Source organism: Cupressus sempervirens, chromosome 1 (assembly GCF_028749045.1).
Source record: "Cupressus sempervirens isolate cs-2001-9-10 chromosome 1, ASM2874904v1, whole genome shotgun sequence".
Taxonomy (NCBI): domain Eukaryota; kingdom Viridiplantae; phylum Streptophyta; class Pinopsida; order Cupressales; family Cupressaceae; genus Cupressus; species Cupressus sempervirens.
This window is the reverse complement of record NC_143118.1, coordinates 448,599,165-448,671,253: the sequence shown is the minus strand read 5'-3', so window position 1 is coordinate 448,671,253 and position 72,089 is coordinate 448,599,165. Positions and strand designations below refer to the sequence as shown.

The following is a 72,089-nucleotide window of genomic DNA, read 5'->3' as shown; positions in this document are numbered from 1 at the left end:
ACTTTCCAAGGAGCATCACCCTCCATGGCCTGAAAAATCCACTTGGCAGACAAGGCTATACCTTGAGTTTTTAAATCCTTTAGCCCAAGTCCCCCAAGGGTTTTGTTAGTATGGCACTAGGCCCACTTGACAGAATGAACCTTACTATTTCCCTTGCCATCAAACCAAAGAAATTGTCTGATGGACTTTTGAATTTCAACAATCTGATAGTTATTAAAACACCAAGCAGAAGAATAGTATATGGTGTAAGAGGACAAAATTTTCTGGCACACCTGAATTCTACTAGCCAAAGAAAGCGCCCTGTTATGCCATTTGTTCAATTTATTAACAATCTTCTCTTTGACCCACAACCACATGTCTTTGAGGTCGAGCTCAACAGAGAAGGGTATGCCAAGATACCTAGTAATCCTATTAGGTCCTCCCCATTGGAAGTTATATTGAAGAAACCAGTCTGGGGGCTGCTCATCCCATCGTAAATAAATGGATTTGGTTTGGGATATCTTAGCACCAGACATAAAAAAAAACAAATTGAGCTTCTCTTTCATGTTCTTAAAATTATTCTCTGAGAGCTCTAAGAATAAAGCGGTATCATCCGCAAATTGACAATTGATGAGCTCCTCATTATTGGGCAAATAGATGCCTCTAACTTGCTGAGATATGGAATTATCTCTGAGGATATAATACAGAGCCTTTGAAGCAATAACAAAAAGAGCGGGAGCCAGAGGGCACCCTTGCCTGATGGATCTCCCAAGAGAGAAGGGAGCAGAGAGCATACCATTGACCTCAACCTGAGCAGAGGCGTCTTTAAGAAGCATAGCCACAGTATTACTAAAGAAAGGAGGAAAACCAAAAGCATCCAACATCATAAGAATAATTCTCCATTCAACCATGTCATAAGCCTTCTCAAAATCCAAAAGAAGCATGGCAGAGTTCTGATGAGAATATCTAGACCAGTCCATAGCCTCCCAGCTGGTTATGAGATTCTCAAGGATATATCTACCCTAATGAACCCAGCTTGGGTAGAGTTAACAAATTTAGGAAGAAGATTGACCAATCTAAGAGCCATAATTTTAGCCAAAATTTTGTAGGAGACGTTCAAAAGGGTGATAGGCCTCCAATTCCTAATGAAGGTCTTATCCCCCTCTTTGGGGAGAAGCTTAATAATCCCTCTGTTAATGTCCTGCCCCAAGGTACCATTATTAAGGGCCTCAGAATAAAGGTCAAGTAGATCATTGCATATCCAACCAATGTTAGACTTATAGAATTCAACCGAGAAACCATCAGGGCCCGAGGCTTTCTCATTAATGAGAGCCTTTATAGCTCCCGCAATCTCCTCAATAGAAATATTTTTAGCAAGATCAGCAATGTCATCCGGACCTAATTTCTTGGGAATAAGATTCTTACATCTACTTCTGATCAGCTCCGCCTCAGGAGAGTCCTCTGAAGCAAAGAGAGTCTCATAATAGTTAGCAAAGGCTTGAGTAATAGTCTCAGGGTCTGAAATGTCTTGGTTATCAATAGAAAGTCTATCAACAGACTCTTTGATGCATTTATGCTTTAGCAGGTTAAAAAATAAATTTGAGCCTCTATCCCCATGGTGGAGCTAGTGGGATCTAGACCTGAGCTTGGCTCCCCGAATTTTAAACTACTAATGTTTGCTAAGAGCCTCCTTGGTAGTCATAACCCTAGAAAGAAGCGCCATATTAGAGGAGTCACATTGGATGCTCTCCTCAACAACTTGCAATTCAGAAGAAAGTTGTTTTTCAACAAATTTAAAGTCCTTGGCTTTTTTCTGCCCAATAGTTTGCAGAAAAGTCCTCCAAGTCGAGAGGTTAGTATTCCATCTATTGATATGGGATAGGTGTTGGAGATTAATTTTATTTAAACCTCTAATAATTTGAACAGCAGCAAGGACATCCTCATCCAACAGGAGGCTGCTATTAAGAATGAACTTACTGCTCTTAGGCTTTTGCTGAATAGGACTACTAATGAAGTTGACCTTAGTCAGAATAGGATGATGATTGGATAACGTGGTAGCAATGACATGAACAATATTGCCAACCCTATCAGGAGGAAAATAAAAGAAAAACTTGTTACCATAAAAGCGGTCAAGCCTGGAGTAAATCCTAGCAATGCCCTATTGAAAATTGCACCAAGTGTGCCACAGACCAAGATTAACATCCTTGCTTCCAGCAATAGGATCAAAAAGACATTTAGAACTTAATAACTTATTCCAGAAGGGTCTTTCATTGTCCTTCCAATGAAAAGGATTACCTCCCGACTTATCCACATGGGACTCAACCATGTTGAAGTCACCACCGAACAACCAAGGGATGTCAGGAAGGTCAGTAATCCATTTCCAGAGCTCAATTCTTTCTTTAGGGTCGTTAGAAGCATAAATAGCATAGACTCCGAAGGTATTGTTATCATGTTGCAAAGTAACCCAAACAGCCCTATGACAAGGAGAACAGCCAATATTGATAATGCAAGAATCCCATTTATTATTAATAAGCAGGTCAATTCTGCCTCTATCTCTCACATGATTAGTGTAGATTTTAATAGCATCTTTCCAAATATAGTTAAGAGTGGAGTCCAAAGTGAATCCCACAGCCTTAATTTCCTGCATCATAAAAAAATCTATAGAATGCAAAGAATTCAAAAAATGCTTAATAACAAATTTCCTATCAGGGGACTCTAAATCCCTAACATTCCATGAAAGGCAATTCATTGGACAACAGTGTTAAGGGAAGAATCCGCCATATAATCATGTTCAGTTAAGGCTAAGAACCTGTTGGAAGTCTCCCCCTGTTTAGCAACTAGCAGTTTATTCTTAGAACCATGTGGTCTACCTCTCCTTCTGGTAGTAGAGGCACCATAAATCAAATCATTCTCAACCTCCACCAAAGAATCCACATCCATGGAAGGACCAATTTGGGAGCAAGAAAGAACAGGGGCGGCTGGAATGACTTCAAAAGCATACTCCTCACCAATCTCCTGAAAAAATTTTGTGGGGAGTTTCCGAACTTGATCAGCAGCAGGGGGATTATTCCCAACTTCTCTTTCCTTGGTTAACCTATGTGTAATGGTCAACAACGGGTCAGAGGCCACACAAATTTGGTTCGTACTATTATCAGGGTGAATAGGTTTAGGCACAGAGTTATTAATACCTTTCTTCCTCTTCTTTTTGTGGGGAACAACAGTAAAGCCATCATCATTGTTAAGATCTATAGCAGCATCGAGATCAGGGAAGGATTGAAGACCAGCATTAGCAGTAGGTTGCACAATAATAGCTGAGAGGGGTTTTGACACAATATGGTTCACATCTTTGGGGATTTTTTCGGGGAGAGGCTTCAAAGAGGAGGGGGTAGAAGAGAGCTCAGGAGCATTGGTCTGCACTTTATTATCTGCAACAGGGAGATTGCTAGCATCCTTGGGGGAAGTATTGGAGGGGTTTGGCTTCCTATTAACGATAGGACAATCTCTGCGCAAATGCCCTTCCTTTCGGTAGAGAAAACATGCATTCAATCCCCCTAACACCTCGACAGGGCAACAAAAAACTTCGTTAAGAATATTAATGGAAATATCCGCGGGGATGTCCTTACCAGGGGACAAGGAAATAAGAACTCTGGTGTCCATATGCGGGACGAGCCTCACGGTTTCATCCATACAGATGATTTTCCCAATGGGAGCAAGCAAGTGTGGCAAGATACACCACAAAAAAGGAGAAACGTTTTTAACCAAAACCCACCTAGGCGCTGAGAGAGCGAGCACTTCTTCATGGGCTGCCTCAGGTGACCAGACAATAGCCCTAAAAGATGTCAACCTGACATTCCAGTATTGCTTCTTAACAACCTCTTGCTAGGCATCATGATTAACGAAAAAAATAACATATAAACCCTTTTGTAATTGCCTACAGAAATAAATATGCAGCCCTAACTTGTTGTTCCAGTAATTATGAAACCAATCATCCATAAATTTTCTTGGAGGACATTTTTCTAAATCAACAAAAGAGAAAAAAATCGCAGTGTCTCTAAGCCTGTCTTTCTCTTTCACAATTTCTTCTAACATTTCTGGATTAGGAGCAACAGAAAACAGAATCAAGGGAGAATCAGGGATCTTACCTGCTTCGGACACCCCAACATTGTGAACACTTGAACATTCAAACCTAGCCCTCGCATTGATGCCCAGAGATCAAGCCACGGCCTCAGAGAACGACCTAGGTCGATCACTGCTGCGGGCGTTGGGGGAGGGAGTGCCACCATTCTAATTAGTTTTATCAGCAGTCGAGGAAAACTTACCTGGTACAAACTTGGCGCTCTGGCCATTAATTTCTGCCTCCGTCATACTGCTATCTTTAACTCCGGTTGTGGGAGGAGGATCGCCCGAATCAAGAAGATGCACAGAGGAAGCCAAGTGTCCACCATGTGGATTGATGCTGCCAGATGTCGCCACCTTGGCGATACCAAGGTAGCTGGAAAAAATAAAAAAAGACCGCAGTCAAGTTCGCAGTTCGCAGTTTGTCTCCCGAATTAAAAGTTTTAGAAAAAAATCATGTAGTTTAATATAATTTTCTATTTTGATGTTGTTAAAATTTCCATTTATCTTTTTTTTAATTTTTTTTAATTATGTGATGATAATTATAATGATAAGTAGAGATGATTATATTCACAAAAGATATCAAAACAATTATCTTACTATTATACAAAAATATATAAATAAATAAATTTGACATATTCCATTCAAAATTAACATACTAGTAAATGTATATAATTAATTTATAATATAATTATTCAAAAATTGTAATGCTTTTTGAAGAAATATTTATAAATTAATTAATCTTATAGATATTTATCATAAAATTAACATCATAGATTTCTATTTCTTAGTCATTTTAAGTTTATTTATAACAACATTGGCTATTGGTAAGGAGACTATCATTCCCTAGGATATGGCATAGTTAAAATCATGTCTATTTCTTCATCTTCTTCCTCTCCTTTTTCCCATCTTCATTCCATTGTCTTCATATCTACTTTCTTCCAATTGCATTCTATTTTCTATCTTCATATAATCTTCCCTTTCCGCTCAATTGGCAAGAACTTTGACGCATTACGTCTCTTGTTTGAAGATGCCAAACTTTTGCTTGAAGACATTTGTAACCAAATCCCTTGGCGAATTTTTTGCAAAAGAAAGAGAACCACTTTCCAAAAATTAACTTTTATTTCTTTACTTTATAAATAAATTGTAATTTATCAAATCTAAAAAAGTTCTATTATTTATTAAAAAATAAAAACAAGAATTTTTAGTAATTGTTGTTTATAATTGTAAAAATAGGTTTTGAAAGGATTTGAAACCTTTTATAGGTCACAAAATATTTCTTGAAAATCTACAACAAAGATCGAAATAAGACCTAGACGAGGTTTTGCCAACATGTATACACAACTTAAGATAAATATTGCATAAGGAAAACCAACATACAACCAAAAACTAAAGAAAGGATGAGAGAACTTAAGTCCAAACCTATAACCAAAAATCATTAAGATTTTCCTTTTTTCTCTGCTCTTGTTGGAGAGAAGGACCATATCAAAAGAGGCTGAAGACATCTTTGATTTTGTCTTTTTCATTGTAATCCAACCCTCTTCCACCTTAGCAACAACATCTATCTCAACACCTTGACAAGGATGTACAACATCCATATGTGATCAAGAGATAAGGCTAGCAAAATCTTGAGAAATAGGGATAGAAACAACCAAGGAAAGGATATGAACAACTTTCTCAATAGTTTAACATAAGATTTCAAGCGTAAGCCTTATCAAGGTAGTTTTTTTTTTCAAAAACAACAATGCAAAACCAACAACACAAATCATCCTAGAAATTCCATCATGAGTAGGAACCATGAAAGTAACTTGAGGTACACTAGCAATAGTATAATCAACAATTTGTGATAGAGTAGCAAAAGTCACAGGGCACTAAGGGTCTTGCTCCACCGCTTGGGAGAAACTCCTCTTCTCAAGTGTCTAATGCTAAGTTAAAGCACCTTGTAACCATGAAACATAGCATTTCATTTTATCTAAGCCATATTGAGTCATTGCATGACCAACTTTAAAGCATCTTCTACACCTAAAGGGAATCCCTTCATAATCTAAAGATTGGATCCAACGACCCTTAAAAGTTTCACGTTTAATAATTAGGCAGAGGTGGAATGAAAAATATCAAACAATTCCTCATCCACCATCAAGTAACCCCCAAGAGTCTTTCCCTCTTCCTCTAAGAGAGAATCAACCCATAAATGAAGCAGAAGGTAGGGAAGTCTAACCCAATAGGAATCTTATTGAACATATCAAAAGGACGATTTGAAATCAGGATGTGAAGGTTTAATCATCAACATACATCTATCTTCCTAGCTGAAAAACATTCACACAAAATCTTAGTTCTATTCACAACATACTCAATTTTAGCACATGGAAAATGTGAATAGTACCACTAATGATCACACCATGGGCTTCAAAACCAACAAATCACTCCATGGGTAGAGAGAATAGAAACATTATGATTCATATCCTCCTTTGTCACTGCATATGGCCTAATGGGAATAGACTTGCACCCGGGGAAAGAACCCCTATTAGTAGGCCCTCATGCTAGAACGTTGATGGTCCACAGTCCTAATTTCCATAACAAATACACTCGCATCAAGAGAAGAAACCCTTGGGGTAGTGGGACTCCTAAATGCAAGGGATGAAGGAGCCAAATCCAAAGGAAGATCCCTCATAGAAGTCATAGTTGTCATAGAGGACATCGATGTTGTTGACATTAGATCTAAGGACAACGAGACAAATGTTGGGATGATACCCCCAACCAAAGGGTCAAGCCCATCGCTAGCAAGCACTTCAATGATATCTGACAAAGGTACAACTTACATAGAAGGAGAACTCTGCTTTAGAAGAGAAACCAACCCCAATAGAAAGAAGCCCTCTGCCATCAACAACAATCCCAATGACATGCAAACCTACAAAGGCGAGAGAATAAGTTGTTGAGCACACATGAAGTTTCGTCTCTATCATTTTCCTCTAGTTTATAGTAATTGTTATTTTTAGCTGGATAAGGAAGAAAACTTCAATTTTATTCTTTTGTTGTTATGACACTAGTAGTCATTTTATAGTTTTGTAACAAGAAGGAAGAAACATTTTGCTTGTTATATATTACTTTTGAAGACTTCATCAAAATTCAATTTTAAAACATCAAATTTCAGGAGGATGTCAAATATTTGAAATTTTTTATCATTCTTATTAAGGAAGATGATTGTGGGGATGGTGAAAATTATAAACTTAATAATCACTTTTAAAAAATAGCAAATGAAGTTACAACATATTATCTTTGTAACAATGTGAATAAAAGAAGTTGATATTTATACAAATTTTGAAACTTGACAATTAATTATTTCAAATTTGCAAGTTCTTTAAACAAATTATAATGACCATTATAATTTATTGTTTTATGTAAATCTTGTAGTACACTTGTTATTGCCCAAATTTTCACAGTTGTCTAGTTTTTGCAACGAGATCTTAATCAAAATATATATGCACAACCCTATCTTCATCAATTTGCATTGCCTCATCAATTATGTTTTTGTGCTCACACTATATTGTATTATCTTTTGAATGATGACATGAAAGGGATTATGTGTACCCACAATTTTCTTTGTCCTCTTAGAATTAAACATGTTCTTATAAAACTTTAAATAGGCATACATGTGAACTCTAATGATAATTTGTTAGGCCAATTAATTCTATATGATCTTAAAATTAATAAATATAATCTTTAATTAATTTCTCCAAAGTAAGAGTCTTATATACTCTAGTGGACCACCTATGTGTCATTTTTTTCTTCCCATGTCTCCCTCCAAATGTTTGTACTCTTAAAATATGTTTGTTTTCTAACATTAACAACAAATCTAGAGTTTGTTAGTTAATGGAGTTGACTCTGTATAGGCTTACTCGACTGGTGATTCTCTTATGGATGATTTGGCTTTTCCTATAAGGTCCCCCAAAAAGTCTCCTACCAATATGCATTGAAGGCTTACTCAACTAGTGCTTGTTTGGGTGGAAGGATGCTTTAGTTGGTAAATTTGGAGTTTCTCTGTGTGCTAAGGATCCTAGGATCCTTCATGGTGTTGAAGTTTCTAGTTTTTTTTGCTAGATAGTGTTGTGGAGAGTGTGTTGTCTTCTCTCTGGCCCTGCCTGGTAGGTCATTTCATTGTTTCCAAACCATCAATTGAAATGGTTTGAAAAATGGGTTGGTCAAAATGGAAGATGAAAGGGAGTGTTAGTATTACAGCCATGCCTAATGGATTGTTTTGCTTTAAATTCACATCATTAGATGATCTAGCTAAGATACTCTAGGACCTAGTATTATGGGAAACACTACTTGGGGGTTTCTAAGTGGCACCTGGGTTTTGACCCATCCATAGAACTTTGCAAGCTTTCTCCTATTTGGGTAAGACTTCCTAGCCTCCCCTTAGAGTTTTGGGATGAAAAGATCATTAGGTGGATTGGGAATTATTTTGGTCACTATATGTCCATTGAGACTATCACCCTACAAAAGTTAGAGTTGTGTTTGCTAGATTCTATGTGAATGTTGAGATTAACAAAGTTTTGCCTAACTATGTCACCATCAACACTAAGTGAGAAAAAATAGCAGGCCATAGAATATGAGAATGTTGGGTTATATTTCGAAAACTACTCTAAGTTTGGTCATGTGATCTTGGATTGTAAGGCTTTCAAGCCAAAGGAGAAGGGGAAAGTGGGCTCCCCTAGGATGGTGTAAGAAAGTGTAGAGTGAGGTGAATCTTCTTCCCTACCACCTGTGACATCCACTAAGAGGGTGATCTACTCTGCTAAGGGCAATGCCATCCTTTCCTCTGATAGTGTTAATCCTTAGGGAAATGAGGAGGAGAACAAGATTGAGGAATACCCTTTCTTGCAAGGGGTTAAAGATCTTATTAAGACTCCAAACAATGGAGAGGAGACTAATACTCAAAATGAAGAGGGTCCTTTGGAGGAAGGAGAAGTTAGGGTTCTGGCAGATGTGCAGATTCCCATTGAAGGTGCTAGCAGTGTTGATGGCTTGAGTGTTGCAAGAATGGCCTCAAAGCTTAACTAGGGTGAAGGCCAACACCTCTCTTCTCCTAAAAGGAAGCTTTTTTCCTCCTCTTCTAAGGTCCTCCCCTTATGGAGATGACCAATCTGGTGGGTATTGATGAGCTGGTAATTTAGTTGGCTCCTTCCTCTCCTTAAGGTAGTGAAGCTAGTGATTGGAAAACCCCAAAGAGAAAGACTTGAGAGGGTAAGAAAGCAGATGTTGCCAAATATTAAGTGTAAGGACAAAACAAATCGCAAGGGAAGTTTCCAGTGATAGGCAGTTGACCTTGGACATCATCACGAAAGATAAAAAACGAAGTTTGTTTATTGGAATAGGTGTGGGTTGAATAACCCCAAAAAATAGTATGCCCTAAAGCAATCTTTAGTTTCTCTAAAGATTGATGTTCTTGTTCAAGAAGTGAAAATGTCTAATTATAACTTTTCCAAGCTAGTGGAGAAACTATAGCTAGGGGCCAGCTATAGCTATAGTGAAGTGGAGGGTGCTTCAGGAGGTACTACTACCCTATGGAATCTTAATGTTGTTTTGGGTAAGGTTGTTGAATAATAAGAGCTTTATTGTTACTGAACATACTAATGGTAGTTGTGTTTGGAACACTGTTAACGTCTATGTGCCTAATACTCGGAGAGGGAGAGTGGTTTTCTGGTAAGATATTTCTGCCTTATGTAGACAACAATGCCAATGGAGAATATGTAAGATCTGATGGAATTTATTAACATAAATGAGTTAATGGTTGTGGACCTTCAAGGTGCTCCCTTTAATTGATCTAATAACATAAAAGGTGGGGATCTTATTCAGGTTAAGTTGGATAGGCTTCTTATCTCAACAGATTGGTAGTGGTAGCCAACTTCCACACTCTCTATTCTTCCCAAGACAGTTTTAGATCATTCCCCAATCTTATTTAATTGGTTTGATGGTCTCTTTAGTGGGCCGACATCTTTTAGGTATGAGATCATGTGGCGATCCCACCCCAATTTTAGAAGTTGTGTTGAGGAGTAGTGGAACATCTATGTTGAAGGGACTACAATGCATAGATTATTTGTTGAAAATAGATTGGTAAAAGTATGAGAATGTGTTTCAATTATTGTTTTGTCATTGATGTCAAACCTGCTACTTGCTAGTAAGAGAACTACTTAGATGATTTGAGTACTATCATTTTTTTGATTGATGAGGAGGTTTTGATCAAATGAGATAACAATAACACCTAGAGGAAAGGTTGAGTTATGGTATGAAAAAGGAGTACAAAGATCAGTTAAGAGAGATGTTTTTGATTAAGTAAAACAGGTTTTACAGGGATCCTAAAACTTGAAAGTATTACAGCATATTAAAAATAAAAGTTTTCAGTAAAGTCCAACTAAAACAAAACAACTTAACAAAAGCCAACCATAAAATCGACCCACAACCAGTAACAAAAACCCAGAATAACTAGATCAAAAAAGAGCCATCAACACTAGGAAAGAACAACAACCTAACTATCAATTATGTTTGTCAAGAACTTGCACGGATTCTGCAACTTCAATAGTCTTCCTATTATTTACGTCCTCCTGGTCCTGGTTCTGATCATCCACCTAGGCCCAGTTCTGAATATCCACCTAGTCCCTGGTCTCTTTCGGATAACCCTTAACCTACCCATTGTCCTAGTTGTCCTTCTCTAGAATTTCCCCGCCAAAACCAACACTAATCAATGATTCACCCAGGCTGTTAATATTTTCATTCAGAGTAGTCAAGGTGGCGATCACCTGAATCGCAAGGTTGTGGTGGAATAATTCCATCCTATGGACTCTTTTTTCAACCTTTGTGATTTTGTCCTCCTAGTTAGCCCTGTGATCCTGGACATAGATATGTGGTTGAGTTTTGTCCTGGCTTTTGTCCTGTTCAGTGTTCCCCTAGTCACTGCCTCTGTTTTGGTCACCTTCCTGGCTTTTTCTCCCCTTGAGTTCTTCAATTTCATGGAACAACCACTTAATGGACCAGAAATTTTCTATCATGCTATTCCTAGTGTTGTTCAAAAGGTTAAGCCCAGTTTCCCTAGCATTGTCTGAAATCACAACCAGACAAGGATCAATGAGGTCCTCATAATGGGTTTTGCCATCAATATCCTCCATCACTTGAATGTTCAAAGGCTCCCTGACAATCCCCACTTTGGCTTTATTCGAATTAAAATTCCTCCAAGACCTCCTCCTATTTTTTGTAACCACCTCTCCACTCTCTTTTCCGAGAATGTCTACAGTTAGGGAAGAAGTGGGGCCAGGGCCAAGAATTTGGTCTTTAGTGTCAAAGGCCTCTTCAAATTTCCTTTTCTTAGGATTCCCCGACACATCGACAGAATCCTCCTCCTCCTTTTCACTATCCCTCCCCTTCTTCTCCTCCTTCTCATTGCCCTCTTCCTTCTCCTCTTCCTCCGAAGTCTTGAGGCTTAGGCTTAGGGGAATGAGGGGTAAACTTCTTGGGCTCTTTTTGAAGGGGATGCAGGCAGAGGGTTTCCTATCTTCTTTGGATTTGGACTCCTCTTCCTCCGATTTTATGCTCTGCACTTCCTCGGAGTTCGAGCTCCCAGTTTCCAGGGATTTTCCCCTAACATCACCAAGGGATTTTCCCCTAGTTTGAGCCTTCAGATGTTCATAAACCAAGAGGAGTAATCCCTCATGAAGGGTTGGATTAGCAGTGGGTTTTCTCTTAAAACCCTCGATACCCTTGCTCGTGGAGGTAAAAAGATATAAGGGAAAAGAAATTTTGATTTTATGCCTAAAGTGATTAAGCAATACAAAATGATGTGTTCTTATCCTGTCAAATCTGGGGTCCAGGGAAATATATTCAATGATGATCCTGAGAACATACCTCCATATCTTTTTTATTGACTCTATGTCGTAGTATGTCTCCACCTTGACGAGCTTATTTAGCTCCTTTTCATCTTTCACAAAAACTTTGACAGCGTTTGTCAACATTTTCTTGTCTCAAAAAATTGGTCCCTTCCACAGGAATTTCAGCAACCCGGGCTATCAACTCTGCATTGAGTTGATGGGAGATCCCATCAATTTTGACACTCCCATTTTTCTAGGAATCCACCATAACCTTGGTTATCCCTGCATCAAAACTATGGAGCTTCTCCAAAAATCGAGCAATCTCGCTCTTTTCCAGTTTGTGCCAAACCTTCGATTTCTCCTTCTAGTTCCCCACCTCTCCCAACGGCTCCCTTTTGTTTCTCTCTCTCACCATGGTTTCATCTGCAATTGAAAACCCCCACCTACTCATAGATTTCTTCCAAACCTTGGCCTTCTTCAAATTGTGAAACTCTAAAATGTTTTCGAAAATACCAGTATTAATGGTAGTATTCAAAATAGCCCATAAAACGTGTTGTACGTACACACTATTATGATAAAAGATTTTTGCATGATTTTTAATAACTCCCCCTCCTACGTGCAATCTTGCAAATCTTTCCATCATTTATTTTGGATATTTCTGGTACTTCCCTAGATGCGATCTTGCAATAGGAAATTATTTATTGCTGTCAAAAAGTTTTTGCCAACGTGCCACATCCTCTCCACATTTTTAGTGACCACAGTCAGTAGCCGAATTAGCCTCCCTATACACATGAGTGATATATGTCTTGTTGAACTTGCTTAGGTCAAACTTTAATTCCTCAATTATATTTGCAATGGTCCATGAGGGCTTAGCATGACCATTGAGACAATTGATGATGTTTAATGAGTCCCCCTCTAGCCATAGGTTCTCAATCCTAGAATCCAGGGCCAGCTTGACAATGTGACTAGCAGCACTGGCTTTAGCGAAATGATTCATCTGATCTCTAAGCGGGCAGGAAAAGGCTGCAACTCCTCCCCCATGGCTATTCCTAATGATGCTTCCACTACCCGCAAGTCCTGGGTTCCCTTTAGAAGCCCCATCGAAATTGACCTTGAACCAATTTTCAAGGGGAAAAGACCACCTAGCCTCCTGTCTTTTCCTATCCATATCCATTTTTCTCTATCTGCTATTCCCTCCTTCCTCAATGTTACCATCCTTGGTGGTGGTGAAGTTCTTCTTCATTAGACCTTCAATTTTCTCGGCAATGACAAACTCAGGGGCCTCCCTATCTCTGAAGATTCAATTATTACTCTCTTTCCAAATGCTCCAACAGAAATGCAAAAGGGACCACGAGCCAATTAAATGAGAGATTAAGCCATTATGTGAGCTCCTCCATTGGCTAAAGAAATCTTGAATATTGGCCAGAGGACACCAGCTGATCCCAAAGTTCCTAGTGAGGAGGTTCCAAACTTTAGAGGAATAGGGACAATGGATAAATAAATGATTGACAAATTCCAGAGCCTACTTGCATAAACTACATCTGTTGGGGATAATTTGACCACGCTTAGCAAGATTGTCCAGAGTAAGGATCTTGTCTTGGAGTAGAAGCCGGAAAAATATATTTATTTTAGGGGTAAGACCAGGGATCCAAACTTTTTCCCAGATGGGTTTCTCCATTCTATCCCACAAAGAGAAGTATCCAGAGGCGACATAGTAATGGCCATTCAAGTTGCCTCCCCAAATGACTTCATCCTCCTTATTATTTATTGGAATAGCATTCAGAGTAATCATCAGGGGATTAAGACCTGGGGAAATCAAAGACAAGTCCTGTCATCCATTACATATTCTGTAATCACTGACTTTCAGACCATACCTTATTATGCATTGCTCTACCCATCTACCATAATTAGGGTGATCAATGAGAGGTCCCTGGCTAGTCCAGTTGTCCTACCAAAACAAGATTTTCTCACCTTTACCAACTTTCCATTTCACCTTGGACTTAGCCAAAGTCATAGCCTTTAGGACCCAATTCCATATGTAAGATCCTTGAGGGATATCAACCTCATGAAGCAAAAGGCTTAGTGATTGCCTACTCAAATACTTTTTAGTCATGATTTCCTTCCATTCTCCTGTACTCTGAAAAATGTGCCAGATTTGTTTGGCTAGAAGGGCATTGTTGAGATGTCTGATTTTTCTAATACCAAGGCCTCCATAACATTTGGGAAGGCAAACATGGTCCCAAGCAACTAAATGATATATTTTATGCTCTTCAACCCCTATCCAGAGAAAATCCCTCTTAATCTTCTCCATTCTGTCAGCATTCTTAGCCAGGATCCCAAAGAGACTTAAGGCATAAGTGAGGAGGTTTTGGAAAATAGATTTCACCAAAGTGCATTTGCCTGCCTAGCTGAGAGATGCACCTTTCTAGCCCACAAGTTTCTTAGTGAATCTACTATGATGCTATTCCAAAAAGATTCCGAGGGTTTGGAACCTAGAGGAATGTCAAGATAACTTGTAGAAAGGGTGCCAATACCACTTCTTAGTATACAAGCTATTTTCCTTTGTCTCTCCAGCGGAGTGTTGATGAAGTAAATAGAACTCTTGTCCCAGTTGATAGCTTGGCCAGATCCCCTAGTATAGGTATTAAGCAAGCCTTTGAACTCTCTAGCCTCCTAGACCGTGGCCTTGCCCCCCAGAATAGTATCATCCACAAATTGCTGGTTGGTGAAAGAAAGATGACCAGACGAAGGCTTGAGACCTTGCAAGCTCCGGTCTTGTCTTTTTCTTAAAATAAGTCTTCCCAGACAATCAGCCAAAATGATGAAGAGAACAGGGGAAAGAGGATCACCCTATCTCAACCCTCTTGAAGGGAAAAAGAAATTTGAAGGGGATCCATTAACCAAAATAGATAAGGAAGGGGAAGTAATGCACTGAGAGATGAGTTTACAAACTGGGAGTCAAAACCAAAAGCTTGAAGGACCGCCAACAAGATATTCCAATCCACCTTGTCATAAGCTTTGGAAATATCAAGCTTAAGCAGGAAACCTTCCCTCTTTCTAGCTTCAAGAGAGTGAATCACCTCATGCACCATGATAATAGAATCTAAATCTGTCTCCTTGGAATAAAACCAATTTGCTGAGGGGAGATGATCGGGTGAAGAACTCTGAGGAGCCTAGTAGTTAGAACCTTGGAAATGATTTTGTAGGAGTTACAAAGGCTAATGGGTCTAAACTTGTCCATCAAATCTGCCCCAGGGGATTTCAAAACGAGGACTAGAAACATAGCATTGAGTTCTTTCAGAAGGTTTCTGGCCCTGAAAAATTCTTGCACAGCCTTCACAGTGTCCCCTTTGACCACTTCCCAGTAAACTTGGAAGGAAAAAGTTGGGAAACCATCTGGGCTAGAGGCCTTATCACCCGATAGAGAAGTGACAGCTTGAAAAATTTCCTCCGAGGTAGGAATAACTTTCAGCATAGAGTTATGGCGGGCTTGCAAAATAGTAGGAATGGTAGACATAATATCCTTTTGATCGGGCCTCGAGAGAGTGTGATCTTTAGAAAGAAGGGATGAGAAAAATTGCACTACTTCATCCGCTATCTCATTGTCCTTAGATAATAAAGCCTGCCCTTTCTTGATACTGGAAATCCTGTTAACAACCCTATGTTTTAAAGTGGTTAAGTGGAAAAACCTAGTGTTTTGATCTCCTTCTTTAAGCCAATTAACTCTTGATCTCTGCTTCCAGAAGTGTTCTTCCTTGGTAATGATGTTATGAAGGTTAGAGAGAATAGTCCTTTCCTCCAACTAGTTCTGATCATTATATCCATCTTGTTGTATCACTTCCTAGATTGTGTGAAGTTGATTAGTCCTCTCATCCTTTTCTTGGAAAATGTGGCCAAAGTCCATTTTGTTCCATATCTTAATATTTCTTTTCACATTCTTCAATTTTTGGGCCACCCTGAACATTGTAGTATCCACCACCTCAATGTTCCACCATGAAGAAATCTTGGCTTCCAGTGTCGGATGAGAAATCCACATTTTCTCAAAATGGAAAGGGAAGGACTGTTTGAAAGAAAGGGGACAAACTGAGAGAGATGGAGGAGTGGTCTGATCCCAATCTAGGGAGAAGAGAAAGCCTGCAAGAGTGAGTTTGTAGCCAAACAAGGTAAATAAGGGCTCTATCAAGACGAACCTGGATACAATCCCTCCTAAATCTCCTGTTGGACCAAGTGAATCTGCCCCCCGTTAGATCAACATCCATTAAGGCCAATTTGTTAATGAAGTTTGAAAAGTCTAGCTTACTCTCTCAATCTAGGGCAATCCCTCCACTTTTGTCATCATCAGTTAGGGGGGAGTTGAAATCCCACATTATAATACCTTTTTTATGTTGTTTGAGTTGATAACCTCTGTGAGCTTAGCCTAGAAAGCCTTTCTCTCCCTTTTGGAATTGGGAGCGTACAGGTTTAAAATAAACCAAGATTCATTACTATGTATGTGGGACATCTTACATAGGAGGGCATTACTGCCATTATAGATAGTGAAAACCTGATAAGCCTTGCTATTGTAGAGGATCAACACCCCACCTGCAACTCCCTCTGTGTCTGTGGCCTCGCAACTCATGTTTTTGTTGAAGGAAATCTTGCCTACCACTTCTTTTCTCATTTTAGTTTCTTGAATCAGTAAAAAGTCAAGTCTTTGGTCTGTGATCATATTCCTAACTAGCTCCTATTTGTGAGCCCCATTTAGGCCCCTTATATTCCAAGAGATGATCTCCATTTCTTACCAGAGTATTCCTTGATGGTACTCTGGCTCTCGTCTGCCAAGTTCCTTCTGGCCTCTTCCTACAGTAACTGGTTCATTTTTTTCCTTCCTGGAGATTTTATTGAACTCCCAACATCAGCCTTAACTTTGCTTCTGGTTGTTGCTGGTGACAGAGGATGTTGTTCACAATTTTTCTTCTTTCTCTTAACCAAACTCCAATCATTGTTGCTATCTTGAGAACAACTATCAATCCACTCCTCCCATTGGGAGATCTTCTCTGGGGAAGAGTTGTTTATAAACTCTATGATCTTAGTCCCCAAGTCTTTGGATATTGCCCTGTTCGTCAAAGTCCCAATACTTCCCACCTGATCAAGCTCTTTACTGATAGCTTCCTTCGAGGGATCTGGTTCAGAGGTCCTTAGATTCTCCATACGGGGGATCTCCTACCTTCTAGCAATTTGCTCCTTCTCAGGTATCACATTATCTTCTACCACAACTATGGCCACAACAATTGGGCCATCCTTCAAAGGCTCATTAGGAGCATTAACATGGAGACTAACCTGAGACTCCAAAATAGGGTGGGAAGGGAAAATACCACTCTTATCGCCTTGGACTCCTTCCTGTATAGCCGAGATACTCTTAGCCTCCTTGCCATCCTGGTTCTCAGGATTCTTAGCAGATTTGCGTCTCCAAATCAATTTCTTCCTTCCCTTAATAGAGGTTCTAGTGGATTTGGAGTTCTACTTTGCTTTGACCAAGTTAGCAAGAGCCTGACTTTTCTAACTGTTCTGCTTAACAGCTTTTGGGCACTGATTAGCTTTATGGCCTAACTTCAAACAAAGGAAGCAGGCAAAAAACACAGTTTCATAGATCAATTTTGGAGCATGCACCCCAAGTTTTGAGTGGAAAGACACAGTTTCTAGCATGTTTGTTCCTTCTCTAACCCATATGCAAATGCATGGATAGTTGAGGTGTCTTTTGGAGGCAATGATAGGATCAATGGATAGTAGCTCTCCAAAAGACTTTGCTAGCCCCACAAACACATCTTCGTTCCAATATTCTAAAGGTAATTCAGGAAACCTAACCCAAACAAGGGCTTGAACAAAAAAAGAGTCATTCAAATTCAGCTTGGAAGACCACTTCTAGAGGACCAAAGTGGAGCAACCAATAGCCCATTGACCTTCACTGATAATGGAAGGAAGATCTTCCATGCAGGTGAACTCAAAAGACAAAAAACCCTTGGCCATGGCCGTGACCGAGACCTGACCTTTAAGAGCCCATTTCTTCTTAATAAAGTTCCTCACAACATCAATATTAGGCCTAGGCCCCAGAAATTTGTCAATCAATGTAGAAGCCACGGATCGAATGCTATGATCCACGATTTCGTCTGGGATGACAATGGCACAAGAACCTTTCTCCGATTCTAGAAGAATCTTAACAGGCGGGAAAGAAGACTTACCTGAGGGCTTGATTCCAAAAAAGGAAGACCATTTAGCTAGCTGACCACCTTTGGGACCCAAAGGAATCTTATTCGCTTCCTTGGAGGGAGCATCTGGGTCCCCATTAGCATTTTTTGACGGATCCCCTATACATGAACCCTAACCGTCCTCCTTTTGCAACCCGTGCTCTAGTCTAGGGATCTGATCCCGACAAACCAAAGGTATCCCACCCTTTTCAGAATTCAAATTTTGAGAGCCTCCTTGACCACCGCTTGCGCTTGCCATTTTTTTGATATGATTTGGTATGCAAGTTTATTTTGTTAAGAGAGTGATGTTACAATGCATTGATTATCTAATTAAGGTTGCAAAGGTTGGATACACTGATTAAGTCTAGAAGAAAAAGTAAGAAGAATTGAGTCTACCAAACTTGATCGAGTGGATAGTAGGTTTCGAGAAAAGTTAGTGCAAGCCGAGTAGACAATTAGTTGGAGCCGAGCAAAGTCAAAATTTAGTGTCAAGCCGAGTAAAGTTTAATTGATGTCGAGCATCAGTAAACTTTAGTGTTTGTCGAGTGATCTAGTTGATGTTGAGTGGAAGAACAATATGGAAGCCGAGTGACAACATATTGATGTCGAGTGCAAGTGTTCATGTTAAATGGTGGATTTGACGAATCTAAGCTAAGTATTTTGTTTTCTTGAATTTTGTGAAGCATGTAGAAGATAACTATGATGAGTTGGTGGCATAGAATTCATGGTAAACTATTTTGAGGTGAATTCAAAGAGGATTGAAGGAGCTGTTTCTAGAAGGGAATAAAATAAAAAGATGGGCAGATTCATTGAATCCTACCTAACCCTAAAACAGATAATAGAGGTTGAATGAAAAAGATCTTAATTTTCTATTTATAGAGATGGTTTCTCAAAAGAAAAGGTTGTCATGAGCAAGAACCTAAGGAAGACAAGAAGTCTAGGGTATTGCTTCATTCAGAGACCGAACAGAAGATATTTCTATTGGCAAGCAAAGCAAGAAGGCTTAAGGGTATGGATGCTTGAAGGGTGAACAAGCTATCAAAGATGAAGTGTGTAAAAGCCAAGTAGAATGGAGGACTGAAATATAGTACTGTAATTTGCAAAGTGAATTTGTAAGTTGTTATCAAATCAAGCCTTACTGCTACTTTCTAATCATTGTACCACTCTAGGGTAAATCATGTGGATTAAGGTTGACCTAATAGTCATTTGTAAATCCTTTAGCTAGGTGACATTCCAAGTGAATGATCTACAGTCCTCTAACAAGGCTCACTCCTAACAGGGTGATTGAAATCCTCTAACCAGGTCACATTTAACAATGTGTATTGTAACCTTTAACAGGGTTGGCCTTTCACAGGGCATCACTTCAAAAGAGTGAGAATGAGTAGCATGTTGCTGGTGGTTTTTCCCAAATTGGGTTTCCACATAAAATCATTGTGTCAAATGTGTTATTGGATCTATTATGTTTCATGCTTACATTTCTACAAAGTTGATTTGACAATAACCTACAAGTTTAAGTGATTGTATGATCTAATGGATGCATGCATGATGAATATGTTTTATGGATACAGGTTCACTAGGCTGTGAAAAGTTTTGTTTGTACATCTGGACCTTGGATAACTAATTCACCCCCCTCTTAGTTATTCTAAAGAATTCCAAAATTAGCTGCTAAGCTTGATAATGGAAAGCGATTAGTCAGGGCAAATGTTTCTTTGGAGATATCTTCAAGAAAAAGGATAAAATGGAGAAAATAAGAGACCTTCTCCAGAAGGCTATGGCTCATGTTGATGGCTCAGAAAGCACATTTTTAGAAGAAGAAGCTTGCAGGAGTTAGTAGAAGGACATACTTGCAAAAGAGTAGGTCTTCTGGAAGCAAATATCAATAATCCAATGGCTTATTAAGGGGGAGAGGAACATGATCTTCTTCCATAGGTTGACTTCCAAGCATAAGAAAAGGAATACTATTGTATCTATTGAGGACAATAATCATAACACCTTGGAAAATCTTGAGGATGTTGGAAGATAGGCGGCTAAAATCTTATAAAAGACTTATGTTAGTCAAAATACATATTTTAACCCTTAGAATAGAAGGAGGTTGATTAGCTCAATTCCTAGGGCTATTACAAAAGAAGATAATGAAAGCATGTAAGTTTGTTTACTAGGGAGGAGTTTAAATGGGTTGTGTTCTCCATGAAAGCATATAAGGCCCCTGGTCCTGATGGCTTTCCCCGAGCCTTCTTCAAGCACTTTTTGGAACTTATAAAAAAGGATCTCACTAGGTCTACTAGGGACTTCTTTAGGATAGGGAAGTTGCTCAAGAGGATCAATAACATGTTTATAGCTTTGGTTCCCAAGATTGCTGATTTGAAGACTAGCAGATTATAGACCAATTAGTTTGTGCAACGTGGTCTATAAAGTGCTCTCCAAGATTCTTGTCAAAAGAATCAAACCTTTCCTAGAAAGGTTCATAGGTAAGCTTCAAAAGGTTTTGTTCTAGGTCAAAAAATTCTAGAAATGGCGATAACCACTCATGAAGTTATGCATGCTATGGATAAAAGCAGGAATTTGGGTATGATCCTCAAGTTAGACATATCTAAATCTTATGATAAAGTAAACTTGGATTTTTTATATGAAGTCTTAGATGGAATTGGGTTCAAAAATAGTATTATCAGGTTGATTAGAACCATGATAGAGACTATGAATTTCTTGGTTCTGGTCAACGAAACCCCTTGTGAATCTTTTGGAGCGAGAAGAGGATTAAGGCAAGGGGACTCGATCTCCCCCTATCTTTTCATTATGGTTGTGGAGGTTCTGGGTAGATCCTTCACCAATTTGGCCAACTTTGGGAGTATTTGACACAAGGGAGGATGATAACTAGGGCCAAAGGCTCGCCTAATTACCATGCAACCTCACTAAGTTAACATAATCAAAGCAAATAACCAAGAGATAATGCTAGAAAGAGAGAAGCAACGTACCTTTATTTGATTCAACAACTTAATTCATACATGGCAGGTTGTTAGGCTTTCCCGGTTGTAGCCAAATACAAAGATTTAATTACAAAATAGATTCTTCATGCATCATGCATGATTTGTGATCTCCATACTCCAACTCTAACCTCCACCAAGCCTCTATATGCTCCTAAGACTCGACTCACTACTTATACTTGCCAAAATGAGTTACAAAAGATTCTAGATCTGCAATATACATGATTCCCAATGACTAATCCCACACATTAAATCCAATAGAAAAATTAAATACACAAGTAAGCTCTCAAAGAAGAACCAAACAGGCAATTCGATGAGCAAAGGAACCAAGCATCACCATACAGACACAGACAAGCATCACTGAGCATGCTCGGTGAACGAAGTAGAGAACAACTCGATGAATAGAGCAAAAGATCACTTGACAAACATATGTATCAATCCAAGTCAAGCCAATTCAATGAAAGAAGACAAAGAGAATCCACTAAATCAACAACAACAACAACTATCTAGCAAGTCCAAAGAAGTAACCAAGCACCTTCATGCCAAATGAGTAGGCACTAATACATTTAGGCCCAAATTGCAATGACAGTCCATCACAATTGCAACGGCCAATTGTTGGCCGACCAATAGTAGCACGAATTGGACCCCATCATATGGGCATCAAACTTTCATTGTCGCAAATTGTGATGACATGCTAGTCTATCGCAATTGGGATACCTAAAGCTGTCAAAATTTGGAAAAAAGAGAGGCGACGAGTACCTCTTCATGCTTGTAATTTGGATGACCAACCGTCACAATTACGATGACTGACATTTCCAGTCTATCATTTCACTTCTGACGGAGTTACTGCAGGCCTAAGGGGCATCCATCGAATTAGATGTTGCAATGGCAATGGGCTGCGACTGCAATGTTGTTCTTGTGAGAGCTATTGGATAGATGTCACAGTTGCAAGTGCAACGGTGTGTGAAGACAATGTTATCAGAGAGACGGATTTCTGTCAAGAAAGACTTCACAATTGTGATGACTCACTACATTATTAAAAAAAATGGTAGTTCTGGTATTCTATTGTTAGTTTCTACCATGGCAAAGAACTTTAGAAGTGTAGGCATCCAGACACGCCCTAAATCTTGTTTCGACCCATTGGCTAGGGACAAGCCTTGGATCAACATTTTAATATCTTTTAAAGCATGATTGAAGTCAATGAAACAATATGGATCGTATTGGAGATTCAAACAATGCCTAGCAATCAAAATTTAAAAAACAAAAGTGTGACTTGAGCCTTCAACAAAATAAGGACCACACTAGTGCAATGATCACATTGTTTGGATCACATTGTCTACCACTTGAACATACAAAATTTCTCAAATAAGGCCAAACATAACTTTTGTGTGTTTGTTTTGAATTAAACAATATATATTTAATACATAGATCAACTCTTGAACAACTTGACTCTAGTTTCTTTGCTTCATTCAACTTGTGAACAACTTGAATGGAAAAGATAAGTACAAGTTAGAAGCTAGAGAGCGCAAGCAACTCCAATTTTATAAAATGTTGAACAGAACAGGAAAGAAAATTCACCTTCATAAAATCTTCCTAGACTACGTAATCACGCTCTACACGAATGGTTGCCATACCAGCTTCTGTACAAATGTTACAAAGATCTGCTCCATTGAAGCCATGATAAAAGTTGAAATAATCTCAGCTATACAATAATTAATCAACAACAATTACCAACTCTAGAACATACTAGTGTAGTATAGGATAAAAACTCAAATATTTTGGATAAATTTCAAATTATTAAAGAAACAGAACAAGACCTCAACAAGCTTTACTACAGCTTCATCATCCATGTCTTTGTGTTTTGCAATCCTTGCAACATGTATTTTCATTACTTCTATTCTTGCTTGTTCATTTGAAGTGAAATCTCAATCTTTCTATCCAAACGACCAAGTCTAAGTAGGGATGGATCCGGAACATCAGGAAAATTTTTTGCCATGATCATTTTTACCTACATTTAATGTTAAAATTAACAAGAGTTTCAAATCATAGTGAAAAATACACTACCTTGAAGAATCTTAAATAAGTTAAATAACATAGTTTCTTGTTGAATGAATTTGATTGACAATTACATCAGCGCGAGCACCTTAAAACACAATACCTTTCCCAATTGATCAAAACCATCTAGTTGGTTAAGCAATTCCATTAAAGTTCTTTAAATTTCTCGATCAACACTTGTTCCTTCACGAAAATGGCATCCATTGATTGCATCAATTTCATCCATAAATATGATGCATGGCTGCAACAAAGCCCCACTATAACATTAAGCATTTCATTTATATTAATCAGAATACTTGTTAGTAGATTGCAATGTAATTACTAAGAGGAATAGGGTTGTAGGCATATAGAGAAATACTTTTTAGTGTCAATACCTTCAAATTCTTAGATGTGATGAGCTAATAATTCAACATACACGATGTTTTGAAATGAAAAATAAACTATTATTAATATAAACAAAATATTAGCATTAGTAATTATATTAACAAACACCAAAAATTAGTCTTTTGATTTTCAAATGAATAATAAGTCATACTTGGTGATCCTATGCATAACCAAACATTTCCCTGATCAACCTTGCACTTTAGCCAATATATTTATCTATTATAGCACTTGAAACCACTTGAAAAATAGTATTACAAAAAGAAGGCATTAACCAAACCTCAGGTAAAAGAAATAAGAAAGCTGGATTGCATAAAAGTAAGATGGATTAAAAAAAGGCTAAGCTACAACCTTAAGGAATTTGGCATCAATGTTACTAGCAATAGCTCTTGCTAATAGTGCATTTCCCATTCTAGGAGGGCCATATAGAAGTACTCCCTGAAATTGGAAAAAATTGAATCAACCTCTATGAAATAATTCCAACAAGAATAAATAAAACATGCAAGTTGAACTTTACATTAACAAGTAATTACGATGATTAATTTGCACCCCACACAAATTTTATCTTAGAAGGTTTGATTCCAACCCTAAGAAAGAGTTCATGATTCATTAAAGGAAGTTCAATATACTCTATCAGCTCCCTAATTTGATCTGCTAACCCTCCTATTGCTAAGTAGCTCACATTGCTAGGATCCTCATGTAGCATATTGTAAACAACAAGGTCCACTGCATCCAATATACACAAACAAAATGATTAGCCTTTTTCTAGAAAATCCCTTCAAAGATTATGATATAATTTGTGCTTATTAAAAACTTTCTGATATGAGATTCTAATGCTAGGTACCTCACAAGGAAGAGCTCTCATTATTGTAAGTTTTGTCATGTCAAGAACAACATGTGTGCCTGCAGTGAGCTTATTTTTATCTGCCTTATTCTGATACCAACAACATATCTTGGACCACTGCTAGCTTTCACAATTACTATACAAAGAAATATTCATAATCCCAAAATTAGAAAAACTAATTTACTTCAATAATACAAGCATCAACAGTTAAATATTAATTTGTTCAAAATCAAATATCTGCTAGAGATAGAATCATAGATTCATAGGTGATACATATATTAAAACAATAGTGAAATAAAGTATGATCCTACCACATCCAAATTCCCCTATTGGGAAAATTTGAGAAATGTAAGAATGTTTGAAGGGAATTTTTTGAAGTACCCTAAAAATTATGGGAACAATATTTCAAAATGGAAATAACAAGGATTAAGGATAGGAGCAAGAGATGAGGATGCATCCAAATGGGGGATAAGGAACTTGGAAAATAGATATGAGCATGTTTATTAAATTATATCTTTTTGTCACCTTTAAAACTACATTTATGCATTTGATTACATGTTGAACATGTAAATATCCTATAGAAAAATGTACGATATTGATGCAAAGTAATAAAGAAAAAACTATCTAATGGTCCTTGATTAATTTTCCAACTATAGTCATGCCAAAATATGTCATTTTTACAATATTAGATCAATTAGTCACCTTTCCAAAAATATTTGTGCATTTGATTGCATGTCAAATATGTAAATATCATGGATATTGAATGTGTGATATTGATATTAAGAAATCAAGGAAAAACTATCTAGTGGACCTCAATTACTTTTCTGATTGTACCCATGTTAAAACATGTCATACTTACTATACTATATCATCCAGTCACCTTTCCAAAACTATTTAAATAGTTTATTGCACGTCAAATATGTAAATTTCAAGACTATTGAGACAAAAAATGACAATCAAGGAAAAACTATCTAATGGTGATTGACCAATTTTCTAAGTCTAACCATGTATGACAGTGAACCAAGTACAAATCTAAGGAAACTGTTAAGTAGTAAACTAGTATGCTAGTATGTTTGTGTATGAAATTTGTCACCTTCAAAGGAGGATAAACTACCCGTATACACCAGTACATAAAATAAAATGAGAGATTAAGCATGAAACTATATATTTCTCTATTATGGAAAAAAATGTGTATCTACAGGACATAATTACACTTCAGTTGTTATTTGGAAGTGATAATAAATGGAAAAGGTTACATGGCAAAGATAAAAATTTAAAAGTTTCCCGATAATATTATTCAGCATATCACTACACTCAAAAGAAATAATGAGAACACTGTGAAACAATAGAATGCACAAGCACATGAATCATGATGTATTCATATACCCTGGAAGATTTGTTTCGCCCTTTAAGTCTACTACCTCCCAACATATCAAGTCAATTTTTATAACAAGATTCATTTAAAAATTAAAAATATATATCATGAATCAATGTATACTTTAGAATGACCTAATATCATTTGTTTCCACTATTTAGATTATTCTTCATGTCTCCCAATTTACAACAAAAGTTATCAAATGCAATCATTCAATGAGAAAATGGAAAATATATCAATAAGAGGAGGAAAGCCTAGTGACTCATACCTTTTCCCATCCTAGTGTCATAATTACAATGCAAGAGAAGACATGAGAAACTACCAATACAAGAATGAAGATATGTAGTTGATGGAGTCCATCTTTTGATATAAGAGGAACCTTCGCCTACATCAAAATAAGAAAGGACAAGATCATTTAATTTTCTTTCCATTAGAAAAATAGCTCCATGACCAATTGTAACCTCATCTATTGCCAAGCTCTGCTTTAATGGTGTTTCATGAGAAGCTATGAACATGAGCTTTCTATGTATTGAGAACATTTCAAACTCCCCAACACTACTATCAATTCTACAAGCAATTCAAAAGAAATCAAGATAAATACTTTAATTATGTTATTTACGTTGGATCATGCTTTCTAACATCTTTCTCTTATTTATTTGATGAATCATAGAATGTGATCCAAGATGTTGATGCAAAAATAACAACACAATCAAACATGATTGTAGATAAATAGAAACAATAGAATACCTTAAAGAGGAATAATTTGAGGCAATCCCATAGAAAGTCATTCTTTCGAATACTTCATACACTGCAACTAAATTTCATAAATCAATAAGTTTGACTATATCATCTTTCTAAATTGCCTGAAACCAAGAGATTCACACAATTAGTTGTCATGCAATCATAGGTTAATGTTGAGCTTCACTTGGTTTCGAGAATAGTTTAATATTCTCTACTAATCAAGGCCAACCACGTCAAGGTGGAAGCTCATTCCCCCCCCCCCCCCCCGCCCAACATCTAAATTCCCCATTAACATCTAAAATTCATTCATTCTATTAATAAAATGTAACATTTGTGAATTATCAAATTATAACATTTATTAACACATAAGTTTCATTAGAATATTCACATTAACATTAAAACATAAGATTCATTACAACATTCTCATGAACATTCAATAGAACATAAATAAAACATCTAGACATAAACATCAGTCCTTATCAAATAAGTTACATAAATAAATTACATAAGCTCACATGAATCATTTCTTTTTTGTGTTTTTATCCTTCCCTATGTTGTTGCAAAGGCATCATCGATATTTCTTCTCACATGTGGATATGCACTCACTATCCTTTGCAAAGGTGGGTCCTCTGCAATAACAAATAAAAGGGTTAAATTTTGAAAAGTTGAGACTTTAAAGATTTTAAAGAATATTGTAGTGCTCTTTACCTTGTCCAATCTCATCATCTTGTTTTCTAGCTTGGACCTCAATACGCTCATCAGGAACAACCTCTACATCCCCTACAACTGCAATACAAGATGTTATTCTTCATCCATCTCATCATCAGGATCACTGTCATCATCGACATCATCACCACCGCTATCTTCTTTGTCATCGCCACCGCCGTTGTCATCATCATCATCATCACCATCATCATCATCCTCCACCTTATCATTGCAATCAATAGAAGCATCATCATTGTGATCATGATCAATAGCAGCATCATTTTCTTCAGGAGCACCATCGACTAACTCACGATTGTGATCCACTTCTTCCTCTTCCTTGGTATCTTCTTCTTCCATCGCATTATACTTTATCACCCTTCCTCTTGGATCATGTCTACCAACAAATGAACAACTCGATTTATTTGGAACCTCTGAGTAAAATACCTGCTAACATTGGCTTGGAAGAATATAGGGCTCATCTCCAACTGGCTCAAACAACCTTGTATTAATAATTGGAAATCCATTCCCATGCTCAATAATAGTTCTATCAAGATCATTTTGATTGAGTCATAACTTGTACCATTTGACGACGAAGAGAACTAATTTGAAGCAATTAAAATCTCTTAGTTGTTTTGATTTGTATTCTTCTTGTCTTTAAGAAGTTACAACTCTTTCAAGGACAATAACTTTTGTCACCGCCTTCTCTTTGAAAGTTAGACAACAATCTAGTGATTGTATCCCTATTTTGATCAAATTCCCTTATATTATCTAACATAATCCTTCTTTATGGGAATAATTTATTCTTGTGCCCTTAATGAGTTGGTTGTGTATATCTACAAAAAATATTGGACATGTTGTACTTATGTTTATATCCACACATATGGTTTTGAAAGAAAAATTTGGTGTAATTAATGTGTATATCTGCAAAAATATTGGACATGTTGTACTTAATGTTTATATCTACAAATATGGTTTTGAAAGATAAAATTTGGTGTTATTAATGTGTATATTTGCAAAAATTATGGACATGTTGTACTCAATGTTTATATCTGCACATATGGTTTTGAAAGAAAATTTTGGTGTAATTAATGTGTATATTTGCAAAAATATTGGACATGTTGTACTTAATGTTTATATCTACACATATGGTTTTCAAAGAAAAATTTGGCGTAATTAATGTGTATATCTGCAAAAATGTTGGACATGTTGTACTTAATGTTTATATCTACACATATGGTTTTGAAAGAAAAAATTGGTGTATTTATGCCTCTTCATTTTGATTTTGTTCAAGGCAAGCCCATCAATGGTAATAGAAAACAAGAATAAATTTTCTAAGAGTTTATAATTGTTCGACAAAATTAATGTTCTACAAGAAAATGAGCCTCATGATTTTTGTTGCAGCTTCTTCTTGGATTACATTTTTTTTCTTTATTCAAAATTATTTTTAGGTGTTTCTTCACTTTTTATTATCTGATGATGGATTATCAAATATGATCCAAAATTCTTTATTGTCGCTTTTAGCTCTATATTGTCATGATAATTGATAATAAAGTGTAATGATAGATTCTCGTCATCATTAGTGATTTGTTTTTCTTTTCTCATTAAGTGTGAATCAAAACCTTTTTTCTTTCCTTCAACTCTTTATTAGTCTATTTAGTATGATCTAAATCTTTTTTCATTTCTTATAGCAAAGGCAAAACCATCATTTGACAGTCTGTATTTTGGGTTCTTGAACATGAGTTTCTTCCATACCAACTAGGGGTACACTATGTACAACCAAGCATTAGCGTCTTGCATGCTCCCTCTCTTCACCAACCCTGCATGGTCTTTTGGCCTCGCTGCCATAAGATACACAACATAGCAAGTCATGTAGAATCAAGGATCTAACTTCCTCGATATGAGTTGTTCATCTAGGTTGTTGCTAATAATGGTGGCCTCTTAATGGTTTCTATGAAGTGAACCATCCATGTTTCTAGATGATTGGTCGCAGGGAGTCCCATGACTATGCTTAGAAGGACTACATTGTAGTCTATGTGATTGATCATATAGCCTCAGGTCATGTCAACCTTTCTATCTCTTCTATTAGTAGGGGATATGGCAAGAAGGTATTTCTCTTGCACCAAGGTTTTTGCTTCTTGTTTGTGCTCCCTGTACCACCTGTCTTCTATGTCATGGGTTAATAAATGGAACTAATCTATAGGAGGTAGGTGAAAAACTTGCTCAATGTTGTCAGGGCGTAAGTCTAAGACCATCTCACTAGTGATGCATTTCACTACTTTCTCCTTGCATACATAGCAATGAGTGAGTGCCTTGATCAATTCTAAGGATTGTATAGACACTAGATGTGAATTTGTGTTTACCAACCCACTTAGGATCAATGGCAAGACCATCTTTAATCTCTCCCTCTATTTGTTGCATAAAACCAGGAACATGTTCCAATCTATGTGTCTTATCTCTATATCCTAGACCTCTGAATGCTTGTCTACAAACTGAGATTTCTTTGGTGCACCCCAAAACTTGAATGTGACTGATTATAGTGTGATCTTTGTTGCCATAGACGATGATGGGGATGCCATTTTAACCTATACATAAGGTAGATGTTAGTGTACCCTCATTAGAAGGTTGAAAAGATGCTACTAGACTAGCAAAAATTGACAAAATAGAAAAGAAATTGTCAAACATGGTCTAGGACTGAGTTCAATGCACTATCACACCTTGTGCACCAACCACACCTGCACAGGTGTGTAGGGTGCATCTTGCGGCTATGGTTCAATGGGTGTGGGCTACACAGTAGTGCTTGTGCACTATGTGCAATTTTGATATATTGCACTAGTATTTCCTTGGATGCTTCCAAATGGAAGAGCCACACATGTTGCACCTTGTGCACATGCGCAGGTTTTCCATATGCGCATGTGCGCATAAGGCTTTACCTTGTGTTTTGAGAGTAGAGGATGCACAATTCCAAGGGTGTGAAGGTGCGGTCTTCTAAAGTTGGATGAATGTAAATTATCAAATGAGAGGGTGGGTCTGCCTATTCATAGGTGTACATGGTTTAGAGGTGTCACGATTTGATTGGATGTTATTTCATACTCAGTTTATGTATTCAATGAGCTACTTGATACTAAGTTATTTCATGTGTTTATGTTTATCCCTTCGATGATGAAGCTTGTAAGTTCATATATTGATTTCAGTTATTTCATGATGATAGTTAGATGGATGATTTATATGCAGTTTCTATGGATACTTACCCCATACTTGCATGTGTATGGTGTACATGTATGTTTTACTTTATGTTTGACATTTTTGATGTGGTTGAGGGAGGGAGTCATAGTTGCCTGCTAGTCAGGATCTACGCGATGCACCACTCCCCACCATTGCCTATTTAGTTTATATATATGTATATGTACATGTTTGACTTTTATGCAGATTACAGGTACCAGACATTGACTTCCTTGAATTGCTAGGATGAGCGTGCCCCATCACAACATCTCAATGGTAAAGAGCAGAGATAGTTCTTGAGTCCAAATGCTAACCTTAAGCCAATTGTCCTAGAAAATAGGACAAGTGTCTAAGTTATTTACCCTTCTGGATTCGTCAAGTGACGTGAATTCAAGATTTTGACCCTTGAGCTTGAATTTGTGCTTTGTCTTTCAATTGGGTTTTCTTATTTGGATTTGTGGGTCTGCTATGACTTTTAGTTATAATTAAATCAAATAAAAAGATTATAAATGATTTAATTTAATAAAAAAATTACAAAGAAAAATCAATATTTAATTATATTTAATTAATTGAGAAATTAATTAAATACAAGAATTAAATTTAAAATATTTAATTAAAGTTCTAATTTTGGTGTAATTATATTTAAGTAATTTATTAATAATTAATTTAGGAGTTTCATTTTAATAATAAACTCTAAATATTCTTATTAGTTAAATTAATAAATATACTATTAATGGCATCTTGTGATTTAATAAAGGAGAGAAGATAAATTTAATAAAGTTTATTTTAATTAAAATGCAAAAAAGTTTGCACATGAAATTAAAATAAATTAAAATAATAATAAAAAGGGTTTGCGTGTTTGCAAAATTGAAAAGCTAAAAGAAGAAAGCTCTTTATTAAGAAATTAGAGTTCATTTCTCCACATACAGATTTGGAGGAGAAAATTTCAAGAAAGAGGGTTTTCGAGAAGACGAAAATTCTTGCAACTTCTGAGTATTCGTCTGGTTAGATCAAGGTAGGATCTTGTTGAGATTTTCACAATAGTTTCCCTTCGAATTTCCTCTATCTTGTTCATGTTTGTTATGGATATATTTTTAGAAATAGTTCTGGTTGAAAACCTTGTTTTTAAATTCACCGTCCTTCGTTATTGATAACATTTGTGAATGAAATCAAATTGGAAACCCTTGTTTGAGAAATCTTGTTATTCGTAATTGGATTGTTTTAGAGAATTATGAATCGAGACAAGGTTTGGAAAAGAAAAGCATAATTTAATTTAACAAATTTGATAGCTTGTAATTGTTTCCCCATCAGATCTATATTGGGATCTGTTAAAAAAAAATTTATATAAAATTATATATTAAAATGGCAATTTTATTTTACCCAAAAAAATTAGACTTTTGTATGTGTTTGAGGGGAGATTTTGGATCCTAGTATTTTTAGCAATTTTTATATTAAAAAATCAAATTATATATAATAAGGTTTGAAGGGGAGTGGGGGCCACCATATCCCCAACCGCACCTTGCGGCTACGTATAGTAGATCACACAACAACTCATTGTTGTCGTAAGGCAGTACATTGTTGTTGTTGTAGCGCTACCATGGCTAATTAAAGTCGGCCTACAAGCCTTAAAAACACATGCGATCTTTTCTTAAATAAATTTTTTTAATATAATTTTTTTAATTAGTTTAATTGATATTATTATTATTAAATATTAATTTGTTATTATATTACTAAATTAGTAATTATTGATATTAATAAATTAATATTATTTTATTAATAATTTAATAGTTATTATTATAATAATTTAATTATTATTATCTAATTTTAATAATATTTATTAAAAGATTTGGTTATAAGGTCATCGTTAATTTGTAATATAACTCAATTTTAATTTGGGGGGCTTATCTAATGAAGTTTGGTTTTTAATTAATTGATAGTTCATTATTATATTTAAAAAATGGGTTTTTATATTTAGATGACTTTTAATGAATTGTTGAGTCTTTTGAGATTCTCATGAACTCGAAAACCTTAGCAAATGTGACACTTGAAAAAATGAAAACTTGAACCCTGTTTTTTGTAAATTGAAACCTTTATGTTTTCAAACAAATGATTTATGAAGATACATTTAATGTGATGTATGGTTTATTTTGAGTTAGGATTTGGGTTTGACTTAGTAGGTTGACCAGTTTTGGATGTTTGCCAGAGGCCTAGGAGTTATTGCTTTATGATGTTATATGTGATGTCGTGGTTATGTGATTTGATCTTTGAGTTATGCATCAGTGGTTATATTGTGATTTCCAGTTGCTTGTATAGGATTGAGGTGATTAGTGTGATTTTTCTTGGTGTAACATATGAAGTTTCAATCAATGATCTTTTGGTGCTTTCCAGTTGCTTGTATAGGACTAAGGTGAATATTGTGACTTTCTTGGTGTAACTTACGAGTTTTCGATCAGTTATCTTTTCGTGCTTTCCAGTTGCTTGTATAAGACTGAGGTGAATATTGTGATTTTATGAGTTATACTTTTAATGAGCTTAGGGTAGGTTATCTATGTGTATGTTGGGAAGTGGTTTGTAATGGAGGTCGGAGCCCTAAAGACGTTGCTTGGGTAACTCATTATAGGCTGATTTAATAAGTGATAATATTTCATTAAATTGGTTTAAAAATGAATTAATAAGAGTCATTGTTTTACCTTGCCCATGCCTCGAGTGCTAGTATAGGCTAGGATGGAAGTAGAGAAGATGCTTGGTTATGACCTTGCCTCGTTAGTATGCCTTGTTTGTATGAAAGGACACTAATACCACATAGAGTCACTAGGGGGTTAGAGTCTAAAGAGGCTGCCAGAGTAACCTACATTGTAGATTTCCTACGTTTCTTTATTGCCTTTGCATTTAGATGTTACTTGTGTCTTGGTACCCTTGAGATAGATTTCTATTAGGATTTCCCTAACTTAGATTATGGTTATGATTGTTGGATTTGTTATCCATTTGAGACTTGAGATTATCTACTCAGCATGGTAGGAGTGGGCCATTTAGGTTCCACATGGTAGTGTTTCTTATACCATTGAGATTTGATAGCTAGATGTCATTGCTGGATGTACTTGTGCAGTTGTTCCATTCTTTTGATTTTGTGATTATGTTCTTTGGTCATACTCTGATGTACTATACTTAATTATCAAAGATCTTATGAAATGTTGTATTTATTCACTACATATATTCTTTGAGCTTTTCATACCTGTGACTTGTACAATGGATGATTATGCATTCTGGTTATGCCATGTGACATCTTATGTAATTGTATATTATTTCATTTGATTCATACTTGTGGTTATTTTATGATGTGGATTTTTTTATGTATCATATTTGGTATTGATAAAACTTATGTATGTGATTCAACACCATGGAACCCTTAAGAGATGTAATTTGTTTATGGATTTTTTTTTATGTATGTGAGTTATTGCTTCCACTATGTTATTTCTTGTTGTTTTAATCTTTCAAAAAAAAATGTTAGGCAAACTTAGGGACATATTAGGTTAATTTCTTTTGGGTTCCCTGGTGGGGTGTTACACATCACCCCCTTTCCCTTTCAAAATTTATATTCATGCATTCTCTCTCCCTTTCCTCCCAAGTTTAAGTTTAGATGCATCTCGATTATAAGGAAGTCAACCCTCTCTAGAGATTAAAACTTAAAGCACAAGTTCCACACTTGGAGGTTGTTTCCATGTTACACAAGGTCACTTGAGGGTCATAGCTCAAGCAAGGTTGCATATTTTTGTGTCAATAGTTTTTGGCACGCTCGGTTGGACAAGAATTCAACTTCATAAGTTTGTTGGTTAGCTAGTTGATCTCTATTTATTGAGAAATCATTTGTTTTTCTGAGTGTCATCATCCTTTGGAGGCATTCATCTAACACCACGGCAAATCTATGCATCTACCAGTTTCAATAGACCAAGTGCTAGTATGAATAAATGATGTTTAGTTTGTTATGTTTCTTTAGGATTTATATGAAGTTGTTTTCTTAAATGCTTTACCATGAATTCCCTTCATAAAGATGCCTCCCACTTTCCCGTGTATCACAAAAAGGCTATTCTTCAACCCTCCCATCCTCTATCTTAGCCACGACCTAGTTATGACAAACATGATTACCCAGATTACCTAAAGGTTGATTTCACTCCAACCTATCATGTCATTTATGGCTATGAATATGTTAAAATTACCCCTCCAAGTTTATCACTTCCTAGGAGTTCCACAAGCAACAAGAGAGGAAAACCAAATCAAGCTCATATGTAGAATCCTCCTTGAGCTTGATTTCCCTTGCAACATCAAATGACCAACTTGCTCAATCTCCTATAAAGCCCCACAATGACCTTAGGTCAAAGCTATTTGAGCTTAAGATCATTTAGATAGTTTGGGATCTAGTTTTGTTGACCTTGGAAATATTTTTAACTATGTTGAAAATCCATGCCCAAAAATATTTTTTGGGGATTTTTCTCGCGCTATGCTCCTTATGAATTCTTAGCTTAAGGAGTTGCATGATGACAAGGAGATGTGAGGGAATGACCCTTATGTTCACACCATGGTGTCTAAGACCTTTGATATTTTCAATGAGGCCCACCAGGCACTCCTCAGGTGCCAGTGGGAGGAATAATTAAGACATGGGAAAGATGAGGAGGAGGAAAGGCTCAAGCTTGCCCAAATGCAAGAAGTTGAAGTATAGGAACCTTCAAGGCATAAATTTTCCAGCTTCAGAAATAACACTACTCCTTAGATTTCCATTTCAAGATCCCTTGACCCTCAACCTAAACTTCAAACACCTCCCCATGTTGATGATGGTGAGCCCCCAACTGATTATTTTCCCTTCTTTATTGATGATGAAGAAGTGGACATGCCCTTGCCCACATTAATGACAACACAAGAGAAGTTGCCAATAGAAGAACATGTGTTGTAGCAAGAGGTCAAGGAGGAAAAGAATATCAAGGTTGTTCCTATTATTGAGGAACAAAATTTGACTTTTGAGCCTATGGTAGAACCCGAGAGCTTGCTACAAAAAGAAGAAAATCTAAATGAAGTGTTACAGTAGAAAGTCTCCCACAATATGGTGGAGAAAGAAACATTTCCTAGGCTGCTCCAAGTACATGAGGTACAGGTTGTTGCTCATGAGACAACACATACTCCAAAAGGAGAAATATAGTTGCAACAACTAGAAGCACAATGAAAGTAGTTCAAAGCAAAGCTTGCCAAGTAGTTGGAGGCCCAACAACAAGAATCAATTCTTGCAAGGGAATTGGTTGTGTAAAAAGAAAGTGTATCATTTTAAAATGGAAGAACTTCCATGTTAAGAACATTTAGCCCTCCAAGTAAATGGTTTGGGGTCATGTCAAGTGCTTTGAATGGGTCCTCATCTTAGATCTAGATTTTTCTCCTAATTTTGCCCCCTTTTCCAATTCCTTTTTGCATTTTTCTAGCATTTTGAACTGAGATCCTGAGATTTTTGACCTCAGGGTCAAGGTCAACCTCGACCTTGACCTAGGTGAAGGATGACCTCGACCTTAACCTAGGTGAAGGATGATCTTGACCTTGACCTAGGTCGATATCGACCTTGACCCTGACCCAAGGTCCAAATTTTAAGGTTCCATGATTTTTGGAGGTCAAGATTCGGAAAGAATTATTTTCTCACTTCTAGGTCAGCTGTTTTGGTCTTTGAAATGGTAAACTCTTAAATAACATTTAATCTAGGTCCATTTCTAGGGGTAAGGACCTGATGGGAATTTATTTCTCATATGTCGACATCTCTAGAAGTTTGTGCCCTAGATCTCTATATAAGGAAGCCTTCCTCTCTCATTTGATCCATCTACATCCATTATCATGTGATCTATTATTGAGAATCCACTTTCATGATCGAGCTCTCAAGTACAAGAAAGCATTCAAGCCTTCAAGTATTCATCTTCAAGCATTCAAGTCTTTAAGAGTTCAAGCATCCAATTCATCAAGGAGATCCATTAGTAGCCATTGAAGGATTTAAGTTCCACGGAGGCCTCTTGTTAAAGGTTAATCTATTTACATTCAAGCCTCTTCCTCATCCAAGATCCATTCAAGATTGGTGTTGAATATCTAAGACAATTGGTTTAAGACATCCTATATCCCTTTCTACATTCATTTGGAGCATCCATACTTGTGGATTCAAGGATTCAAAACCTCCACAAGGTTTACAACATAAGCAAGGTGAATAGTTCAATTTACTTTGTTTATACATTTTGCAATTTCAATTATATTTCAAGGTTAATTCCAAATTGGGGTTTGACTAAGGCAAAACCTCCATCCAACAAACAAAACCATTTTTCTTGTCGGTACCGGTGTGGAACAACGAATTGAAACTCATATTTGGATACCCTTTTCAGTGAACTTTTGAGGTCCACAAACATAATTTTTGTTAGAGCAATGTAGATCAAAGTTGACTTTTCGGGTCAAGGTCGACTTTGTCTACCTAAGTCCTCAGAAAAGAAAAATATTTATGGGTTTTGTAAATCTCATAGTTTCGGTTAATGATTGTGAACATCAACAATTTCTAAGATCATTTGACAAGTTTTTCAGCTGATTCTTTTTCAGAGTTAAGTACCTTTTGTTTCTTCATTTCAATATTAGTCATCTAGAATTGCTTTCCATATAATGAGAATTCATATGTATGTGTAAAATATGGGTTTAGGGTCTCTTTCATATGCACTATTTTAAAACCCAATTCATCCATATTTTATCCTATATAGAAAGATGTGAGAAAGAACTACAAGTGAAGTTGATGAGCATGTTGTGTGCTATGACATAGACATCAAAAGAGACACAACCTAATCTTTCTACTATGTCACAAGAGCCTAGACAAGTGTAGAAGGTGCAACCCCTTGTTTGCAAGGATTCACATAGGCTAGAGGAGGAATATATGTTGTATCTAAAACATGAGGAGGTACACACATTACCAGATATACCATCAGAGCCAACACCTATTGGCCTAGAGGATTTGGAGGTTGTAGAGCACAAAAGTAGGGTCAAGATTGATTGCTTAGACCTAAAACCATCAAGAGGATGCCCCGTAAGGTATCTAGCTCTATAACAATGCAAGTCACCCCCGATCATGCTCATTCTAAAGCATAAGGAAATCTTTTACAGGAAGGACCAAGTGATTCTTGTTCAACAAGACAATATCCCGGTGTTGGAAAGCTTCATTTTTTTAGCATTGGGAAGGAGCTAGATGCAACAAGATGTTTGTTATGCTTGCTGATATTTTTAGTTGCTCGTATGCATGGAACAAGAAATCAACTTGTAAGGAAGGGTAGCTACTAACAAGCTAATTAATGGATTTGTTTGATTTTTTGTAATTGTAAATTCTTGTACATATTAGAGTAGGTGTTTTCAACTTTCCAAGAAGTGCATGTACATAGTTGTTCTCTTCTCCCGAACTAGCCTAGAGCTTTTTGTTTTTTGCTAATTATAGATTTTTGGAAGTTATAGGTGGGCTAACATGTCATTCTATGTTGGTTACTCCATGCCCAATGGATTTCTTAAGGCCATTGATCTTATGCTTAGCAAGAAAGCATCCCATTGGATCACCAAAAATGTTGGTTATTTTTGCCCCAATTCAACCCATCACAGATAATCGATTTGAAAGACCTTCAATGGGTTGGGTTCTTTTGTGGGTTAAGACATTGGTTAGTGGTTAACTTTTTGTGTTGTCAGTGGTGTTCTTTGGCCAAGTGGGTTGGTCTATTCTTCTCCCAAGTAGCTCGGTTATTGGCTCAATTAGTTCTTTGGATGAGTGGCTCAGTCTATTGTCTTGACTGAGTTTCGTGTTATCCCATTGTGCTATTTCACAAGGGTCGTTTTGGGTGGCCTGCAAAATACCAAAAGTGTTTGCTATATCTTTCATTATGCATTAAGAAATGTACCAACCATCAGATTAAAAGGTTTCTTCATTAATGATTGTGTTTTGATCATTCATTGGGAGATTTTTCAAGCATCTGGGCCATCCATTTCAAATGGAAAGATCTATATCAATGGTCCACCACTTTTGGGGTAGATCTGATCTTTTCCATGCAAGTCAACTCTATAGGTGTACAAAGGTGGGTTAACACTTCAGGTTATCCCTTCCCACATTTTTTGACAGCGGTGTGATTTGATCACTTGTGTCCAACACACATCTTCAAGGACAATTCGTTAATGCCAAGTGACCTTTTTGGGCCTTGTTATGTGATACTAATGTATTCCCATGTCTCTTTATTACTTGTACGGATATGATTTTTCAGATTTGATCTTTTATCAGCTGGGTGCTTTCTTTTTGGCTTTTTCTATCACTTCAAGTGGGCAAGTTGCATATCATGATCATATTTCTTTCTGATGTTCTTTATTGCTTCTCTATAATCTAACTCCACCATGGTTGAGGTTTGAGCTTCATGGGAATATCTAAGTTATGCCTAATCTGTAAAGGCAAGTTTGTAAATACTTTTATGGGTTCTTCTGTAGTTCTTGAACAACAATATTATGCTCTATGATTGTAAATTTCTTGTTTTGCCTTGCATTTATAAAAATCCATGTTTTCCTCTCCTTACCATTTAACTATCTTGTGCATGATTTTCCTTGTGTTTAATGCTTCTATTTTATCTTTTAAATCTTTATGTTGTGTTAATCTTGTCATGTGTGTTGCATTGTGAATATCTCTTTCCTTGCAACATCTCATTTGTTATAACTTGCATATGAATCCTTGAAGGGTGAATTAGAGTTAAGATTTGTGTAGTTTGGAGCCTTTTATCAACGTCATGTACATCACCCACTTTCCCTTTCAACATTTATATTTGTGTATTCTCTCTCCCTTTTCCTCCCAAGCTTTAGTTTAGATGCATCCTGATTATAAGGAAGTCGATCTTCTCTAGAGATTCAACCTCAAAGTGCAAGTTCCACACTTGGAGGTAGTTTCCATGTGATGCAGGAGCATCCCAAGGTTGTTGACTATCTTGCATGATTAAGGGATTTTGGTGGAGTTGAGTGGGCTTATTTGGGTCTTGCTTAATTGTTTTTAATGTATTTAATAAATGTTGTAAGCTTTTAAAGGCATTTGGTATTTAATTTTTGTTGGAGGCTGACTTATGGCTCTTCAAGAATTAAATGTTAGGTTTATTTAGTTTTTAGCTCTCTGGGCCGACTTGTGGATTAGATTGGTATAAGTATGGGTTGTGGTGAAGTCTTTAGTCATTATTCATCCATCTTGGAGAAGAGGAGGTGGTAGAGGACCGAATTTTGAAGAGAGTTAGTAACTGAGGCTTGGGAAATAAGGAGATTACTTGGTGGGCTTGCGAGTACCAAATAGATCTTCTTTAGAGGTTTCTACCAGAGTGTGGATCTAGACCAGCTAGGGTTTGGATTGGATCTTGAGGGATCTTGTAGAACTATCACTTGCTTTGTATTTGGTTGTAACTGAGAAGGCCTTACAACCCAACACATTGCATGTAATCAGTTATATCTATGAATAAATTATTGTGACTTGGCTTCAAATCTTGCATTGTTGTTTATCTTTTAATGTGTGGTTATTTTTTGGGGGTTGGGACATCTCCTTTGGGGATTCTCCCACCTTGCACTGTATCAAGTGGTATCAAAGTGAAGGTTGTTAACATAATGTAAGGCAGGAGAACGCCCAAAGGAGATGTCCTAGCCCCAAGCAATAAAACCACACAGTGGAAACATAATAACAAGAAGCAATAATGCTAGATCTGGTATCAAATCACAACTCTCTAATCATAGATATAACTGATTACATTCAATATGCTCGGTTGTAAGGCCTTTCTAGTTAGAGCCAAATACTAATAGCAATTACAAAATAATTAATTCTAAAAGATCCAACAAGATCCAACTTACAAATCCAATCCCAGCTAGTCCAGATACACAATTGGATAAGAAAACCAAGAAGAATTTGCACTTGTACCCTCAAGTCCACCAAGCAATCCTTTGGTTCCCAAGTTGCAACCCTAGCTTTCCAAAATTTTCATCTCTCTTCATTTCCCCAAAACTAAACTACCAAAAGACTCAACAAGACCCTTATTTATACTTGCCAAAATGGCTTATAGAACATTCTAGAACATACAAAATAGGAAGGTCAACCCAACATGGCTAGGACACATCCGAAGGCAAGATCTCATCATAAATATCACGATTGAAATAAATCTTGCAAGTCAACTTACACCAAAAATGCAAAAATCATGTCCAAAATGCTGGCACTCAGCATAAACAAGAAAGCTTGGCATAAACAGGAAAACTCGGTAACTTGGCATCCGCTAAGTGCTACAATAACTCGACACCCACTAAGTGCTATAGTAACTCAACACCAACTAGAGCTACAGTAACTTGACACCAACTAGAGCTACAATAACTTGGAAACCACTAAGTGCTACAGTAACTCGACACCAACTAGAGCTACAGTAACTTGGCACCCACTAAGTGCTACAGTAACTCGACAACAACTAGAGCTACAGTAACTTGACACCCACTAGACAGCTCGACACAACATAAGATCCAAAACCACTGGCACTCGGCTCCAACATGTAGGATTGCAAGAAAGCCTAGGATGCTCCTGCATCAGACACCCAAGGTTCAAAAAGATGTTCTAATAACTGGAAGAACATCTTTTGGGATTCAACACATAAATCCCAAACTAGTTCGTCACATACATATCCTCCAAATCTTCAACTTGTACACTCTTTCCCTTGTTCTTCTTATTCTTCACATCCATTTGAGGTGTGCTACAAGTCTGCTTTCTATACTGATCTCCAATCTTCTTAGGATCTACCAACTCAACTCGGCTACCAATACTCAAGTTCCTCCTACCAAGCTCTTCATTATGCAATGGAATCAAGGAAAACTTCCCACCACCTTTCTCAATAGTAAACACATTCTTGACATAATCATGCACAGCCCTGCAATCATATTGCCAAGGTCTACCAAGAAACACATGACAACTGTTCATGTCCACAATATCACACAACACTTGATCCTTATATTGCCCAATCTGGAAATCAACAAGGCATTGCTCCCTCATTTCCAAGGCATGCTCACCTTGCAACTAGCCAATCCTATAAGGATAAGGATGTCTCATTCTCTTCAAACCAAGTTTATGAACCATCTCCTCAACAACAAGGTTATTAGTGCTACCATCCACAATCACCTTGTAGATTTTGCCACCAGACTTACAACAAGTCCTTTGACAACAATCCAATGTCCTCTCACCAACTAGTTCTCGTCGAGCCAAGAAACTCTCTCCTTGCTCAGGCTAACTATCCTGGACTACAACTTAATTCACAATAGCAGTTGTCCTCCCAATTGGACATTCAAAAGATCTATGCCCTTCTTGACCACACTTGAAACAATTACCTCTAAACCCACCTCCACTTGTCCTTCATTTTTGTTCAACAGTTTTTGGTTCACTTTCTGCTTTCAATTTAGCTTGTGTCGAACTATCTTGCTTCTCCTTCCCTCGAGAACTACCTTGATTCTTCCTCTTTAGCTTCTCCTCTGCTCTTAAAGAATATTAATAAGCATCCTCAACTGAAGAAATATTCAGCATACCAACCTCATCCTAAATATTGAATCTCAAACCATTAATATACCAAGCTACCTTCTCTTTTGACAATTCTCTATGCCCAGACCGAATAGTCAATTTATAGAACTCTTCGGTATAATCTTTCACAGTCATATCTTTCTACTTCAGATTCTGCAACTTCTTAAACAACTCAAGTTCATAATCAGTAGGAATGAACTTAGCTTTCAACTTAGTCACCATCAATCTCCATCTACTGATCTTTATTTCACCTTCCTCCTATCTATCTCTTTGTAGTTCTTTCCACCAAAGAGCAACATATCCCTTCAGCTTAGTTTATGCCAACCTTACTCTGAGTGGATCCTCAATATCCTCAAGCTCAAAGTAGTCTTCCAATTCACCAATCCAATCAATTAGGTCTTCAAGATTCAAAGTACCCAAGAAATTAGAAAGCTCCATCTTATGCTTCAGCTTCAACTGAGATCTAGGTCTAGAAAACTAACCATCCCTAGTTCCCATAAGTCTCTCCAAATGATCAGTTCTATCCTCACCACTAGGTCCAATAGCTTCAAACTCTTCAAGAACTTCCTCATAACTACCTTCAATACCCACATGCCTAGGTACACCACCCAAAGCACCTACAATTTTAGCAATCATGTCACTCTTCATCAATGCTATTTGGGATCTGAAACTGGCTTTAACCTCCTCCATCTCAAATATGAAATATGCTTTAACCTTCTCTGAGATCTATTCTTCTACAACATCACTAAGATCGACAATTGCCCTAGGGTCCAATCTTCTTAGAGGCATCTTAGAAGCATCTTCCAAAATTTTAGCAAACCCTAAGCAACAAATCCACCAATTCATAAGATCAATCAGCCACAAGATCAACCTTCTTTGTAAATCCTAGTGTAAACTGCCTAAGCTTTAGCAATCTATCAACACACTCAAGAACAACCTTCACTTCGATACCATTTGACACAGTGCAAGGCAGGAGAATGTGCAACGGAGATGTCCTAGCCCCCAACAATAAAATCACACAGTGGAAACACAAGAACAAGAAGTAATAATACAAGATCTAGTATCAAATCACAACTCTCTAATCATAGATATAACTGATTACATGCAATATGCCCGACTGTAAGGCCTTCTGGGTTAGGGCCAAATACAAATAGCAATTACAAAATAATCAATTTTGCAAGATCCAATAAGATCCAACTTATGAACCCAATCCCAACTAGTCCAGATACACAACTGGATAAGAACACCAAGAAGAATCAACACTTGTACCCTTAGGTGCACCAAGCAATCCTCTGGTTCCCAAGTTGCAACCCTAGCTTTCCAAAATTTGCATTTGTCTTCATTTCCCCAAAAATGAATTGCCAAAAGACTCAACAAGACCCTTATTTATACTTGCCAAAATAGCTTACAGAACATTTTAGAACATACAAAATAGGAAGTCCAACCCAACAATGGTTAGGACACATCCGAAGGCAAGATCTCATCATAAACTACGCAATCAAAATAAATCTCGCAAGTTGGCTCACACCAAAAATGTAGAAATCACATCCAAAATGCTGACACTTGGCATAAACAAGAAAACCTGGCATAAATAGGAAAACTCGACATCCACTAGCTACAGTAACTTGGTACCCACTAAGTGCTACAGTAACTTGACACCCACTAGAGCTACAATAACTCGACAACAACTAAGTGCTACAGTAACTACACACCAACTAGAGCTACAGTAACTCAGCACCCACTAAATGCTACAGTAACTCTACACCAACTAGAGCTATAGTAACTCGGCACCAACTAGAGCTATAATAACTCGACACCCACTAAGTGCTACAGTAACTCAACACCCACTAAGTGCTATAGTAACTTAGCACCCACTAGACAGCTTGACAACAACATAAGATCCAAAACCACGGGCACTCGGCTCCAACATGTAGGATTGCAAGAAAGCTTAGGATGCTCCTACATTAGTTGTTCCTAAGTGTGTAGACCAAGCACTAAAGTTGAGGTAGTTTGCACCAGGAATTAAGAAGGGGATTTATTGGGGTTTGCAAAAATCTTGGAAGATGCCTCTAAGAAGATTTGACCCTAGGGCGATTGATGATCTTAGTGATGTTGTGGAAGAAAGGATCTCAAAGAAGGTTAAAGCAAATTTTAGATCTAAAATAAAGGAGGTTAAAGCCAGTTTCAGATCTAAGATGGTGTTGATGAAGAGTGATATGATCACTGAGATCATAAGTGTTATATACCTCGACATATGGGTATTGAAGATGGTTATGAGGAAGTTGCTGAAGACTTTGAAGTTGTTGGATCGAGTGGTGAGGTCAAAATTAATTGTGTGGAGAGACCTATGGGAAATAAGTTTGGTCAGTTTGCTAGACCTAGATCTCAGTTGAAGTTGAAACATAAAATGGATGTTTCTACTTTTGCAGGTATTTTGAATCCTAAAGACCTGATTGATTGGATTGGTGAATTGGAAGACTACTTTGAGCTTGAGGATATTGAGGATCCACTCAGAGTAAGGTTGGCACAAACTAAGTTGAAGGGACATGCTGCTCTTTGGTGGAAAAAACTGCAAAGAGACAAAGAAGAAGGTGAAATTAAGATTGCTAGATGGAGATTGATGGTGACTAAGTTGAAGGCTAAGTTCATTCCTACTGATTATGAAATTGAGTTGTTTAAGAGGTTGTAGAATCTGAAGCAGAAGGATATGACTGTGAAAGATTATACTAAGGCGTTCTACAAGTTGACAATTCAGTTTGGGCATAGAGAATTGTCAAAGGATAAGGTAGCTTAGTACATTAGTGGTTTAAGATTCAATATTCAGGATGAGGCTGGTATGCTGAATATTTCTTGGGTTGAGGATGCTTATCAGTATGCTTTAAGAGTAGAAGAGAAGTTGAAGAGGAAGAATCAAGGTAGTTCTCGAGGGAAGGAGAAGTAGGACTACTCAGCAAAGGCTAAACTAAGTATAGAAGATGAACCAACACCTGTTGAACAAAAGAGAAGGACAGGTAGAGGTGAGTTTAAGGGTACTTGTTTTAGATGTGATGAAGGACATAGATCGTATGAGTGTCCGCAGAAGTCTAGTGACAAAAGAGCTATTATTGTGAGTGAGGTTGAAGACCATTAACCTAAGTAGGGAGAAAGTGTATTGTCTTAGAGAGTATTGGTTGGTCAGAGGACATAGGAATCTTGTCAATGGAGTAATTTGTTCAGGACTTGTTGTAAGTCTAATGGTAAAGTCTGCAATGTGATTGTAGATGGTGGTAGTACTGGTAACCTTGTTGCTAAGGAGATGGTTCAAAAACTTGGTTTGAAGAGAGTGAGACATCCTTATCCTTATAGGATTGGCTGGTTGCAAGGTGAGCATGCTTTAGAAGTGAAAGAACAGTGCCTTGTTGATTTCTAGATTGGGTAGTGTAAGGATCAAGTGTTGTGTGATATTATGGACATGAACAATTGTCATGTGTTGCTTGGTAGACCTTGGTAGTATGATTGCAAGGTTGTGCATGATTGTGTCAAGAATGTGTTTACTATTGAGAAAGGTAGTAGGAAGCATTCCCTGATTCCTTTGCAAAATGAAGAGGTTAGTAGACAAAACCTGAGTCTTGGTAGCCAAGTTGAGTTGACAAATTCTGAAAGGGTTAGAAATCAATGTGGACAGAAAACCTATGGAACACTGAGGATGGAGGTGAAGAAGTAGAAGAAGAGCAAGGGGAAGAGTGTATAAATTGAAGACTTGGAGGACATGTATGTGAAGAACCAGTTTGGGATTTATGTGTTGAATCCTAGAAGATGTTCTTCCAGCTACTGAGAACATCTTTCCACACCTGCGAAGTCTGATGCAGGAGCATCCTAGGGTAGTTGGCTATCCTGCATGATTAAGGAATTTTGGTGGAGTTGAGTGAGCCTATTTGGGTCTTGGTTAATTGTTTTAAATGTATTTAATAAATGTAGTAAGCCTTTAAAGGCATTTGGTATTTAATTTCTATTGGAGGCCGACTTGTGGCTCTTCAAGTATTTAATGTTAGGTTTATTTAATTTTTAGCTTTATGGGCTGACTTGTGGCTTAGATTGGTATAAGTAGGGGTTGTGGTGAAGTCTTTAGTCATTATTCATCCATCTTGGAGAAAAGGAGGTTGTAGAGGAGCAAATTTTGAAGAGAGCTAGTAGCTTAGGCTTGGGAAACAAGGAGATTGCTTGGTGGACTTGCAAGTACTAGTTGGATATTCCTTGGAGGTTTCTACTAGAGTGTGGATCTAGACTAGCTAGAGTTTGGATTGGATCTTGAGGGATCTTGCAAAACTATTACTTGCTTTGTATTTGGTCATAACTGGGAAGGCCTTACAACTTGACACATTGCATGTAATCAATTATATATATGAATAAATTATTATGACTTGACTTCAAATCTTACATTGGTGTTTATCTTCCATTGTGTGGTTATTTTTTTGGGGTTGGGACATCTCCTTTGGGGATTCTTCTACCTTGCACTGCATCACCATGTTACACAAGGTTGCTTGAGGGTCATACCTCTGTAGTGCCTACCCCTAAGTCGTATTTTCAGTTATCTTGCCAAACTCTTTTAGGCCAGTTTTATACTTGATGTTTAGTAGCATTACTTTTAGATTATCAGATATTGTTTTACATTCAGTTTATTATATGATGAGATTACTTGATACTCTATATTTCATGCATGTATGATGATTATTCAATGTTTTCAGTTATCGATGATGATTAGTTAGATGGTTTATTATCACATGTGCTTTCTTATGGATACTTACCCCATACTGCATGTGTATGGTGTGCGTGTTTGTTTTCTTTATGTATGGTGTTTCTGATGTGGTTAAGGAAGGGAGTCGTAGTTACCTGCTAGTCGGGATCTACACGATGCACCACTTCCTACCATTGTCTATTTAGCTTAGAATATTGTGTCTATACATGCGTGGATTTTATGCAGGTTGTAGGTACCGGGTATCGACTTCCCTGAATTGCCAGGATGAGCATACCCTATCGCATTATCTCAATGGTAAGAGAGGGGAGATAAACTCTTAAGTCCAAATCCTAAACCCTTTAGCCAATTGTCCTAATTGATAATTAGGACAAGTATCTGAGTTAAGTACCCTCTGAATGCATCAAATGATGTAATTTCATGATTATAACCCTTTTGTTTGATTTAGTATGTGTTTTTCTATGATGGGTTTTCGTATGTTGCCTTATGAGTCCTTGATGTATTTTTTTCTATTAATTAATTTTAATTAAAAAGATTAATTAATGATTTAATTTAAAGGAGAATTAATATGATTATCTTTAATATTTAATTAATTAAATAAAAAGAATTGAATTTGGAGATAAAAGTTTTAAGGATAATTTAGAACATGATAATATTTATTTAATTTAATAATAATATATCTAGAGTTCATTTTTAAATAAATGCTAAATATTATTGTTATTTAAATTAATTAAATATTTTATCAATTAAGTTTCTAAAATAAATTAAAAGTTGAAAGATATTAAATTATTAAAGTTTCTAGATCGCATGATGTGAGCTTGAGTTGAAAATAAAAGAAATAAATTAAAAGATAATATAATAGAAAATAATAATGTTATTTTAATTTCATAAAGTGCACATGGGATGTAAGTAATAAATTAATTTAAAATAGAAGTCAAGTGGAATATTAAATAAAGTTATTTAATAATTCAACTTAATGTGCATGAAAAGATGAATGCAAAATAAAAGAAAAGATAATACAAGTTATTTTAGAGTTAACTCAGTTGAGCAAAGAGTCATCTCGGGTGAATGCACAATTAGTGCCTCGATTTGAGGAGAAAACTCTTTATCACAACTTGGGGGTTCATTTTAGAGGGACGACGAATATTGGACAGGAGATTTGGAAACAAATTTTGGAGACGAATTTTGGAAGTGAATCTTCTCTCAATTCTCGAAAGGTTGCGTGTTAGCATCAGGTTCAGGTAGGGTCTTGTGTTTTGATCACTAATTGAATTAAGCAAGATGGTGTTCCAGTCTTTTTTGTGATTGTTGAAATCAAGTCTTTAGATCTCATTGCGTGAATTTCTTATTCTCTTGTCCTATGTGTTTGGTATCTCGTTTGTATAATAGGATTGAAAGAAAAATAATTCAATTTGGAACCTCGTCCGTAGGTAAAAGAAATTAAAATTATATTCAACAAGGGTTTGAATAATATGAGAATTTTATATTGAAAATTCAATTGGTTCATTGTGTTCTTCCTATCAGAATACAAGTACAATTTATGTCAAAAAAAAATTTTATACAAAAATAAAATACAAAATATTTTATTATAATGTATGGAAGTTGGATTGTTTATTTATCAAACATAAATCTTTTAAATAATAAAAAAAAAAAAATAATAATATATATTTATATCTTTATGCACATTGGAGGGGGGATTAATTGCTTTTAACGTTATAATTAAAGAAAATAATACAAAAAATATATATATATATATATTTAAACGTACCCTCCCCACTTACTTTACCTTCACGCATGACTGTGAATCACAGTATACTGCGATTGCGTGGAGTTCATAATAACCGGCGGCGTCCATGTCGCAGTATACCTGCGCAGTCGCAGTGTACCTGCGAGGGGCCGCATGACAGTATTAACAAGCCGGCGGTAATTTTGTTAGCCTGCAGTGATTCATAAATCGCATGCAAAAAATATATATATTATAAAGATTTAATTTTTATAAAGTTTTTTTTTATAATAGTTTTATTTTATATATTAAATGTCATTAAATAACATTCAGTTTTAAATTTATAAAATATTAATGAGTTACTATTAATAATGTTATTAAATTTAGGTTATTTTAAATTATTAAATATAATTAAATATATAGTTATTTGAAATTAATAATTTATTAATAGTTTTGTTAAATATTAAAATAATGATAGTTATGAGATATGGAAATGAGTGCTTAATTAGTTAAATTATTAATCAATTTAATTAAAATTTATTTAATTTAATTTAATTAATAATGGATATTGTCAATAAAATTGTAGATCTATTTTAATATTATTTTTAATAATATTGTTTAGATCTTAATTACTTTTAATTCAATAAGTTAAATAAATAACTTATCTTTAGGTCATTTTTAGAAAATTGATTCAAATTAATGGGGGTGACTTCATGAATTATAGGGTTAATTGAGAACCTCTTCTACTTGAAACTTACATTAAATAGAAAACTGAAAGCTCACACTTAAATCAACTACATGTTTTCAAATCAAATCGAATTATTATATAATGATGTTTCTATGTTGTCTACATTTTGTAGTTTTGGGGGTTGGCTTAGTTTTGACCAGTTATAGGTTGTTACCAGAGGCTCGGGGGTTATATGAATGTGATGTCATGATATTTTAGTCTCGATCTTTTATACTCGACCTTGGTAATGTGATGGTATGCTCTATGACATGATTGTAGTTACTAGTTGTTATTGCTTTCTGTCTTCTTATGTGACGTTGTGGTGTATATATTTGAGATACCTGACTTAACCATTTTCGAGTCTCGATCAGTTATATTTGATAACCATTTTTGAGTCTCGATCAGTTATACTTGGATTACCTTCTAGCTGCTTTGAGAGGACTGAAGTGTTTGTTTTGCTCTTGATGATGTCACGTTGTGACATGTGTAACTTGACCATTTTGGAGTCTTCGATCAGTATTGTGATTTATTATTGGGATACTTTCTAGTTGCTCATTGGAGAACCTTTGGATATTGTGATTTATCATGGATGCCTTCAGTTGCTGATAGAGAATTGTTGTGGTCATCATGATTATTATTTGATGCTTATCAGTTGCTCATGGAGAACTGATGTGATTATTGTGGATTATATTTATGATGCTTTCAGTCGCTTATATAGGACTGAAGTGATTTTATTACGATTCTTTGATTTGTGATTTCATGAGCCTAGGGTAGGTTATCTATGTGTAGTGTCGGGAAGTGGCTTGCAATGGGGATCGGGGCCCTAAGAGGCTGCCTGGAGTAACCCATTGTAAGTTGTTTTAACAAGTGAAAACATCTCACCTAAATACTGACTTAAATGAACCTAATAAGATAATTGTATGTTCTCTTCCATGCCTTGAGTGCTAGTACAGGCTAGGATGGGGTAGAGAGAACGCTTGGTTACAACCTTGCATTTCGTAGTATGCCTCGTCAGTACGAGAGGATACTACTGGCCGCAGGATCACAGGGGACCCGAGATTCCTAAGGGATTGCTCGAGTAACTTTCGACGTGACTTTTGCGATGACACTTTCCTGCTTGCATAGTAGGTTTCCTACGTGTCTTTGTGGTGCCTCTGGGTTTAGATGTCGATCTTTTTAGGAACCCTTGAGTTAGCATACTTTTAGGATTTTCCAGACTTAGAGAGTACTTGTGTTTTGTGTTTTGATACCTTGTTTGGGACTTGAGACTATCTCCTCAGCACGGTGGGAGTGGACCATTTAGGTTCCACGCGGTCGGGTGGTAGTGCTTTTTACTCTTACCATTGAGATTCGTCCGTGGTCACTGTGGCTGGAGCCTTCTTGGTTGGCATTTACCTTCACTATGTTCTTGGATTATTATGATGGATGGTTAGATTTTATGATAGATGTTTTATCATTATGGATGTATGGATGTATCATGTATGGTGAATGGTTTCATATATTTTTACTGTACTTTGTATCATGGATTCGTGGAGGTTGATGCATTTCTATTTTTACATATGTATATTCTTTTAAGCCTTTCATACCTTGTGACAAGTACAGTGGATGATTGAGCATTCCGAATTAATTTGCCAAGAGGCATTTGGAACAAATGTATATTATGGACATTGGACTTTCTGATTATTCTTTCATATGTATGTGGTAGTTGTTAGACTTAGAATTAATTAAATTTAAATGTGACTCAACGTCTTGGGATCCTTAAGGAATGTAACTTGTGATGTATGTTTGTTGATGATTACATGTTATTGCTTCCGCTACTATGTGTTTGATGTGTATGTTATACTTTCTTACTTTAAAAAAAAAAAATGTTTAGCAAACTTAGTGAAACTTTAGGTTAACTCTTTTGGATCCCTTGGCGGGGCGTTACAACCTCAAGCAAGGGTGCAAAATTTTGTGCCAACATGAACCATAAAGAAGTTTTTATTATTAAGGGAACACCTTACCTTGAAAATTGATCATGTGCAAATCCAACTTAAGGAGTGTACAAACACAAAGGATTCCTTAACTAGATTTATTTATTTTGATCTAAATGCAATAGAGTTGGCATCATGTGGCTTATGTGCACTAATTAGCATATTAGAAGCAATCAATGATACATGGGAAAAATAATTCACCAAATTAAAGAGGAACTTTGCAAAGTGCATGACACTTATTAACAAACAACAAACTTGATGTTGAAGAGAAGGTAACATAATTTTGACATGTATATAAAGTTTTGGATGTCAAAGGGGGAGAGTATTAAGGGAAATCGTATGCTTTATTGTAGGGAGTTATAAGTAGGATGAAGTATAGTGAAAGGGGAAGTAAAAGTACGTAAGATGGTAATGATCCACATTTTGCAAATTTTGTTTTGGTCATGTCAACAACTTCACAAATTTTGAAGATTTTTGGTACTTGCCCAAATTTTTCACATGTTTTGATTACATAAAAATAGGTTTTAAAAGACCCCAAACCTTGTACAAAGTATCACAAAAACAAGAGCAGAGAAGCTCATAAAATAGAAGGCCTTGTAGCTTAAAAAAGAAAAGACTAGACAAGCTAAAAATAAGAGGCCATGATACAAATATGCATGAAAAAACAACAAAAGGAAAGCAAAAAGACAACTACAGTGTCTTCAGAAGATCCATTGCTTGATCTATTAGGATGTTCATGTTTTTTGTAGAGGCTTTCATATCATCCAACTTTTTTGCTTCCACACCCTCATTATTCTTGGAATTAGCTCTTGCCCACTTGCTTGGATCCTGGTCCTCTTTCATATCCTTAGAGTCTTGGCCTTTACCATGTTCTAGCTTGTTCAACAAGGTGTTGAAGTTGTCAGCCACGATCTTCAAGATAGTGCAGTTCTTATTGGCCAATTTTTCCACATTTTGCCATCAATGCCAAAGGGGGATATTGTTGGCAATTTGGTTAGGAGCATATTTAAGGATGATATAGGGTTGTCATTTATGGAAACATATACCTACTATGAAGAAGGAAAACCATTATATTAAGTTATGAATATTGCACTAGAATAAACATGATAATAAATTCAGAGACATAAATAACTGATTAGTATTAATACAATATATGTAATTTTTGTTTCTTGCTTCTCAAATCCTCTTGGTAAATCTTGTCATTCCTTATCATTCATTTGATCACTATCATTCTCTATTATTGGTTAATCCAAAACATTGATTTTACCAACCTCATCCACTTCAATAATATCAACAATATCAATTTTGTCAACAAGGTCAGCCTTCATGCATATGTTAACTTGCTCAACTTGATCATTAGATTCAATCAAATAATAATAAGGAAACTCATGGACAACATCTACCTTGTCTGTTTCAACCTCTTTAATGCTTGATGGTGTAAAAATAGTCATAGGTGTACCTACCTCTTTTATTGTCTTTGTTCTTATTGCCTTTTTCTCTTTTGAATGATTCATCTTATAGGCCATGTGTTCTTCTGCTTGATTGGTAAGTACAATTTATGCTTCTCTAGAGAAACTATTTTCTCCAACTCGTTAAAGGCTTGTTCCAATTCTCTATTATTTTGATTACAATCCACTTTCCCCAGTCTCTTTTTTTGCTCTCTACTCTCCTCTTTTTCTTCTCACTTCTTCTTTTGTGAACCCTTCACTTGCAAGCACTTCTTCAAGAAAATCACCTCTTCAACTTTGCCTTTGTCTCACCTAGGTCTCTAGAGAGGAGCTTTAATATTAAATGTCACAAAATATAATCTTTAATAGTAATGTCACAAAATTAAAGCTTTAATATTAAATGTCACAAAATAGAAAAGGCTCACCACTTGCATGCCAAGTCATTTGATCAAGCTAGGAAAGAGTAAAAGCTAGTCATACAAAATGAAACTATGATAAAGTGCTTGAAGTTTGTTTATAGATGCATACTTGTAGGACCATCATTAAACTCTTTATCCTTCTAGGCAATTATGTCCAACCAAGATAGGAGCTTTAAAACATGACTTAAAGTGGAAAGTTGGATATACAAAATGACTTCCAAAATAAAATTCTAAAAAAGTAGGAAATTTTTATTTGGAAATCATTCTCACGTTCTTTCTTTTACAAAAACCTAAAGAAATTAGAAGAGCCCCATGTCTAAACATCACAAAACACATTCTGTTGATTTAGGATGTTACAACTACTCCTAGAGATTCGTAGGCCAAAAAAAATCTCATACACATTTTATTTTTAATTCTAAAATTAAAAATGCTATCTAGTAGTTGCATGCTTTTGTGCTTACAACAATAAGTTGATAGGCACTTGACAATAAAATTATTTAAAAAATATAATCTTATGTGAATAAATTAAATTATCAATAACTTCTAATTTAAATAACATAATATCTAAAAATCTCTTAAATAGATTAATAAATATTATTTATCATATATGAATAAAAAATTATTATTAATAGGAAATTTTTTTTTAAAAAATGAAAAATAACAAATCATCTTATGCATATCATCTTGGCTAAATAAATTATAGAAATTATAAATTAAGATTTAAAGAAAAAACTAAACTAATTTAAAAAATAAATTAAAATAATTTAAAAACTAAAACCTAAATCAATTTTAAAAATCAAAAGTTGAAAAAAAGAAGTTAAACTAATTTAAAAACTAAAACTTAAATCAATTTAAAAAACCAAATGTTAATACAAAGAAAGAAAAAAAGTAGAGATAACAATACTTGGTTAGGCAATTAGTTTTTGTTTTAATTAAAATAGTATATCATCCTTCAAAATTTAAAGTAAATAATTTATAAAATTTATATTTTTATAATTAATTGTAAAATTCAAACAAGATAAAGATTATATATAATTTAGATGTATGTTTAAACTTGTTGAAGTAGTTTAGACTTATATTAAAGTTCAATTAGAAATAGAATTTCTAATTTTAATTTCTGTTATTTATTGATCTTTATCTTGAATGACATATGATATTAAAAAAAAAAAAAAAAAAAACTAATAATATAGTGACATTAACTTTTATTTATTCTAATAAAATTAGGATAAGAAAAATAATATTATTATAATATCATATAATTATTATAATTAATTGATAAATTTTTTTTTTCCAATACAACATGACATATATTTCTTTCTTTCTAGTGGGAAAAGGAAAATTTAAATCCAACCATGCACGAGGCAGAAAACGAAATGAATGCGAAGATGACCTAATTTTGAAAGGCAAACGACAAATGAGAAGCGTCAAAATGGTGAGAGCTTCGATGCCATCGTCCGTCCCTATATCAGCGCCTGCATCTTCTCTTTTCTCATTTCTTCTTTCATATTTTTTGGAGTAGAGACGTTCAATCTCCTTTTTCATGGAGAAATATCTGGCAGCAATCAATTTTGGTATGGGGTTTATTTTCACAATACTCTTGTTTATTTTCACAGTTTAAAGCTTTGACTTTAGGAGGTTATGTACTGAGTTTTGATGAAATTGAATTTATGTTTGATGATCGATGAGAGTCTATGGTACGACTACAAAGTTAATTATTATTATTATTTTGTTTCCTTTCTTTTCCAGTCTATTTAGAGAAATAGAAAGCCTCAAATTCAATTGAGAAATTTAGAAGATATCGGATCATAGGTATAGAGGATTTCAGGTGTTTCAAGTATTCTTTCTAACCAATTCATATGTAATTTTTCTTAGATGTGATAGAGATATTCAATATTTATAGGATAATATCGGCTGGTCTCTTTAAAAAAATAGAAAGAAGTCAAGAATACAAAGAAGTCCTGTACGTTGTAAGTGATTAAAAGAGCCTAACCAAATCTCTGACATTCTATGCTATGAAATACCATTTTTTTCATGTAGTTGAGAAATATATTTATAAATTAAGAATTTGCAAACATTTATTACTCCACATTGAACATTCAATTTATATTTTCAATTAGATTATATAATTTGGTAATTTTTAAATCGTCCTTGAGAAAGTTGTTGCTATAGACACCCTTTGGCTATAAGAAGCATATACCTTTGGCTATAAGAAGCTCATAGCTTAGATAATTTTGAAAGGAGTTTTTTTATCTTTCAATTGTGCATTTAAGATGGTCTAATGATGGAGAGGTGCGTTGTTGAAAGATAGGTCACAAGTTTGGATCTTATTTGAGATAGGGCTAAAGCACATTATATAAATTGTATTTGGCTCCTCCTACATTAAAAAAAACATTAATAGACCCAAACCAAGTCACTTGCAATCTAGACTATAAAATAGTCCATTTTCACTTATATATATATAACTTGCTTCCTTTAAAAATATTTTCCCTTCTTCCTTAAGCGAAATGACCCAATAGTCACCCACTTTAACTTCGCACACTCTAAGCTCCTAAATGGTTGCCAAATCTAAATATACTTTTAGGTTTTTCATATGTGACTTAAGAGTCTATAATTACCATTTTAACTTATGGGTATTTATGATGAACACAAGAGAAATCATTATGTCCATAAGGGTAAAAAAGTATTCATTCAAGAGAGAGGCTGAATACTTATTTGTAGATGCTCTAACCATCTATTACAACCTCCAAAATGTTTGGGAAAACTAGTGGAGTAAATGACCCTCTATTAAATATTTTTGTTAATACCTATACACAAATGTAACAGTAACTATGTGCTATGGTTACCAATAAAGTTGCACAACTCTTCCATAACTATCTACTACTAGGTGTGCAAGGGAAAACTATTTGTGCATGCGGGATGTTTTGGTAGATTTTTCATCATTATATATTGGTTGTTAATAAATGGCCGTCTAAGAAATTATTTTTCCAATGCCTATGCACAAATATGATAGTAACTATATATGCCCTATGGTTACCAATAAAGTATCACAACTCTTCCATAAATATTTACTACAACCTGTGTAAAGTGGGACACCATTGTTACATGTGAGATGTTTTGGTGGGTGTTTAATCATTATGTATTGGTTATTGTTTTGGATTAAACACAAAAACAAGTTTTGAAGGGACCCAAAACCCTTCACAAAAAAAGCCTCTTACAGGCAAATACACATGAGAAAGACAGTCGCAATGCAGTTACCAACAAAAAATAAAAAGACAGCTAACAACAAGAAACTACACAACACCAACAATAGAAGCGATGACAGTGAAACAATTCAACAAAGATACATAAAACAAAAAAGACCAGTACAGAAAAAACTAGGAAACTAGAACAAGTCCAAGAGAAGACACTCTTTTTGATTTTCCAGATCTTCCAGCTTCTACAGAGTCTAAAGGATGGAGTCCTCTTTAGGCTCTTCCACTTTGGTGTCCTCTGTCTTCTTTCTCATATTGGCCCTCGTTCTCTTGCCAGGACCAATGATTTCATCAGTGTCTACCTCGTCCTTATCCAGATTAATGACCTTCTATTTTTGCAGCATTTCGTCGAGCTTTTTATGGTTCATCCTGGACGCCTTTAGTTGCTCATGATTATGGAGCAAAATGGTAACCAACATAGTTTCATTCTTTTTTGTCCTTTCAGTCAAATTCTTAATATTGTTCTCCTTTTCCTTAACCAATCTACTCAATTCAATATTCTTCTCATACCAATATCCTTTCTAGCATCCTTCATTTCCATTTTAATCGACTGAATTTCATTGGCAAGCCAGTTGCCAAACTGAAGGGAATTAGGATACTTTTCTTGAGCAATATCAAGAATCTTCAAGTTACCCATTTCCTTGTTCTTATTTCTAGTATTGGACTAGTCCAACAACATAATATCCTGGGCTTTGACAATGTCCTATTCAATTTCAGTATTACAATCCACCCTATTGTCACTAATGTCATTTAGGGCTTTCATTGCCATGGCTTCCGAATTGGTGTGCTAACTACAATTCACATTCTCCTTAGACTTGGGAGAAAACTTCTTAGCTTCCTCAGTGTAGTCCTCCTCAATCATGTATTGGTTATTGTTAAAGATAGTAACCAAGGGATTAGGGCCAAGGGCGTAACAATTATTTATAAATGAGACCAACTACCAACTCCTTTGTTCTAATGAACATCTTCAATCCTACTTTATGTTATCATCCCTATATAGGGAAGAGAGACCTATAGTGGAGCATTATGACATCCCTAAATTTTAGGTGGAATATTTCAAATCACTCTCAATTCTTTTACAATAGTTTACTTTCTAAGTTCCTTTCAAATTGATTATGTCATGCTCCTAAATTAGATGATTGAGTTAATCGTTCTTTGCATCAATGCTTTGGGTCATTTCAATCTTTCTAGAGTTCTCTCTTATCTCGTGGTCCAAAACATTGATGCAAAAAAAACTAGCATACTTTAATCCAAAAAGCAATTCTCAAACATTAACACATACTCTAAAAATCATACAAATAAAATTAGCTCCAACTCAAAATGTTTCAAATATGATCCTATATTAATATGATTTTCATTGTTGAGGTGTTCAAAATGATCCCCAAAAATAAGATGTATAAGTGTTCATTTAATTATGTTTATTATTAGATGGATGTGACATATTATATAGTTTAATTACTTATTTACATTTAACTAAAATCATTTCTCAAACAAACCCCAAAAAATCTCATTTTGCTATATCTCTACTATTGACCCAACTCAACATATAATAAAAGAGTTAGAATTGTTTTCCCATCTCCTTCCTAAAACTCATTTTGTTGGGATCCCATTATCTACACAACTCAACATATAATAGAAGAGTTGCAATTTAGAAGCATCTCCCGACTATCCACCCAACTCAACATATACTAGAAGAGTTTCAATTTAGAAGCATCTCCCCACTATCCACTCAACTCAACATATACTAGAAATTTAGTTACAATTTTTTTCCCATCACCTTCCTATAAATTGCAATTTAATTAGTGACATAGCCATTTCCCACCATAAGGTAGGGGTCCCATAGGAGGGGCTTGGGCTCTATTTTTGTGGAATGGGTGGCTCCATGGTAATGTTTTAGAGGGGGCTAAAGCTTTAATTGAAATATTTTTCGACAAAATAGGAGCCTCAAATTATTAGCCCTCTCAATTTGAGGAGGTGAAGATGGGGTGGGGTTGGCTTAGGGAAGATTTTTGCCATTTGTCAAACTTACTCTTCATTTTCCCACCAAAATGAAATAATTTCACTAAACAAATTTATGAAGAAATATATATTTTTATTTTCAAAATTCATGAGACAATCATTTTCCTTGAATTTAAGGGCTAATTTTTAAAGCAGATTCACATACAAATCTATAAGACCGCTTCCCTTTTTAAATATGCCCAAAGAATCTCAGCGACACCCGCTCTATTTTTAAGAAAGCGGGTGCCATGGGACCCCAGCGTAAGACCCTCCCACTATCCTTTTCATTAGTGTAGGCTTCTCTACAATGAGCTGGACTTTTGGTGTTCCTCACCCATTCGATTTGGATCCCATTGCAATGCTACACTAAAATACAAGACAAAAATGAGATGCCAGCTACAGGTGGCGGCTTTGATTTCATCAAATTAGGTCAGGTAACATGGGGAAATTGGCAATCCAGTCACACGATATCCTGGCGACAGCAATGCCGAGCATTTAATGGCTAAATACGCATCAACCGTGTAAAAATTCACAAGCTGGGTCGAGCAAATTATACCAATGATGTGGTCAAACGACCCCAGAAAACGCGTTGGGATGGTTAGTTTTCAGGAGCATGAGGATCAGGTTTAGGTATATTGGTGAAACGCCAGTGGCCATATTTTGTGCCGTGAGATCTGCCGGGCATTGGATATCCTCGGGCGTCTGATTCGGCTGCATTGGAAGATGACCCAAATCAGGCGGTAAAGCTTCTGCTTTGTTATTTCTATTCCTTTCTCTCTGTTTGCCTTTGTGTTCATCTGTCGAAAATGAGAAGGTCTATGGTTCGAGCTTCGTTGGGGTCAGGATGGGGCAGGTTTGCGCTTTTTCTGGGGTTTTTGAGTCTGGCCTCTGCGCAAAGCAGTACAAACACTTCCTTCATACCCAAAGTGGTAATCCTGATGAACTGTGGCGCGAGTGGGAGCATGAGCGATGCGCAGGGGCGGTCATGGGTGGGAGATGAGGAGTCCAAGTATTCTCCCCCCACTATATCGAATCTCGTGTCTGCAACTGCTTCATCACAGGATCCGGCGCTTCCATCGTCTGTGCCCTACATGAGTGCTCGCATTTTCACGGCTCCGGCCACTTATTCCTTTGTTGTCTCCCCTGGCCGGTACTGGCTCAGGCTCCATTTTTACCCCTCAAATTATGATCAGTCATACAAGCGTTCAGACGCGATCTTTACCGTTGCCTCTAATGGCTACACCCTGCTGCACAATTTCAGCACTGCGCAGACTGCAGATGCCCTCATTCAAGCGTACCTTATTAGGGAATTCTCCGTCAATGTCTCGAATGATCGCGTAAATGTGACCTTCTCGCCTGACAGGAAATCAGGGTATGCGTTTGTCAATGGAATCGAGGTCGTCTCTATGCCAGATCTGTTCTCAAGCGCGCCTCTCGTAGGAGCTGCAACGTCATTTGACATCGGTTCGTCTTCGGTTCTACAGACTATGTACAGGATCAATGTGGGAGGGCAGGCCATTCAGCCGATCCAGGACTCCAATCTCAGCCGCACCTGGTATGACGATTCGCCGTATATCTATGGGGCGGCATTAGGCATAACTGGCGACAATAGCACCGCTGACCTGAATTATGGCTCCTTACCGCATTACGTAGCTCCTGTCAACGTTTACACGACCTACAGATCCATGACACCTGATCCAACAGTCAATGAGAACTTTAATCTGACATGGATGTTTTATGTTGACGCCAATTTTATCTATTTGGCGCGGCTGCATTTCTGCGAGTGGATCTATACTAGGACTAACCAGAGGACTTTTAATATTTATCTCAATAATCAGACGGCTGAGAGTGGTTTTGATGTAATTGGAGCGGGAGCCCCTTTAGGAAGTCCCATGTACAGAGATTATGTTATTAATGTACCATCACAGGAAGGCGATCCTTATTTTTTTCTAGCGTTGCAACCAGATACTTCCTCAAAGCCGCAATACTATGATGCGATCTTGAATGGATTCGAGCTGTTCAAGCTCAATGATAGTGCAGGGAATCTGGCAGGCCCGAATCCCGTTGCTAGCATTGTAGATAGTAGCCAGGTATGTGGGTTATTACTGTGTCTCAATTTTTTGTTTTAAAATTTTAAAAGTTTGGCTTTTGGGAGTCATTAAATGAGTATTTTTTTGAACCATACTATTACAACAATAGCCCCGGGCCCGGGTCTGTGATGGATAATCAGAGTGCCGAAGCTGAATTTGATTCGTTTAAAATTATTGGCCAAAAGTATAAAGCCTCAATGTACAAATTATAAAGCCAATGCCCATGGGTGTGTATACAAGGTTCAATGCGTTGAGCTCTCTATCCAGTTAGTTCACAGGAATCGTTGTTTTTCCTTTCTGTCATGTTGTATAGGTAGGATCGGTTTTCAGGAGTGAATAATTTGTGTTCTTGAAAGGAAGGTTACAAATTCAAATTTTACTATAAGTAGAATATGTAACTTTTGGTAAGTTTAGATGTCTCTCCACAAAAAAATGGAAATAGTCCCATATACTATCATCATATCAAAACCCAAAAACGCACAACTGAGCATCGTGGACTAAAATAATAATAATTATTATTAACGCTGTCATTTGGGGTGAATGTTTTTGAAATTGAATTTCGATGTTGCAAGAGGATAAATTGTTAATGCTGTCAAATTCATCCATAACCGTTTTTTATTGGGTGAATGTTTTTGAAATTGAATATCGATGTTGCAAGAGGATAACTGATTCATTTTTTAGTCGTTTACTTGGGTTGTGAAAGCGTAGCTAAAATTAATGGAACTCTGTTACATCCTCTTCTTATTTTATAGTCGGTTAAGGCTATGGAGACTAATGATCATGAAAATGTGAAGTATTTTTATGGTTAGCAAAATAAAAAATTGTTAAAGGCAGACCTTTATGCAGCTGTTAAGTTTATTTTTGTTAAGTTTATTTTGGTTAGCCTTGGGGATTGACTGCTTATTTTAAACACCATTGTTAAATCAAATTTCGAAATGAAAGTTTGAATAGCATTTATTCCAAAACACCATTGTTAAGTGAAATTTCGAAATGAAAGTTTGAATAACATTTATTTCAAATAAAATTTAGATGGAAAAATTTAGACAAATAAAAACAAGAGAGGAGAAAAATAAGAAAGATATCTGTTACTTTTTCCATAAGCAATAGCTACTTAACTTCAGCGCCCCGCTCCCCACTCCTCTTCGCCCCCAATTTTACAAAGCTTATTTGTTACTTTAAGCAGGTGCTGCTCTATTATAGCAGCTGCATAGACACGTGGGAATAACTGTAATTTTATAGTAAAAATAATATGGTGCATGTGTGGGTTTTCTATCTTTGCTCACTTACTGAGAGCTTTATTATTTTGTTATGAATATTCATGAATCAGCAAAGGAAGTGACCGTCCTGGGTCCGTCAAAAAGAATTTTTCCAGGTGAAATACTATGTATTGTTTGTTTGCTGTCTTGCTTGTTCTATCTTTGCTCACTTAATGCGAGCTTTATTATTTTGTTATGAATATTTATGAATCGGCAAAGAAAGTGACCGTCCTGAGTTACGTCAAAAAGGATTTTTTCAGGTGAAATACTATGTATTGTTTGTTTCCTGTCTAGCTTGTTCTATTCTGTACCAGTTTATTGAATTCCTTTTCCTCCAAACGTGATCATAGCATCCTAAACTTGGTGTATGGAGGTCTCCGATAAATAACTGCAGTTCGAACTTAGTAGTCGACAATGAAAAAAAAGCTGTTCTGCTAAATTATAAAACTCTAAATTAAATAAAAAATTTCAATTTGTAAAACATTTCACTCTTGAGTACCTGCATTCAAATTTTTTTCCTGAGCTCTCTATTGAGAAATTCTTGCTTACAGCTTCCCTTTAGCTATGACGGTGTATCTATGGAATTATTACGTAGCTCTATCCTTTGGTCTTGAGGGGGTTATATATGCAGACAAAATCTCGACTTGTAGCTGGCCTCCCTCACACCCACTCTGGGAGTTGTGAAACCAAATCTCAGTATCGGTAAAAGTTTATCTCCAACTTGATAGAAATCAATGTTTTCAAAGTTATGTACTGCAATTTGTTTGCATTGATCCAGAACGAATCAGTGGAGTAAAAACTAAGAGAAAAATGGCTGAAAATCTCCAAGCAAGTATGATTTATTTAGTAACAACTGAGATTAGAAATGTTGTGCATCTATCAATGTCGATATTCATCTGTATCTCTTGTTGATTTGGTAACACTCTACTGTTTAACCTTGTGGTGTAAAAACTTTGTTCGTTTATAGTTTTGGTCTGTTCTTATTCCATGACAAGAAAGAGTATTAGAGAGATTGTACACATTATGTAGGAATTTCAAATTGGGTAAATAATCAAGAAGAAATGTCAACTTTTGCTATTCAGCAGTAGCTCAGATAATTTGGTGAAGCTTTACCTGGTTACCACCACAAGGACTCATATGCAGGAATAGAATTATGAAATATCCTATCTGGCTATTCTAATGAGAAAAAAACAAATACCTCTTGAATTTTTTATAAATAAACCAAATAACAACAGAGTTATCTGTTGTTAAGGAAATCTGAACTGTCATGCAAACGTTTAGGATTTTTTCTTGCATACGATCACAATGTAATTGCTTACATCAAAAAGCTAGGAAAGTTTTGATTTACATTACCAACTGGTCCTGTTTGCAGTATTGTAATTCCAAGAAATGATATTCAAGATAAGCTTTCATCCTATCTGGCTATTCTGATGAGAAAAACAAAGATCTGTTGAATTTATTCAAATAAATCAAATAACAACAGAGTTATCTGTTTTAAGGAAATCTGAAATTTATGCAAACGTGTAGGATTTTTTCTTACATACAATGTAATTACTTGCATAAAAAGGCTAAGAAAGTTCTCATTTACATTACTAACTGATCCTGTTTGTAGCAATTGTAATTTTAAAAATTTAAATTAATGTTAAGCTATTACATACCAATTTCTTCTATAACTGATCACTGTAACTTCAGTAAATCTGCTGAAACTTATTCCCTGATTAGACAAGGTAAGAGAATGAAATTCTCGAAGGCCAATCAGATTTTTGCTCTTTCTTCAGCAGATAATTATCTCAGTTTCCATACATAGGCCTAGGCGCCATAAATATCTCCTGATAAATGAAGAACTCATCATTTACTTGGGGTTGCATCCAGGCATGCACCTTTCGAGAGTTTCCTCCTGAAAAACCGAATTCAATTCTTTGTTTGAGCACAACTCATAAACAAAGATTCATTTATAGATAGAATGATTTTTCCAACTCTAATCGCTAACTTCATTTAAGGCGTAATGCTGCTGTTTCCATCTTGGATGCCAAAAAGCAACGGCCACTAAGGTAATTCCCAAGTTTTTATTCAATTTTTTTGATTATTTAATAACACATTCATTGGCTATTATTTAATAAGTCATTCATTCTCTTACTATTCAAAATGTCCAAACTTGTATTTTATTGTTCATTTTATACCCTTATTAATTCCTTCGCTCCATAATGGAAACATTGCACATTATTAAAAGTTCAAAATCTATTATATTTAAAATTTGACATTTTTCCTTATCATCTTTCAAACCAACAAATCTAACAATGTGGAAATTGATTGTAAACTAGAATTGTAGATACTAGATAATGCATTTTCCAAAATAATTGTCATAATTCTTTGTAAATGCCACAAATAATCTATTTTCACTTTTTAAAAATAGATCATGAAAATCATGACTCATGCAACTGCTAGCTATTATATATTTGACAGTGTGGTTTACCTTGAAATTTGATTCCATCTTTGTTTAGATATTTGCAAAATTGCAAGAATATATTTGAACTCCGATATTATGTGGAGCGTTGCATGTCTATTAAACGAAGTAGTAATAACATAAAGCTTTTTATTTTTAAGTCCTCGAAATTTGATTATTTTCAACAAAGAGTAAAAGAGCTAAGGGAAATGCGGCAACTAACATCACCACTGCAGGGACCCTATCCTGGAGAAAGTGCTTCTCCAAGTTCTCACAGCAGTAGCAAGGGGATCGTGATTGGGGCCGTGACTGGAGGGGTTGTTTTGTTGGGTCTCATTCTTGCTCTGTTTTGTTTTGTTCGTCGGTGCCATGGAAGGTCATCAGATGGTGACAAGCCCTCTGGATGGCTGCCTCTGCCACTTTATGGGGGCAACTCACACACCATGGGAAGCAAAGTTTCCACAGCATCTGGAAAGAGTGGCACTGGTAGCTACGTCTCATCTGCACCTTCCAGTTTTTGCAGGCATTTCACATTTGCCGAGATCCAGGAGGCTACCAGAAACTTCGACGAGTCTCGAATTCTTGGTGTTGGAGGTTTTGGCAAAGTGTATGAAGGTGAGGTTGATGGTGGTACAAAAGTTGCAGTTAAACGAGGGAACCCTTTAGCAGAACAAGGCATCCATGAATTTCAAACAGAAATAGAAATGCTCTCTAAACTCAGGCACCGGCATTTGGTCTCTCTTATCGGTTATTGTGAAGAGAATTGTGAGATGATTTTGGTTTATGATTACATGGCCAAGGGACCACTGAGAGGACACATATATGGAAACAGCAATTTGATTCCTTTATCCTGGAAACAGCGATTAGAGATCTGTATTGGAGCTGCTCGCGGTCTTCATTATCTTCACACGGGGGCTGCTCAGACAATCATACATCGGGATGTAAAAACTACAAACATACTTCTTGATGAAAACTTAGTTGCAAAAGTTTCAGATTTTGGATTATCCAAAACTGGACCAACTCTGGACCATACCCATGTTAGCACAGTAGTCAAAGGTAGCTTTGGGTACCTGGATCCAGAGTACTACCGCAGGCAGCAGCTTACTGAGAAATCAGATGTTTATTCATTCGGCGTTGTGTTGTTTGAGGTATTGTGTGCACGACCTGCCATTAACCCTTCACTTCCACGAGAACAAGTAAGCATTGCTGAATGGGCGTTGCATTATCAGAGAAAGGGAATGCTGGAGCAAATTATAGATCCTCACCTGAAAGGTAAAATTAATCCCGAGTCCCTTAAGAAGTATGGGGAGGCTGCTGAGAAATGCCTTGCCGAACAAGGTGTTGATAGACCGGCTATGGGAGATGTACTTTGGAATTTAGAATTTGCATTGCAGCTGCAAGAGACTGCAATGGAGAATAAACTGGTAGATGACAGCACAAATGACCTTATTCAAATGTCCCCTGATTACAGCCAAGTAAACAACTCATCTACTTATGCAGTTGCAGATAACAGTACTTCAACAAGCACCGCGGGTCATAGTGTGGCTAGTGTTGATTTGGATGATGTAACTCCAAGTGCTGTTTTCTCACAGCTGGTGAATCCACAAGGGAGGTAATTGAATTGGCAAGAGGAATATCATATTTCTCTATCTTGTATTTACTGCACCTAGCAATGCCCTCAGATTGCAACGAGTCAGGTAATTGAAGTTTTTAGATCCTTGATTTTTACTTTGTTGCCTATCACAGCATCAAGTGCTTACTGCTGTTCTTTACGGGCACTGCTTGCTAAATTCATATTATATTGTTTCTGTTTCGGACACCTGTCTTGTGATATGGCAATCTTTCATTCTTCAAAGATCTGAAAATTTTCGAGTGTGAGGAAAAGCATGTCTGCTGGTAAGGAAGCAGGCCTTTCTCAAAACACAGCTTAGAAATCTTCTAAATTTTGGAGTATATACTGAGCTAGAGGCTGTTCAGGTCTTATAATCCCGTGTCTCGATCTAGTGGTTGATAGTACGTCTTTAGTATTTATTCTTCTCTGTATAGTGTATTGCCTGTAGGACAATGGTTGGAGACTATATTGGTAATTTGCTTGCTTTTCATGTCTGTCTAAATAATGGTGTTCCAACATTTCTAAGCTTTGGGGGTATAAAAATTAATGTTCACAGCTGGATGCTTAAATGTGTTCCGATCAAAATCCTCTTGACTATCATACTTTTATCAAAATGATGATATTATTTGGGATAGCATTTATGCTTTGATAAATTATGTGTGCATATCATGTTCGAACAAGAGATGGGTTTTTCTGTTCCTGCCTTTCTGTTTCATTGTTCAAATCAAAACTTGCAGATTCTTTCTGGTTTCAATCTACAGCTGTTTTTTTCCTTATTATTGGAATACGGCTATCCTCCTTACAAATTACACTATTGACTAAAGTTAAAAAAAATGAAGACAATTAAATTTTTGAAATTTTCAGCATTTGGTCTTCATGATCTGTATATTTTGTGATTGAAAACAACAAAATTGTTTAGAAAATTTCAGTGTATTTACGTGAATCTGAAAAAAATTATGTTTACTTTTTTTTGTCTTTGGTACATTTTGTATGGAAATTACCCAGCACCTTATTAGTGGTGGTCTGCATATGCAGGGATAAAACAAACTGCTCTTATATAAATGATTATCTTGTGGAATTAAAAATTTAATTATAATCTATAAAGCAGGAGACTTGGATTGTCTTGGGATTCATAGCTTTCTTCGCACCCATGCGTCTGCCAATACATTTGAATTCAGAAGAATGTATGCTATATGTGTGAATGTTCTGTTTTAGGTTTATAAGAGACAATGAAGGAGTTTTTAGTTAATTGTTTCCGATTGATAATGTAGTTCAGTACGGTGGGGATATTTCTGATTCTGATCTATAGCTGTTTCCCTTTACTGTTAATTTTCTGTATACAGGGGCTTAAGAATAACTAAATTAATTTACATAATAATGTGATGAAATCAAAATTAATCTTTAAAGCGTGAAACTGGATTTGATTAGATTGAATGCTTTCTTGAGCTTTTGCCAAGATCACTTAATTTGGAACGGTATTTATACATTATGCTTGGGCATCACATTTTAACAAATGACGAGGTTGTGATATAGCCATGGTTTTGTTAAGATTCGTTGTGTAACACAACACCTAGGGATATCTAGAATGCAGAATCAACACTTGTGGGGGTCTATCTAGAACCTTTTCTATGTAAATGGGGCATTGAGTGCAACCTCTATACTTGACTGGACAATAAGTGAGTTATGCAGTAGGTTCCAACTACATGAATTGGTTTTGTGTAAAGGGTTTGTCCTTCCCCACTTCAATAAGTACTATTATAATAGTGGAGGCTTTATCTAGAGGTGACTTCTATGCAGCAGAAAATTTGTATCTGATTTGATAGTTTATATAATTTATTAATTAATTTAAAAATCACAAAATTACTGATCTGTGACTTTAAAATTAATTAATAAATTATTTAAACTGTCAAATCTGGTGCATTTTTTCGGCTTATGTAGAGGCATCTATGATTAAGGGAAGGACAATCTGTTATAAGACGATTTGTATTTGAGTAGGTTGAAGGCAGTGTCTGGGTCCTTCAGGAGATACTCTTGGAGCTACTCTTTGAGAACTATATTATGGTGTAGAGTTGTACTTCCATAAAAGTATTTCAATTTCAATTCTTGTGCTAAATGAAGATTAGCGCGAAGTGTCCCCACCATAGATCGTTTTGTAGGGAATTTTGATAAAGTTTTTCGATACATTTGTACATTGTATATAAGATCACATCGTTCTGGAGATTGTTGCTAAAGCAGTTATTGTGTGTGAAACAGAAATGATATTCTTCAGGTCCTAAATAGTAGAGAGAATGAAGATACCTAATATTGAAATTATGAATGAAACTACCTAATATTGAAATTATATGTTTCGGTTGTAAACTAAACTTGAAAAGTTAGTGTTAAACTTTAAGTGGCCTGATACATTAGCCCCATGTTATCATTCCATCCAAGCAAGTATCTTTATGAACAAGGACAAAAATTTAGAAGGGAAAAAATATATATATTTTTGGCTAAGGGGATGTCTCTGCTATGTGCCTAGTACTCTATTTTAGGACGAGTGGAACAAAACTAGTTCCCCATGGGGCGCACACACGCGCATCCTTCGAATTTGGAGTGGTATCAAACCTGAGATCAGAGTTAAAGTATTCTACGACCTCTTTCTCAACCACTATACCCGACATGCTGGACTATCGGAAGGAAAATATTGTACAAACTCGCCTCACTTCTGAGGGTGTTAAGTATTGCATGTTTTTCAAGTAAAGTAGGGAGTTGTAACTAAGTTTATTGTTGGGATATGTTAACTGAGGGTGTACTTGGGTTTCTTGTTCAAAGGAAATTAACAGAAATATCTCAAGGGCTTGTAAATCCACGACGGGCAATGAAGGCTACATAAATATCTTAGTAATTAAATAGTCAGGAGAACAGCATTAGCAAAAAGAACCGCACCCAATGTGTGACAGAGATATATAGGCTTTTCATGAAATATGGTGAAATTTTAATTTACCCGTCTCAACGTATTTTCAGAAAGTTCCAGGTTCATGGATCGAGTATGCTCGTGTTTATCAGATTCAATTTGGGTCAGGGGATTGCGTGCAGCAGACACCAACAGTCTTTAATTAGTGCTGTATGACAGGGTAAACCAACACACACATATATATTCAAAAAGACTATATATTTGTTCACTTTTGATTTGCCTTCTTACTGTTGAGTAAGATTTTCTTCTTTGACTTGGTCATTGATTAATAGATTGTTAAAAATTGTTAATTACATCTGTGAATTGTCTGACAATTTTCCTTGACTTATTGTGATCAAATTAGTGGCGTTGATTGATTTGAAATATAACCATCATATGCATTTGTTCACTTTTCATTTGCCTTCTTACTGTTGATTAAGATTTTCTTCTTTGACTTAGTCATTGATTAATAGATTGTTAAAGATTGTTAATTACATCTGTGAAATGTCTGACAATTTTTCTTGACTTATTGTGATCAAATGATTGATAGATAGATACATCTGCACTGTTGTGTATATATATATAATTGATTGATTGATAGATACATCTGCACTGTCATGTGTGTATATATAAATACACAGATTTAATTAACAATCTTTAACAATCTATTCATCAATGACTAAGTCAAAGAAGAAAATCTTAATCAACAGTAAGAAGGCAAATGAAAAGGGAACAAATGCATATGATGGTTATTTTTCACATCAATCAACGCCAGTCTCAAAATACAAATAACAGTAAAAAAAAAAAAACTTACTAAACATTAGAAATAGTCTCTTTTTGGTTTTTTGTTTTGTTATTACTGATATATATTGAAAATAGCAAATAACATATTAGTTTTCGTTCTATCAGTGTTTTTTCTTATAGAAACAAAACAGCCAAGCTAGACACCATTACTTGCGGTCTTTTAACCCTTCTAAAAGTCGGAAGAAAAACCTAATCAAACATCAATAAGACAAACGAAAAGAGCCAAATGTACACAATATTTAGTTTATACATCAATCCGCTACGTCAATCAACACCTGTTATTTATTTTTAATCAGAAATATAAAATCACTTGTATGAATTTTGTTCTATTGCTGATTTAGATAAAAAAAAAAAAAATATATATATATAATACTTCTGGTCTTCTAGTACAAAATAGAAAAGCTTTATGTTGATCCTTTAGTCATGTTGACCAGGCCTGGAATTTAATGGTCGTGATGGCTGTTTTTGTACTTCTGGACTGTATATGACTCAATTTATTCTAGATAATATAGAGTGATAGAACCGTTAATATGAAACTTTAAGTTATCAATAAGTCATAAATTTTTATTATAAATTGTGTATTTTTTACTTTATAATATAAATATATGTTATTAAATTATTAATTTATATATATTTTAACTCATAGATATGAATGTTTTTAAACTTAAAAATATTTTAATATGAATCTAGAAACTTGCTATTATTAATTACTATAATATATATATTCACATATTATTAATTTATAATATTAGTATATGTAATGTTTCTACTTTGTTTGTCATATATTTATGTTAATTTAAAATCTTTTTAAAATAAAGCATACAAATATAAAATGTCTAATTATTTTGAATTTTTGCATGTATTATTAATTTATATTTATTTTTAAATTCTATTTGTCTTTTTGGAAAAAAAGTTTCTATATGATTTACTTTGTATTATTACTTTATACATTTTAAATCTAAAAATATATAATATTGATTATTCAAAAATTTGAAAAAATGACAATCAAAATGACCAAATCATTATTAAAAAATCATATGACAGGTGGGGGTGGTTGTCAAATTCTAGGCTTGATGTTGACAATAAGTGTCAAACACTAAGTGATTACAAGGCAGGGTTATTTGGTCATCATTGTGATAGAGTCATCTTATATAAGTTGAGTTTAGTATTGCATACTTGTATATATTCCAATGAATGTGTTGAGTAGTGGTTACTGTCGAGCAAGCTAACAGTTGTTGAGTGTTCTAATGGTTGTTGAGTTTGTTGGGGACAATAGTTGATGTTGAGTATTTTAGTTCATGTCAAGCACAATTAATGCCGAGGGATAACATGATGAAAAAGTCAATGCCGAGCGTCAGTATGATGTTAGTGTTGAGTAACATAGTTTCACATGTGTTTGGAATGACACTAAATATGTTGTGAACTATTTTTATTGAGATGGAAGGGCGTTTTGAAGATTGAGGAGGTAATCAAGGAGGTGATTACACGTTTAAAGGAAGATCATTGATCCCTATGTGAGGCAATGCACCAATTAGAAAAATACAAGACTAAGTGGCAAAAGAAATGAATCTAGATCGTTGATTTGGATTTAGAAGGTTTATCCAAACATCTATTTATGGAGGGTTTATGATCTAGTTCGTGTGTATGAGTGTATGGATGAAGAGTATGATTGTGTGCGAAGTTTTGGAGTTGAATCAAAGTGTTAAAACATAAGAGATCAAGCAGTGTAGTGAAGAGTTTTAAGTAGAGACAGAGGAGATCAATCACAGTAAGGCGATATTATATTGCATAGGTAAGATAAGATAAATTTATTAATGTCCAATAGAAGACCAACGAGGGTCTAAGGGACTGGAAATAGTACAAAGGGCAAATGCTAGCAAGGGGGAGCACCAAATGGTGTCCGCAGAAAGAGTGTGAAAGCAAAACAACAAAGGAACCAAGAAAAGGAAGAGCAATAGTTGAGAACTCCTCACAGGCAAGAAGTAGTCAAGAATGGAAAGGTGTGCATTAGAACAATTAGGTGCTTTGGAAGGTTGCCTCTGAGGCCTACAAGAACTAGTAGTAGAGAGATGCTGCTGAGTGTGATCTCTGTGGGGTCTCACAAATCTGGTGTGAACTGAGTTAGTAGAGAGGTTGCTTCAATCCTTGGGCAGAAACCGTAAGACTGAGATCTGATATCAAACATTGAAGTGCTAAGCGAAGGATAAGTATTGAACATTCTAACATGTGTTTCAAAGTTTAAGTATCTTAATAGAGTAGCTTTAATAGGCTTTTGTAAATCTCCTAATAGAGTACTCACTTAGTTGTGATGTAAAAATCCTTTAACCAAGGTAGAACACAACGGTTCTTTTAGCTTTTATAATAAAGTTAGGTGAATGATTAGGATTATTAGTAGGGTAATGGTTTACATCATTCTTAATATTGTGGTTGAAGTTAGGGTTTCAATTAGGGTTAATATTTAGGATTATGGTTTAGGGTTAAGGTTTACAATTATATTTACAATTATTATTAAAGTTTATAAAGGTGACTATTATCATTAATGATGTGTTTTAGGTTTAGTATTAGGCTTTATGGTTTAGTATTATGATTATGTTAGGATTAAAATTATGGTTAGT

The 72,089-nt window shown here is 35.8% G+C and overlaps 1 protein-coding gene and 1 pseudogene across 1 annotated transcript; one reads left to right on the top strand and one right to left on the bottom strand.

Annotated features, from left to right (window-relative positions):
- Positions 1-22,668: 22,668 nt before the first annotated feature.
- LOC149578239 (26S proteasome regulatory subunit 10B homolog A-like) lies at positions 22,669-54,630 on the bottom strand (annotated as a pseudogene).
- Positions 54,631-58,673: 4,043 nt separating this feature from the next.
- Positions 58,674-66,375, top strand: LOC149578238 (receptor-like protein kinase FERONIA). Its single transcript, XM_089827910.1, has 2 exons — positions 58,674-60,427; positions 64,363-66,375. The coding sequence occupies exons 1-2, from the start codon at positions 59,144-59,146 to the stop codon at positions 65,740-65,742; spliced, it is 2,664 nt and encodes an 887-aa protein (XP_089684036.1). The 5' UTR covers positions 58,674-59,143; the 3' UTR covers positions 65,743-66,375.
- The last annotated feature ends 5,714 nt before the right edge of the window (positions 66,376-72,089 follow it).

Excerpts from the sequence above, each read along its gene's own strand:
- LOC149578238 (XM_089827910.1), top strand. The coding sequence starts at position 59,144 with ATGAGAAGGTCTATGGTTCGAGCTTCGTTGGGGTCAGGATGGGGCAGG. Across the intron at positions 60,428-64,362 it reads GCATTGTAGATAGTAGCCAG|GGACCCTATCCTGGAGAAAG; the intron begins GTATGTGGGTTA and ends TCACCACTGCAG.